The sequence below is a fragment of the Lineus longissimus genome, chromosome 11, assembly GCF_910592395.1.
Source record: "Lineus longissimus chromosome 11, tnLinLong1.2, whole genome shotgun sequence".
NCBI classification, from domain to species: Eukaryota; Metazoa; Nemertea; class Pilidiophora; order Heteronemertea; family Lineidae; genus Lineus; species Lineus longissimus.
In genome coordinates, this window is record NC_088318.1 from 14,390,777 (window position 1) to 14,451,495 (window position 60,719).

A 60,719-nucleotide genomic window follows, 5' to 3' on the forward strand; every position below is an offset into this window, starting at 1 on the left:
CATGTATATCATCCAATAATATTGTGTTTGATATAGACTCGTACCCAGTGTACTCGACTATGCATTTCTTATTTTTTAGCATTGCTCAGAAACTCTTGGCTGTGAGGTAAAATTCAACAAAATATCCAACGGACAATCTGTATATCAATACATTTCAAATTCAAGTTGGATGAAGAGATGTATGTATATTTTTTATCAGAATGTTCATCACATTGAAAGCCAATTTGACTTGAACTAGTCTCTTCTATCAATACAAAGTTAGTGTAAACAATGATTGACTGAATGAGGTGATATCAACTGGACACATGCAAGTCGTCGTGGACTAGGCAATTTGTGTTAGTCATCTGACGTTAGCTTTTAAATCGATCCTGGAATCAAAAGCACAACAAGGCACTCTGTGAGTATTGATCTTATCATACTTTGATTATAGACACTTGTCTTGTGATGATGTCAACTGATGAGTCAACGAGAACATAATGTGTACGAGGGGAGGGGCGGTTCTTGCTTTGTCTCTTAAGTCATAGCATGTTCCCTAATTCGTAGATCTCGCGAGAGTATAACGAAGATCACATGCTTTTTCATCAGTTTATCAACGCATGCGACAAAGGTTACATGTAGATTTGATGGTGATATGTAGCACGGTCAATGTTCTTACTAAATGTTTGCACCAATCGTTCCAATATCATAACCCGCCCATGTACATGTACATGTACATAAATGTGTAAGTGTAGCCTACATACATGTGCTGTCGAACGTACTGTTACCTCTGTATTAGACTTGATTCGCTGTACTTGACCTGCCTGAAAATATTGTACCAAAATTGACAGAACAGAAATCCCATGTGGATACGATGTTAAGCCATATGCAATTATACCTACCCCACAACCATCCCGGCCTCTAACAGTAGTTTTAAAGCTGAACATAATATCATACTAAACCTAATACAAGGGTACTGTTTTTGCTCGCAGATATGCTATTGCGTGTACAGAACATATTGTCGAACAAACTACACTCAAGTCGTAGATAGAATCATGTATTAGTTACAAATTGTAACGCCTGATCATCAGTTGTAAAACAACAAGTGACAAGGCAGCGGCACGCAAAACCGAGAGGTGATGTTCTTACAGGCTAACATATCAACTTACTACTTGCGTATAAAAATGTACTTTTCTACATGTGCACTGCATGTCCAATTGTTTGCATCATTGTTTCTATACCTAGCTTCATACCATTGAATGTTCTTGTGACGGGACCTAGTCCCCTAATAGACATAAGCCAACAGATGGAATGCACTTTACACCATTCCCCAGGAGACATAGATGATTGCAGCAAATTTGGACTACATGTACTGTCTCCACAAATGGAAGTTTCGTAATGCAATGCGTACATTCAAGCATTATTGCCTGGTATCTGGCGACGAGACTGACAGAAGGCTACGTGACGTAACGGCCAATACCTGTTTTGAACAATCCGGGTACGTGCGTTTAAAAAATAACTGTCAATTTCTCCGGTTTTGGCTACTGGCTGTTTAAAAAAAACACTTCAAAGGGTGGTGAATGTTGGGGCTTGTTCCGATTCGACATCAGACAACGTTTTATCTTGATGAAGCCATACATAGCAAAGGAAGATAGATGGATCTGTCTAGCCCGTCAACGCTACATGTTTTGGTGGCATCCCAGGTGTGTAAGTCCAGAATGATGTACGGAATGAAATAGTTTCACCTGTCTTGAAGGAACTCATTCATCTTAATCATGGTTTTCTTTTTTCCATATCACATCGTTAAGGTATAAGTGGCATCACTGCGGTGCCACTGTGATCGGACGGCCTCATTCCTTTTTCTTGTCTTTATATCGTATCTACACCCCCACCATCACTTGTTCACAAATACATGTCTGGAGTTGACCAGACAGGGCCTCAATACCATATTGTACTTCAAAACATCACTGTTTTCACCTATACATTCACCCATACATTCACCCATACATTCACCCATACATTCACCCATACATTCACCCATACATTCACCCATACATTCACCCATACATTCAATATCGAATTGCACAATTTCGTCCAATGGAAACCTAGGCCTTTCGAGTTGATTTCCCAATCTCGAAATTTTGCGCACGTCAACGCAATTGGTATTTTAGAATCGTAATGTAGAGAATGGAAGAATATATACTCGGTGACCCGTGTGGCTTTCGCCTTGGTATATATGAAGTCACCTGTCCCTTTTCTTATCACCCAAATGTCAGTATGCCGGGACGCATCTGACAACTTGACACTATCACCAAGAGTTTCTATGTTTGCGGACTCAATTCTGACAGGTCCGATTAGATTTGCAGGACTTGGGCCAACAGCCTCCAGAATAGGACATGCTTCAGTGATATTATCAACCCCTTGGACCGCACTGATAGGGGACAGAACCCGCTAGAATTTTATCAGCTTCCGGGGTCGAGTTTGGCAGTTTCGAGTGCTTCTATCGAGGTGTATGGCAGCTTAGTTGATTAGTGTCGAACCTTGTCCAATTATGATGGACTAATCATAGTCGAGTCTGAACACAATGTTAACGATGGTTTAAGTGCTTCGGTATCTGCATGTACACACCCCGATATACCTATTGACCTAGGGAGGTTCATTGAGGACGTCTGGGGTTGAGAGAGACTGAAAAAGAACTACTAGACTGTAGAAAATGAACTCGCCATCTTATTCGCAAAAATCTAGATTCGTTGGAACACTTCGGATGTTGATCGAACATAAAAAGGAAAATTACTGTCAGAATCTAAATAATGTGCTGATTTTGTGTACATGAACGCTAAAAAGAAGCTCATTTGTATCCATGGACATGATATTGCCAAATTATCAACGCTTGTTTTAGAAGTATTATGATGTACGCCTCACGTAACAAATACGCAACAAACATGTGATAAACCGGTGGTGAAACATGGACTGTTGTTTCAGAGTTGCAAGCGAATGTCATGCCTACAAGATGCACCTGAAGTAGAGAGCTGATTATAAAAGCATCAACAGACAGGTGTATGCTTAGCCCAACAGACTTGAGTACATCGTTCAGTGCATTAGGTACAGGCAACGTGTGTAACCTTCTCCAAGTTGTGCTGAAGTCGATATTGAAGTTGTTTCAATTAGGTTGGGCTGAAATGTATGTTCAGTGATGTAGATACCATGTGCATTGCTTCGTCACGTTAGAATGACGTGAGGTAAATATATTGCCTTCTAAACACACCTTGGAAAGACAGGTAGATCAAGAGTAGTTAACACGAACATTAGCTCGACCATTCTCAAGACTATCCAGTTACACCTTCTTGTGTTTTTCACCTTACCATTTTGACGCGGAATGTTCCCCACGTGCGGGGCGCGCGCGCCTCTAATAGCCGGTGAAATGGACATGAGAAGTCATGGGAACCAGATGCGGACGTCATTGAAAATACTCTCGAACGAATGGTGATAATTACGCGCTGACCGCTGCAGTCAGGGGGTATTATCTCCCCGATTGATTGCCTAAACCCCTGATTGGTTTTGACAACAATTCTTGCGCAGGGGAGGCAGAGGCGGTCGGACCCACCCAAGAGAATCGCAATAGGACTCTATGAAATTAGCGCAAACGTCATTTCCGTACCATCTCGGCAAGGGCCATATCATCAGCACGTTTTCTACCACACTTGTGTGCTCTTTATCCTCAAAGTTAAGCTGAAAATTCGTACCAAGTTCATGTCATATTGCCTAAACTGAAACAGCAATGCCTCATCTGAAGAAATTGTACATCAAATTAGATTAAGCTATGCTGACATTGTCCAACTAAATTGAAACTTCTCCATCTATCTCATGACCAGTGGTGATTAAGGGAATCAATTAGTGTCAGATTTGGCCAGATTAGCTTCTCACCTTCTTCTTCTGAGGAATGAAAAAGGTTTGAGTTAGAGTGAAAATAGAGATGCACCACCCAGGTGAATTAGCCCAATTAACTTCAAGTGTTGAAATTCAAATTGTTTTCTGACACGTTTTGTAATTCTAGCTTGTCCTTTTACAAGCGTGTTGATTGACTTACAATTCATTTTGTGTGGCCGTCACAGTTTAGAAAGAATTGTGCTTCATCCTCAATGTCCTAAGGAGATTTTTAATCTGGGAAATATGTGTTATTATCTGTTTCAAGTCGCAGAGTTGCAATATAGTTGCTGCTGAAAGTTATTCCAGTTAAGATTTGCTATTGTTTGAACAGAGAACGATAACTGTTAATCCGACACAAATGACAATTTAATTGAGCTCAAACTCCCTCATCGTGTTCGAAATTTTCACCAGATTAGGAATTACGCCAGAACTTTGCCAATATTCGCAGTCCCCATTTTATTTGCATTACCAGCGTGAATGGCTGCAGCGTTTTGTTACATCTTGGGCACTCTCTGTACGTTTGTTACCGCTGGTGCTTGATATCAAATTAACAAGCTACATTCATGTTCTCCACGATAACCGGTGACCTCCGAACCTCACTCCCCAGAAGTCGCATTTACTTTTCATTTCTCGTGAGAATTTGCCATTTGTTACCACTTGTACTGTTGCAATATTTGTTACCGTTGGTTTGCAATAAAAGACCATGTTTTGGCTTGTTCTATCTCGTTTCGCTGATGTCTGGGCTAGGGTATTTATCAAGACTTGTGTAACTCTGCCTGGGCTAACCAGCTAATGTGTGCATAGCCTTAACAAACTCCGCCGGACTCGGTCTATTACAAATGGAAGTGTAGAACACGAGTGCAGAAGTAAAAAGTCACATGAACATTGCTCATGCGCGTTTGACGATGGTGTCGTCTGCTTGGGAGAAGTCGTTTCGCGGTGTTGCGACACTTTCTCGTCAATAGATCAAGTTTCTATCGAGTCTCTGTTCTATTTGTCATGTCTCAATCCCGTGCTCTGATATTTGCATTTTGAGAAAATTGGGCTCTAAAATGTCGGCGTAACATCACCTGCTTCTTGGGTCTGTTTGCCGACAAACAATGGCGGCGATTCGGTTTCGCTCTTGATCCGGGTATTTTAGAATCCGATATGGCGGACGGTGGCCGTTTGGAGAAAAGTGGTCACGCTGTCTTGGTAATAACTGGTGATCTACCAGATGATGGCATTCCGGGGAAATCTCTCTCAATGGTCATAAAGACACTTAAGACATGATGAGTGATTCGCAACATAATGAGGAAAATTCTACTTTTGTAACACGTGTAGTCAAATAATCGCGGTTCTAAAGGCGGATAATTGTTAGCGGACAAAAGTAAGAGTGCCTACAGCGAAGCGACGCATGTCAGTACCCTAAGACAAGGGACACGCCTCGGGATGGAGTAGGACAAAGCCGGGACAAATCTGAACCCGTACCCTCTGGGTAGGTCGGCCCGGGAGCAGCGCCCCCAAGACTTTAGATGTGGGAATCTCTCCCTTGTACAATATGGTGGCGGCTTGATAACATTTGTCCATTGTCGAGCAACCGACAAGCAAAGAAATCGGATTAGAATGTTAACAAAAGATATTTCACCCAAAAGTGATGGACACTTTCAGTGACAAACGCTCAGTAATCCCGCACGGAGTGAGATGTAAAATGGACGCCCAGAGCAGCAATGACAAAGGTTTTACGATTAAATTAGTTAAGTGGATCTCTTTTTGAATCGCCCGCTTTGCGACCATCTTTGGATGCCAATTTGCGGATAGTCAAGTGGGTTGGCTAGAATGAAAGCGATCGGGTCCCGTCACGAGATAATCTCCCTTTTCATGCGTCCATTCTCGGGAAGTTGGAGTCCAGATGACAGTTGCCCGTTCACAGGGCGCTCTGTCACCACTTCATGACTGGGCCTCTTCACAGAAATTAGGCGAAGAGAACTTGAGGCTCTCATGAATTTCTGTCACGCTGAGCACCCCTGGTTTAAAATGAGCAACGGTATCCAAGTCTGGAGTTCGGGCGAATATTTTTTCCAAATAAAGTTTAAAAATAAGATTGGTACGCATAATATGGTGCACTTACCTATCCAAGATAAGAAACAGTTAGAAAATATTGCTTTGTCAGATACGGTAAAAATGTAGGAAATTGGGGCAGTGGAGGAAACCTACGTTGTCAAAGATAGTCGCACCCTACCACAGGTTTGCTATTCTGCACGAACAGCACGCGAGCCATAGACATGTATACATGCAATCGTCTTCCATGTTTCTTTAAGGTTGTCTCTCCCAAATACTGCTACGATTTGTACCTATGTACCAAATAATCATCGGCTAATTAAGATTCGCGTCCTCACTCCAATCCGGACATCCATTAGCGTCTCAGGAACCGTCTCAACGCCTTGGAGCCAATTATACGACCTATGGCTACGGACGTCCTCCGGATATAGAGAACTCAAGTAAACGCTGGCTTAGCTGCGTAGACAACTAGGGATGTGTTTCAAGCAAGATGATGAATGAGGCAAAAACGAGTTCAATGTGTCGTGAAACCACTGGCATGATACTGGAAAGCATTTTCCCTAAAAAGGTGTATTACTGTAACTTGACGCAATACGCACTACTCCCACTCGTCCAGTATATACCCACTTCTGATAAAACGGACGTGACTGAGGTGGTCAGATGCGCGTTTGCTAACTCCCTCATCTCTCTGTACTCTCAATAAGCCGTCATCCCGGTCAAGAGATCGTATCAGAGTTCATAGAACAATACGATTAGCGAGTTACCAATATGGTTCCTTGTTGCTGCCTGACGGGGCTTGCTGACAACGCATGGTGATGGCCAGTTATACTTAGAATTCCTCCTCAATGAATGAATATAAGAGACATTCTGGCCTAATCTTGGGAGCTGGCTATGGGCTTTCTTCCAAATCCTATTCTAATTGATAATGTCCCCGTATCTTCTATGACACCATGACCATGAGCCCATCAGGCAGAACATTAGGATTTCGTCGTAACTCCGCCATAAAACTCCGGTTATCACACAATTAAATCATTAATTTAGGATTAGAAATGTCCAGTGTAATGAGTTAGATACGGCCGGGGCTAATTGGTGTCCAGTATGAGATACTGAAAATAGGCAACATATATCATTATTACTCGGACAGTATACACGATAAGTCTTGTCCACTTGGAATCGGATTAGGGACCTTGTCCACCCTATAGCTCTCGATCGGGCCGTGGGGGAATGCCCCAGGTCACAGCTGCGCTGCTACGGGGATCCACAGCCCACCGCGGTATGGCTCGATACCCGCGGGTCACCCCGGAGTCTCCATGCAGCACGCGATGCCTATGGGTCGCCACTGCCCCAGGAGAATCTAATCCCCGCCTAGGGACTATCAACGAAATGAAACTCATTGCCTTGATATTGAGATTCGCCCTGGGGCAACTAATGGAAGAATTTCAGTTTTTCAAAAGATACATTAAAGGAAAATGTTTTACACTGCTCCTGACCCAACTTTTGTTGGCGTAGCTTTGTTGAGGTTTTCTTAGGACACCAGTTTTGTTGTAACTTTATGTTTACATTTCTCATGCGAACTATGGTTTGATCCTTGGAAGCCGCAAGGTTTGAAAATCTGTCATCTTGGTTGCGTATTCGTGCAAGTGCTATACCTTAGTAAGATTATTACAGTCTCTTTACAGCACCTTATTTGGGAGTGCTTTACATTCATAGGGTGCTCCCACAGCGGCGAAAGGTGCTACATAGATCCCACCACGAGGGTGCTTTCAAGCACCTTAATTTAGGGGTGCTTCTCAGCACCCTTGGCATATCTCAGTGTGATATGCGAAGGGTGCTAGGAAGCACCTTCTCAGCCAGGGTGCAGACCATCGTTGAGCGTGGAAGAAAGGTGTCTTCCCTTGAGGGACTTTTTATTACTTTACAATCCCGACAAAAAGTTTAATAAATTCCAGCCCGAAGCTCTGTCTATCCTCGTAAGTACCAGGAAACGTTTTTTAAACATGGAATTATAACAGGTGCTTTAAAAAACTCTTGTTTCCTTCTTTTAACGATGTATATAGCTTGAAAATATTGCCGCGCACCTTGTATATGTCATACATTATCCTATAATACCGCAGGAATGATAACTTGTTTATAGTTCTACAGCGGGCGGCTGCTCAGAGCTCTAACTTCGGAAAGGTCGATATGACGATGGTTTAAGTTAGTTCATCGACCATTAAGATTGATGCAGTTTGAATTTGACAAATCACCAGTCAAGTACCAGTACCGAAGATCGAGGCGTTTTTGTACCCGGTTGGATTTGATTATGGATGTTCTTATCCAGCTTGGCTGTTACTTGCAACTTCGACATTTCGGAATTCTACTTTTTTGGCTTGGGGGCAAAAGTTCTCAGTAATCCATGTGAGTAGGCTTATGATGAAGATGCCAAAAGAAAGTTTGTGCCTGCTCTTCGATACCGACATTGTTTTTCTATGAAATGGAGGTGTGTACGTTTGGGGGATATAATGCTGTTCCTTTCGGTTTCCTTTCCTTTCCATCCTTTGTATCGCATACTTTCTGTCCACCTATTATATTGCCGCATAGCAATTAAAATATTTACTTTTGATGAATGACTTAAATTGTCCCTGTTCAGCATCAAGTTGTTAAGGTAAGGGGTGGACGTGACCGGTCGCACTACTGCCAACAAAAACCCCCGAACTAATCACTTTTGACGAACAGTTTACACGTGGTCCCCTGACGTGATACTCAATCAAACATGGTCACATCTTGTTTTGTATTCATGGCACAGGTGGCCAGCTTTTTTATCACAAATTTCATAAACAATTTTAATGAAAAGGACTGGAATGCAGCTGTGCAGCGGGCGCATCCCCCGACAAACCATTTATAACCTCGATGTCATATTTTTATTTTCTGTGTCGAAATAAGATTGATGTCACCAACCTAATGTTTTGAACGGTTGCAAATTCTTTTATTAAACACAACTCCAGAAACGTGGGTTAGAATCATTTTTTCTTTTTGTGTGCATATATCTGTAATGTACGTCGGCGACACAAAGCAAGAACTCGCTTAACAAAATCAATTATTGTCATTGCGTCAGAAATATAAATCGATGTAATTTGCATATACATGTATCTGTTTTCCCTACTCTGACTCGTCCACTCGTTGTTTCATCTCTTCGAAAAAGACATACTGCTGAAATCAAGAAATCATGATTTTAATTTTCATAGTTTGAATCTACAACAACCACACCAACGCTGTGTCCGTACTTCGTCGAATGATACCCAGAATGCTCTTCTGAGCATGCTCAAAATAGAAGACTCGGCACATAGCTTCCGGTAAAATTGACAATCATGGCGTAAGCTCTTGACTTCTGAATTGACAAAGTGAAATAGACGGTCACAAAGGCGCCATTTTTGTTTTTCTACTGCAAAGAGTATATGTCATGCGCAATAATGTCCTTTGGCTATCATCTTTTATGCAAACGTGCTCTGGTATCTAGACTTTGGAGAGTTGCCTGCAATGCTCATGGGCCTTGAGCAAAAGTATCGCACATGCAAAGAAAACTTCGATACGCCGGGGATGTTTGCATTTTTAAGCTTTTTTCACCGAGACGATAACTGTAATTTCTATAGTGTAACACAAGATAGAGAAAGACATAGGGTTTTTTTCTTCTTCAAAACTAAAGTATGTCAGGAAGTCTAGAATATAGAAAAAGCTGAGAATACAATTTCAGGCCAAATGATTTCATACCAAACTCTTATAACAGACACGATTATCATGATGTATAACCAATGTGAAAACGATCTGAAGAACCGATAATATGGGCCTCAACATGTATGGGGAAGATAGGGAGACGATGATTGATATCGCTATTTTTAAGTAGATTCTGAAGACATATCCTTCTTTGCAGCTTGTTAGTATTTTCTCTGAGCTAAAGTTGGTAAAAAGAAAACATATTGCTTTCTAAACTGCCTACACCTGTACTTGGTAGATCCGCAACATCAAAGGGCAATTATTGTTGTATTGCTCGATTGCACGGATAGATATTTCATTGGTCTTATGGGGACAAAGTCACAACCAGAATGCGGGTTCGGTTCACTTTCAGCACTTATCGTCTTGGCTTTTATTTGATGAACCAGTTCTTACACATTGGTTGCAATATATAACCACGGCCATTCGTCTGTCGGGACAAGACAAAAAATCTTGTCATCTTTCTAGTAATGAGATGTCTACATGTGGGAAAGACTTATTAGGAAACCATTAGGATTATTAGTTCGTGAAAAAACCCATAGACGTTCGCTTCTGCCTAATGAGAGTTGTCCAAGACAGAAACTGCTTCAAAGTAGTCGCCATTAACACCTTTCAAAAGTTGTTCTTATCATTTTGCGAACGCCTCGCCGTCCGGCTATTGCGTACGTGTAAGGCCTTTTCCTCCAAGAAACTGCCACAACGTAGTCTCCATTATCATCTTTCCAGTGTTATTCTTTTCATGCTAGATAAAGGTTTTTCAGGGGAACGAAGAATCCCTCAACTTTTCATTCCCATAAAATTCTTTATTAAGGATGCGTGACTTCGTTCGGGGCCTGACGAACCATTCGCAGGCTCCACGCACCGCTGGCGGTCGGATCCCAAGGTGAGGCAATTAGGTCCGGCGAAGAACACCAGAGTTGCCAGAGAAGGTTTCTGGCGCCACTGATGGCTATTTTAGAGCTGACGGCAGTGTTATCTGTGAGGGATCCCCGACGTCACGCCATCGTGTCAGTGGTAACGACCGCGGTGGCCTGGCCAGAGAGCGTATGGTGCGGACGGCTTGGCGCAAAATGACCAATCATAGCAAAAGGCAAGCAGGCAACAGCGTGAGATAGGTGCTTTGGGACTGCCACATAACAGATCATTATTTGTACGACTTTAGAGCAAAGTTGACAGATAGGTCCAACCTTTACCATCCGCCGAAGGGCCGAAATTACATTTAGGCCCTTTGGCCAAAAATACTTTCCGGGCTGTGAAGATTGCTTTGGGGTGACCACAAAATTCAATCTTCGAATACCAATATATCGCTTCCTTCAATCAAATTTCGAAAAATAAGTGAAAGAAAACAGGACGGGAATAAAAGTTCCATGGTGCACTAAGTCAGATGATCAGACCAAAAATTCCTAATAATCGCATCTGCTAATAAGATTTTGTTGGCGTCAGTACCTCTGAACCATGAAAGTCATGTGGTTGGATTTGTTTCTCGTGTGTTGGAGTATTAGACCTTATAAACCAATCCCGTGAGTTATTTCACAATAAGTCAGACAAACATTGGATTATCAGTGACGCGCCATAATGCTTATACGTGTATTTCAAATTTCTGCTCAGCTGGTATAATCACGTTCCGGCACCCCTAACGCCGCCATCTCGACTATATCGTCCGATTCGTTCTTGGTTCCACCTTAGATTTGCCGGGATCTTTTAATCAGTACAACCGTGCACATGGATACTGTACATACTTTGTACAGCACGCGAAGAAAAAGAACTGGTTCAGGACCCAATAATTTGACTGCAACTGTTGGTGTCATCCAGTGGCTGGTTCAGCAGCGCAAGCATCCGTGAATGATGTACAGAAATCATACTCAAATCAGACATGGATTAAGAGCAGGCCGCCACTGTACACCACTTCGTCGGCTTCACCTTGAGAGTACTATCACTGTATGCACATTATAGGAGCTTGTTTCCATTGATAACGCAATTCATGTTGTCCTGGAACCACTCCGTGCAACGACGATCTTTACCACCCTGTCTGTCCGGCTTTCGGCGGCCGCCACGGCGAAAGTAAAACAATGGTGACGGACCATTGCCCCGTGGAAATACTAAAGAGAAAGCAAGGCGAAACAGTGTTCAAAGAATTGCACGGTAAATGATCACAATACCGCAAAGTTATCAAAGTCTGGATCTTCAAAAACGTCGTCTCCGCAAAAGATCGTATCCAAATCAAATTCGTTGAATTGCGGCGAGGAATCTCTATGTGGGTTCGATATGAACATGCGGTTTCTTTATACTTACCGTAATTCCGACCTTTATTTTGACCATCCACTGTTGGCGAAGATTGAGACATTGGGTCTTTATCAGTCAATAGAGAATCCAACATCACTGATTTTCATCCCCTGTAGGCCAACACGAGCAGAGATGGGCAAGCAAAAATCCACCGAATACGAACTAATAAAAGAGGGACGCTAATCATCTTCGCAGAAAGGAGAGAGAGGGAGAGGAGTCGGAAGGATTAGTGCTTCGGTGAGACAGTTGTGCAAGGCGGTCGTGCCCTTAACAGGGCGTGTAAAACCACAGAGTAGTTTGGGAAAAGTATAACTTATTTGGACAAAGCTAAGGTTTTCATTCATGGCAAGTATTGCCATTATATAGATGTAGCCCAAGGGAAGCTGTGTTTGTTTCGATACCCGCACTACTGATATGCCCCAGGCGGCGGCGGCGGCCCGGGGGCTGGGAATGTCGAAAGTGACAAGGGTCGGACGGACAGTGTCCGGAAAGCCCTCTGGCACTAATCGATGTAATGATAAGGTTTAATTCTTGTCCTGTGTCATCAATTAAGGCATGAATTCTAATTAGAATCATCGTGAAATGGTCGATTGCGAAGGGGTTAATTCTTTGTAAGAGCGGCGCCGCGGGCGTGGGAGTTTTAGAAACGTCTTCTCTGCAATACCAAAACTAAAGGCACGGGCCCTTTATCCGGTGAGAAATAGGGATAGCAAAGATCTTACTGATACATGAAGCAGAATGATTCTTCTTACGACAGATTGCGGTAATTTGGGCAAGATAAAAAAATGATCCAGACATGTATAATTTGGGTGAGATGCCCATCAATGTGAATCAGTGCCGGACATAAGGTTACACAAAATCAAATTTTAAATCTCCCCCTTTGTCAAGAGCGGAAACTGAGATTTACTTAGACAAAGAGGCCATCCATCTAAATGACTGAGAGGAGACATAGTCGGAGTCTAAATTGGTTTGGTTGAAAGGCTGAATTACTAAAATGATGACAAGCACAGATAAAAACATTATCTTGTCCCCTATGACGTCACGAGAGCATGATGGGTAATGTTGAGTGGTAAAACGAATCGGGACATGTCACATTTAAAAATGGCGTCATACGATAGAAACTTCTGAAATGACGGTGTTTCTATTCAAAATGGTCATGTCTGGGTATAAGATTTTGTCGATATGGATCCGCGAAGGGTCCCTTGAAGCCGGGAAATATTTCAAGCGTCCATTTGAGGATAATGGTCCACTGGACTGAAATATAAGACAGTTGCAACGAAAAGGGGAGAAAACAAAAGCAGAGAATCCCGTAGCAATGTTAAGTGCTTCCTTTCCTTGAGTCTCACCCATGATAATATAGTAAACTCGCCCTCTGTCTATCATGTCAACAAAATCGGATCTATTCAGTCAAATATAAACTCCAATGGGCATGTTGACCGAAGGTCTTTACGTTAGGATTCTAACAAGCTAGCACAATGCCTTGGCAAGATGTGCCAAGCCCTCTCTTGAAAACCATTGCAATAAAATCAAAGCTGGGCTCTCAATCCACATTCCTCTGCGTTGTATTCTGCCATTTTGCAACAGAAAATAAAATGGTTCAAATGTTTACTTAAATGTCTTCGGAACTCGCGCAATTTTAAAACGTCCATGTTTGCTCTTGTGGCTATTCTGGTCAAGGTGTCAGAAAACAAGTTGTTGTGTTCTACTTGTGGCCTTAACCCATTAACATCCATTCGCCACACTTCCGAATTATTTTCATGTTTAAGTACAAGTGAATAGGCGTCCCGCTAAGGGATTAAGCCAATGATAATGTTTTAATAAAGATGGTAAATATTCGCAAAGTGGTTTTTACCAATGGTACATGTTATTCATTCCGCTCATTAGAAGCTGCTCTCTGATTTGGTGACGAATATACCATGACGACAAACATGGCGGAGAGATATCGGTCGACTCTGTCGAGATAACGTCAAGCATGATTCACAAGCGATGTATGTGTTCATGTAGCTCTCCCGGGTTTGCTCTCATCAGTCATGTCCTTTCTCATAATCATGATATTGGTAGTTTTTGTCGGCAAAGGGTTAACAACAGGCCATTTCATTAGAAATAAAACTGTACATTACACCAACTGAATTCCAGCGTTTAATAATTTTTTTACAAGTCAGCAATCATTTAAAGATAAACATGTTTCGTACACGCTCTTGAGACAATGCTTAATTTATTTCAAACTTTTATTTTTGTAGTTAATGTTGTTTTGGGAGGCGGCGTTTCGTGGCCACCTGGGTTTGAACAGTCGCGATTATTTTGGCACGAGCCCCGTGGGGTTTCACTTACATTTAATATATGGCTCACTAGCAGTGTTTTCCGAGCTATATACTTACATCAAAGCGTGCCAATTCCGCCTTTAAAGAAACCCTACATTTATTTCCCAACTCTCTTAATTATTTGACATTTCTATGTCTGTGGTGTTGCACAATTGCAACATCATGAATTTGTTTTCCTATCTATTTCACAATGTTCAATACAGACATGTTCACATGCCATAACGCTACTGCTAATGCTCTATGTAAAATACCACATTGGTGTAGAAGTACCACGAAACCTTGTAAAGATCAACGCACACTTGTTTATCCAAAGATATTCTTCGTTTTGACAGGTCAAATGACCCGTGCTTCTGTGAACCCCTTCTTTTAACACGTTCAATTTACTCTGAGCATTTGTTGTCTCTAAATTCAACAGAGAAAACTCTCCTGTGCCTACGTTATATCCATTATCCAAGGCTTACAATAATTACCTTTATATCAAAGAAAACCCTTTAATACGGTGAGGTTAAATATTGCCATGATCGTCGAGCCCCCGTTGTTTAATGCGTGTCTTTGTCGATCACAACGCAAGGCGTGGCTACGCGCGTCACGATACGATCTCCATTGCTTATGGCGCCAAGGGGCAGAGCGGCTCAACTAATCAAATGCTTCGTTACACCTGACAGACGCGGTGACGTACAGGCGCACTGATTGGCAGTGGGAAGTTCACCATAATGTCGGCGACTATACTAAAGTCTAAGCCGTATTTGGGTGTCGTTCAAGTAGCAATCCAATGGAAGTTATTTCTGCTATGGATTAAGAGTTATCAATGACTCTTGGTGTCACTGGGACTTAGAAAAAACTATCTCTAGAATATCTCATGGATTTGGACCTTAATTTCTTTAAGCTAGGCTACCTGTCACAGTCGGATTCGCTCAGCTAGGTTTATGACTCAGGCGGTCGCCGGGATACATCCACCTCCACGGAGCAATAAAGTACACTGTATCGCTGAAATTCGCGTCAAACGACTTAAGTTACCCATAGAAAAAGGAACTGTACCTGAGTCTCATACCTTAAGAAACATCATCGGACTTTTCTTTGGAATCTAATGGAAATTATGCAGGATTTTCTGAGCAAATAACGCCACACTGACTCGGTAATCGATTGATCCCATTGTAATTAATTTGACTTTAATCACCGGCGTTGACAAGGCTAGGTCAACATGTCGCTACCTCACCTCGGCTCATCCTACATCACGACGACTTCAAGTCTCTCCACGTCGCTCTCGCAGACTCAGGTAAGAATATTTTATCACAATTATTTAGTAGAATTCACAACAATTTAGTATCGGTTACAAAAAAAGTTTGTGATACTTTTTAAAATTTCTTTCTCACGACTGATGACATCGGAAAAAGAGCTGTTGAGTCTTCTGAAGATGAAAAGAATACTACCAACTACATTGCTTATCACAATAATTTAGTGCATGTATTGATTACATTGCTGTTAGATAGTTATCAGCTAGTTTGATATTGTAACTCGCAATTACACATCATTGGTTGGATAAATCATTTATGTTGGTTATCATATCCTGGTAAAATATTAAAACTACTTCGAGCTGGTACTCTCAATCTTTGAGAAGATGTGCTGTGGGCCTTCTGAGCAATATCAAGGATGTTATTGATATAAAAAAATGACTCTGAGAATTACAAACATCTTTGTGTTATTTCAGTGACCGAACTGTCATCAGTATATATCAAAGAAATTCCTGTTTCTGTGAAATATGTTACAGGTATTAAATTGGAAAACAATGTTTATATCAAGTGAGCGATAATTATAAATCGAAAAAGAAACCTTTTATCACACACATTCGTTTCTCAACATCGCCATGTATATTTTGGCGTTTATCATACGAATGCAGTGTGGCGGATTATAGAAAAATATTTCATCACCATTTGACACTCACACGTGTTTCCCAGTCAGATCTCTCGCCAGGACATTTGACTTCTCTCTCACCATTCAAATTCCCGCCATGCCGCCAAAGTACCCATTGATTATCACTCTAGCAATCAAATTCAACTGATCTCTCTATTATTGAATCACTCAATGGCATATCATGTGGATTTCGCCATCCGGATTAATGCGCATCACCATTGGGGCTTACGGGATTCAAACTAATGGCCTTAACTGTAGCACTGTCGTGGCTTCAGAAATCAATAGTTATGTTATTGAGTTGACCTGCGGTTAAGAAATCACAAGATTTGTTCCGACCCCGTATACTGCTCAGGGAATGTGGTATATAATCAGATTATTATCATATTCAATTATAGTAATGATGTATACATGTGTTTGTGGGGGTGATCCGTCTAATGGCTGATTAGAGGCATTATGAGAGAACGACTTTCATCAACATGCAGGTGATTATCGTACAGTACAGTGATACCTTATAATCAGAACATTTTTTCGATATAATCCTAATAAAAGCAGCAGTTTATTAACCTGCTGCTTCTATCAAGACTTAATATTTTAAAGACGGTATTCTTGCTTCCATCTTAAATTGGTTTTATATGGTTTTACAAAACTAACTGATCGCGTCTTATCGTACCGTCGTCGTATTTAAAGGAAAACACTTATTTATTTTTCTTTTAACCGTTAAAAGACATGAAAGTTATCGTCAAATTTATAGGGAAAAAGAAAATATTTTAGTTCTTAAATACTATGGATGACATAGAGGCAACTGATTCCTTACAAAAAGTTGGTGATGTTCAGGCAATTTTACAGCTTTAAAAAAGAAGGAAGTTAACTTTTAAAAATTCAGGAATATTTTTGAAGTGTTGTGTTGCATAAGTTTGATATGGTAACTAATAGGCTGTAAAATTCTTCATATTCAAAAGATTTCATCTTCTACGTAAATCTTCTACGTCTCATCTTCTACGTAAATCCACATTTGAATTCATCGCATGCTAACTAAAGCGTACAAAACCCCAACTAAGATAGTGTAATTGTATCTGGTGTAAGAATATACAAAAGTTTTGCAGACCAAACTTTTAATCAAAATGACATGAGGAGTATTGAAATCTCAGCATTCACGAAAACGTATTTTTCGAAATTAATCCGAGCTGAATTAAATCTTAATTTTCCTTTCTGGAGATTAATTAGTCAAAGCTGGTTCTAAGAGTTTTTATGCAGATGTTCAGCTGTCTCTGTCGGCTCTGCAATAGCGATTAACTTCGGGTGGCTTAGGTGATAAAATGGATATTATGTTCACGTTGAATTGCTTGACACTTTATAGTATGATATCTGATAGTTTATCACTGTCATACTTGTCCCTTCATTTCCCCCAATAATTATAGATCAAAATATTTGTTTAAGCAAATATGCATTTTTGCAAAGTTGCACAAAATATGACAATAGGTAACGTTAATTGTTTTTTAATTATCTTCTGATCTGTTAATGATTTGGTAATTATTTTATTAATCAATGCGATGTCGACTGATGTTAAATTAAGTGAGATGGATATAATTTGAGATTGTCGGCCAATGCTCTTATTTTCAAATCGCAAGTCGATGGCGGCTATCAGCGATCATGAAATGATTTAGCTGCCGATAATCAGCGCATCACCTCACACTCTTCAAAATATCATCGACACGATTGACGTAATCGCTGCAATCAGCCTAGAGTATCGAATTACACTGAGTTACTGTCCCATAAACCCTGTACATGTAATGTACAGGACCCAGTCCAATGCTAACACACGCGTGTTTAATTTCATCGCAGGCCATTTTAATGGTAAATAGGGAAATTAATCAAGCACGAGAGAAAATTAGCGAAGCGAACGAAACGTTGAAATAACATCATTCTTAATCCATTTAAACTGAATGCAAGGGACAACACCATTATGATTTGGCGTAGCAGTGTTTCAGGACGGTTCCCAAGCCTTTTGTGTCTCTCGATGGTAGGCACTCGGGCACATTTCATCAAGAAGGTTGGTGAAGGATGCAATAGGTTTAATATCAACGTAATACGCTAAAGAAACGTTGCTGTTGGGTTAATGTCATGCGCCCGCATTGGATTTGAACCTTCTCGACACTTCTATTAAATTCTTAAAAATATTATCTGGACTCATTAGCAAATAGGACTCTCAGTCATAACCCTTGAGCCCAATTATGTTTTTGAGTAATTATTAACTGAAATCATAGCTGAACAAAATCTCCAACTAAACATGTATCAACCTTGACATAGACTGGCGCAAAAATTGCGGGTCTTGTTGGTAAAGACAATTGATGCTAAACCTTGAAACGATTTCATCTGGCCGAGTCGGGTCGCAGGGCGAGACTGCAGGCTGTGCTCGGCCACTTGCCATGCTTGCCGGGGATATTTCAAATGCGTGGATCAGGTTATCGCCGGCCGGACACAGTGAATATTGAAGGGGCTGCTGTATCAATAGCCTAGCGGGAGTACGACTGATCCGTGATCAGTTTATTTTAGAGTCTGTGACGTGACCTATTCAATATTGATGCAAATCAGTTCAGCAGTGGAGTTTGTAGTTGACTGGGGGAGCATATCAGAAATGTGCTGAAGAAGAAGTGGAAGTTTCAATCGCTCTAGAAACGAAATCGCCCCGAAGTATCATTGGTAAGGTTTTTATATGATCCTGCGGATAGCAGCATATGGTCAAGATAGGTTTATCTACGCCAGCGACGCCTGGGCCATGAGACATGGGACATGAGGCCATGAGACTTGGAGGCTGCCCGTGGGGGGCAACAATCACCCTGGACCCCATGCTGGGTACGACCGTGGACTATGATAAAAAGCGTTACAATTGTTGCTGAAGGAATTGTATTTGTGATAATTGCTGTCCTTTCGAGTACTGAAAAGTCACTCACTCTGGAACTCCTAACAATCGAACCAGAACTTGATGATAAGGTCAAAAATCTCAAATTGGTGCTTGACCTAAAGCATGATTGTAATATTGTTTCAAGAAGAATGAGCAAATTACTTGATTGACACATTGAAAAATGATTGACAGGTATTATTGAGATTCGTCTGAGTGGTTTTGGGACAATTTAATCCCCTCCAAAAGTTTCGCCTTGATGCGTTGATCCTCGAGACGGACTCTTGGTCTACAACCCACCGAGGTGGCTGCAGACCGTGAAATTGTCATGGCCAATCAGTATAAAGAAAACAAATGGAATTTTTGGCCGTAGACTCCATTTCACAGGAATAAGTTGAGGATACTTCTTAGCGAACTTGGAATTGTTACTTTTCTCATGGCTTATCACTGGCGAAATTATGACAGAGTTTCACAGGTATGGCTTCAAGTAAGTTGGATAAAAACAAATGTCAACTTTTTCTGTAAAGGGAATTTTAATTTCGGTGTAATGCATTTTTAAAACTCAGTATTAACGGCGATAGTCCAAGAGTTTACAGGGATACAATTCAAGGAACTATTCAGTATTCTGTAATAAAAATATAAAACCTGTTCCTGATTGCTCCAACCACAGCTTTATCAAATTAAAGAGCCGATCGGCGTCCCGTTTGACGCGTTGCCTCCTGGCTTTATAGATATAAACCTCGCCGTCTGCTAATATTCACGTGATCGGCGATAGCCTCGAATCAAAATTACTTCTGCCGATGAAGATATCATCAAGACATTATGGGGTGAATTATGAGAGAGATGGCCAATTTAGGGGCACCCAGAACCCAGCAATTACCCTTATCACAGGCGACAGTACAGAGGGAAAATTGGGCATTTCCTTCCCCCAATCGACACTCGTCTGTCACTCATCGGCACTATTTCAATCTCCCGGCGATTGCTATTTAATTCGCGTGCTCTATCCTTTAATGCATCCATCCATTCAGACTCTGCATGCTCCGGGGGATGCACACACTGACACGTCTTTATGGCGCAGAGTACCAGACTCTGGGTCCATTTACATTTGAATGTGGGGATTAATTCAACTTGTTAATGAAATCTCGGCGTTATTGCGCCAGACTGCTGTATTGGGTTCGTCTGATATTCTTATATTCAACTGCTCTTTTGAACGAGACGGTTGATATAATGTTTTCACTTTTGTTGGTACGATATCGTGCTAAAAACTTGCAGAGCATGCTTGGGATTCACAACACCGTTTTATTGACACGAGTTTTGCAAAAAATAAAATTTGCTCAAATTTTTCAGATTTTTGGAATAAAGCTGAAAGATCATACATGTACGTCGAAATAAAAACCGTTATTTTTTCCCTACGATTTTCCTATCACAAAAAATAACGAGTGGCGAGAATTTAGCGGCTGGCTACCAGTATTACATTGTAGTACGACGAATTCTTTAAGAACAGCTACATCTAATACCATCGGAAAGTTGTCTGTTATGAACTTACAAGAACATAGACTAAGCTAATTGTACGATAAGAAAAAATATAATTGGTAAGAAAAGCATCAGTTTCTTTCAAAAATAAGTTGTGTTGGCCGACTGTATTTTTCAAGCGGCAAGCTTAGTGCAGTAGAACACGACGAAGTATTTGTTACACATTACTTTTTCGTATAATCCTCTCGTTTTTCAGTGGTCAAATTTGTAACAGCGCACCCGGCCTGAGAATTTTTTCAAGATACTGTGTAAAAATAATATAATAACACGAGGAATTGGAAGAAAGTGTCCTACTATTTTTTTTGTATATAGTTGTTTTTGATATGGTAAAACCTGCTCATATCCGTAAAGGAGCGTCTTATCTTTTTCAAAATACGGTCTTAGAGGAAGGTAACTTTTTAACTGTACAACCGCCTTTGGAAGATACAGCGTTGTAGTGTTGTTGCTGATACCGATACAACTGGAGACATGTGAGGGATATTCATTCTTTCTTATGCAGACATTTTTTCCTGTACGTATAGTATTTCTGTCAACGTTCGTACATGTATTATTGAAAAGTTGTGATTACGTCGAGTGCGGTGACCTTGATGTATCAGATTATGAGACACCTGAGAGGTAGGGATACATATGTAATGTTTAAGGGGAGATGTAATAAACGGGTGTGTTATGTATCAAAAGATGGCAAATGGTAGTTTTAAAAATCATAAGCCGTCATGAATTGTACGAAAGCCATGTTTGAGATACCTGAAAGAACTTTTTAACTCGGATATGCGTTTTTTATCAATTTTTATTTTTCAAAAGGATCTCGACGAAGGCCAGAAGCCAAAGATACACAAAAGTGTATATAATCATCAGCGAGTTCGATAACACGACATGTTCTTCGCTGAAATTCTCATATATTGCCCATTTAAAAGATCTAATCATGTTTAGTCGCATTCACATACATGAATCGCCTATGAGCAAGAAAAATAGCCATTTTTTCCAAGTGAAGTATGATACTGACGTTGTTGTTGTTAGCATCCCTTATGTCATGTCTGAGATTTTTCTTTGTAATGCGCTCCTCAATTCCCGATACTATACGCTTGTTGACCTATTGGTCCAAAGTGATACATAGAAATGAATTGAGGTCGAAAGCCGAGTGCCAACTCTTCAATAAAACTCAACAACATTTGTAAATTAAAGAGGGGAAAAATCGAAAGTTGCGGTATTATCATACAATTTGTTGAGATAACTTAAGCATTAACTTGGTCTCAACCAATGGGGTTCCTGACCTAACAGGAATTTGCACCATAGCACCCGTCCAATAACTCGTTACGACAACTGCTGTAGAGACCCATCATTTTTTATCCGAGAGCTATCAAAATCTCCCAGTGCCACACCTGGATTTTTGGCCGAGACATTGATCATGACCCATACGTGTTGATGGCTCCTCACTGAGTTCCTATAACATCAAATTTTATTACCGATAGACCGGTGCATGGCTCAGCTGCACAGCGCAGAGTCAGAGCGGAAATCGTATACCTTCCTGCTCCGCCGTCGAACATCTATTGGTCCTCCAATGCTAATTCATTTTCCTTGTTTTAACAGAGTGCGATGTCCACGCCGCGCACGACATGTTGCGAGGGCGGCCGACCCGTCATGACAGACCCTCACACTGGCCACACGGTCTGCTCATGTCAGTACAGTTCAAGTCTGTTGAGTTATCCCCGTGTGGCAGGCCTCACGGACGGCATGTACGGTACAGCGGCATACGCCACTCAGGGCTACGGGGCACTCAGCGTCGACCCTTCTGCTTTTTATTCACCCTTGGTAAGTCCCGTTACAACTCAAACTCTTTTTAGTAGTTTTGATGTTTTTTTCTCCCATGGGACGATTATAAGTTTTGTAGAGATAAATGGAGAACTCTTGAGATATGGGAAGTCGGGAAGGGGTCATATTTGGAGTTTTTTGGTAGGTCATCCAACCGCTGTCATCGAACCCATTCGGCTCAGTAATCGATGACAATTATCCCCAGAGTCTTCAACATCGCCTGATTCAACAATCATACATTTGTAATAATGGATATCCACTAATAGATCAGTTGCAATTATGCGATTAATATTTTACTCGGCCACGAGTTAAGACGCTGATTTTATTAGCATTAGCCTTGTTACCCGCGCTGAGAACATGGCAGCCATTTGTCACGAGAAAGCATGATGTGCCAAACCGGGATGCAGACTTTGTATTTCATGTACGTTGTAAGTTATGTTTCTGTGATTAGAAGTCATGAGTTCGAAGCTTGGCCATTGCCATTATGCATGTACTGCCAGTCTGAAATGGCGAAGTGAGTACTGTAGGTGTGCGCCCCTTGGCTTCTACAGAAAGGTATCAGGCTGGGGAACCACGTCTAAGCGCTTTGATTCTAATAACATTGATAAAGCGCTCTACATATACATTGATTTTGTCTAAGTTTTATGACTACTGACGATTCCCAGGGGTCAAGAAAACGATGAAAAAACAACAGTGTAAAAAAGGCTTATAGACAACACTCATGTATAGCTTTACGGAGATTTCTCGCCCACTCATGAGTACGTTCTTTTCCTTTTTCCTTACGTACTTGCGCCCCTTCAGATTTTTATGGTGTTTTAAACCTTGAAGCGTCACTGCACATGTCAGTCATTCTAACACCTTTAATGTATAATCTAAAATACCTAATCTATCCCTGATAGGGTCTACAGTTCCCGAGATTTTCTGGTTTATAAATGGGCATGTTTGTTTTCCGGATGTATCAATGAGTAACGTATCTCACTAATAACGGAACAGGGCCAGACGACACTGTTCCAGTAAGTTTTCAGGCCATTTTCTGGTTCTGATCGGCGCTTAGTCGAACGTTTGAATCGAAAGGTCTGTAACCGCCCATTCAAATATTCTACACAAAAGCATCTTCGTATGCTGTAAAATTGTACCAAAGGAATATTATTTTTTCTCTTCTACAATTTTTAGGCCGAGAGCAATGACCATCTTTGTCTTTGCAGTGTTGCAAGGAATGGGATTGCTCGGTGTTTACAGTTGTTCCAAACGGGTCTTTCAGGACAAAGTAACCAGAACGGAACAGTTTGCGTTGATTATATGCGTTGCGACAGTACTTTATTCCACAATGCTATACTAACGACTAAGGGATAATCTGACCTCTGCCACTATCTGTCCATGATATATTTACAAATATGAACAAACTTCACCTTTATATTTCATCACAAAGTTCGTACAATCGGGTAAAGATGCCCAACATCCAATTACTGCAATACTACCACGTACGGCGTCAATTACCTCGCGACACATTGGGGATGAAGATCACTTTCTTCTTAACTGCAGGCATTCGGTTCATTAGAGCCAATTATAAACCTCTAAAGACTATTATCATTCAATTGTACGCCAGATAGCCTTAAATTAGTCACAACTGAGTGATTAGAGCTCGATGTAATATGGCATATTTCTGACCCGAGTGTCCCGCTACACTGCAATTACGTCGGTTGTCTTCGGAGACCGGGACACTACGCACGCTGATGTGCAATCAGGGATGCTGCCCCAGGACGACCGCAGGATGCAGCAGTCATTACCATTATCTCCCCCTACCCCCCCCCCCCCCTCACTCCCGACCTGCGTGCAATCGATACTATTTAGTCTTCTTTCATGGTTGCGTAAGCACTGAAAAGTAATCTGAGCACAGTGGTGATTCTCATCGATGTCGGCCGTCTGATGAGAGTATATGCCCCCACCCCCACCACCATCCCCTACAAAAGTCGTCAATTTTAGGAGTTTCTGAAATAGTTGACATTTATGTGTCCGTTTCAGTGGCATGACTCGTACATGTTCGTTTGTTGTCTTGAAGGTCAGCTTGTTGTAAAATAGGGTGCAACATTCGATCTATATGTACAATGAGGAAAAACCAAAGACAAAGACTTGAAAGATGGAATCTGAATAAGAAGTTCCTGTTTTCCCCCAACAGATCACACACCATAACGTTTTCGTGATCAGTACAACCCAAATACCTTTTCCCATCGTTTTCAATATGATGGATGGGCTCTACACCTGAAACTTTCCACCATCAACTCGCCTTTTTTCCTCCGCTCGAACATGTGTCTACCTTGCGGTGGGGAGGTTTGTTTGGTTCCAATTATTGCACCTGTAACTTTCAAAACTGTATCATTTTAGCTACGTGAGCACAGTCTCAGGTGCTTTCAGTTTAGAAACTGTATCTCTATTAGGCGGCTAATAAATACGTCAAGATTATACAAAATTCCATCCTAAAAATCACTGTACTTTAAGTGAAATTAGTAACACTGAATGTACAGGGATGCGCTGTCGTTTAACATTGGCATGAACTTTAAGCTCTGATATTTCTACACATGGTAAATCAATTAGATCGAACAAGCACGTGAATGAATCACGCGTGGCCCCACGAGATTTCGGCCTCCCGCGAGAATAGCTGGCTTAATCAGAACTGCGGCATAATTTTGGACTCCATCACTTGAGATGATGCCCATTCAATATCAATAGACCAACGAATTTTGTTTGATTTGATATTAACGCTCAGCGTACGAAATTAGTGGAGGACTTGTCTGCTATGGAGTGGTATCACGAAAGTTAGCATGAGTTACGTACATGTACATGTACAAAGCACATATCCATTGTGCATCAAAATGACGTCAGTGATTTCTCAGGGCGGGTTTGAATCGTAATAAGCAAGTTTTTAGTCAGAACCTAACCTGGTGAGGTAAGAAAATTGAATAGTTGGCTAGGCCATATTATAAAACGATAGTTAGGATGATTTCCCTTTGCATCGGCTTAGAATTTTTTTCTTGGTTGAGAAAAACGACACACTTTAATTGTTCTATCGAAACAATGATCCAACACTATTTTTCTTAGTATCACATTCTATCCGCCTGTTGCTTAACACATTTTAGTTTTTATATCAGAGATGACTCCAAAACAATAATGGCCGGGTTCCCGACAGCTTCGTGAACGATCGGGCAATTAATGCAACAAAGTGAAGATGTGGCATGTCATTCTCTTATTTCAAACAATTGACAATTATGTCCGTTGTTGAGGAAAAATGTTGCATTGACGATGTGTTCAGAACAGCTCGTTAGTTATATTTAAAAAAAACATTTACGCCATACGGAAAATTAACAAAAATTGTCCAACGCCTCATAAGGTTACATCGATGGCATACGCCCCAAAACACTGGTAAACAGGATGCGCTGTGATGTCCCATATTCTACCAATGACATCCACCCATGACATATTAATTAAAAAGCATTCGGGATGACGGTTTAACTTTCAGGGGCAGAATTGTCATATTGTACCCGATCACGTTGCGTTAGGGCCCATTAGTTTGGCTTTGTTTGCATTCGTGCTGCGCCGAATATGATAGTCGAATCTCACTTTGTATCCAGTCTTTTCTCCACCCAAGTCTAGTATGTGTGTGGCGCATCCCATTGTTAAAGCCCCCATTGTCTATTTGTAGGAGGGTTTAGAGTTTCTTGTACAAAACCCCAACCACATGTTAAACCTAGAGACAAAATATAATGTTTCTAGTGCAGGGTTCGATCATAATACACACGATTTTGACAGGCATCTTCTCATGACAGACGGGTAATTCCATAGGAATTAAACCTTTATTCTTTCAATGTCTTAGGACAATGCGAGAGCACTTCAGATCCCCGATGGGTCGCTTGAACGTGTATCTGCCACTTTGGCGATCACGTCTTCGCGTTGGAGTGCTTCTAAAGGGGTATTGACAGGATTCAGGTGTTTGGGTTTATAGGCCTGACTACCCAGCACGACGGATCATCTCCCGGCATGAGCTGTGAACCGCCCCATTCAAATCTTCATACTCGCCTACGCCGGTGACCGCCTGAGAAGCGATTCCTTCCTGTGCACCTGCAGCCAGAGCGCTCAGAACGTGCCTCCGTGGCATTTTGGGAGCGAAGGTTGTCCGTCTCTTACTGTCATAATACTGTGAGGTTCAGTAAATTAGTAAGATTACTTTTGAAACATCATAAAATATGATGGGTTGACGGCATCTTCCTGTTAATAATGAGGTTGAGCAAACAAGGCAGACTACAGCATCACTACCGGTATTTGCCAACTCAATGGTCGTTGAAACTAGCGCAGTTGTTCACAACAAATAACGTCACTTTCTTGGCGTTAACTTGGGATAAGACCAATGGCTTTAACGGAAAGAGATTCTGTTCGCCAAGCTGAGCTAACGCCAAGTTAGTGATTTAACTTGGACCTGGTCTCTAAGCATCAGTCATATCTCTGAAGTTTTTTCTTGCCTGTTTTTTCTCTTGTTGCCACCAGTGGTTATCATGACTTTTTAGGATGGTTGTCTATTTCTACTATGGACCACTTCTCAGTTAAGATCTTCTTCAGTTTCGTGTACATGTGCATGTACATTCGTTACACTTACATGTTATCCTGGCGAACTTACACTTTTCGTTCTGTTTAAGATGCGGCGTTGACAAATTACCTACGACAACCTTAATCCCTAATGCATTTCGAGAAAAAAAATCGATACCAAGACGCTTGAACTGTCATTACGAAATCCATTTCAAAAATACTTACACATGTTCCAAACCACTTGTCCAAATCGGTGTCACCATAGACACATTTTTGGACGGGTAGAAGATTACACAAATTTCTCTGTCGTGCATGTCCTCCGACAACTTACCCTTAAAGTGATTGTATAGTATACACTGTACACGTCTAGATACCTCCCATTATTGACACTTTAACAATTCTTGACTATTTCATTAAGTTAAGTGAATCCACCGGCGAAGAATATGCACAACGATAGCGGCAGTGACGTTGATTCGAAATCAGTGTAGATATACAAGAGGTGCCTGCGTACACGACAGAGGGTGTACATTTATGAGGGACCACCTCAGAATGTCTTGAAACCACAAAAAAATGTACAACGTCTTCATCGTCTGCGGCTTCTATGGATATGGTATACGATGGTCCCTAAGGAGGCTATAGGCTATCAATCAATCTATTAACCGACTTGAAATAGCTACGGCCCTGTTAAAGTATCCACTGGCTTTGTCATAAGCTACCTACGGCATTTCAAGCAACTGAGGCAGGAATTTTGCATAAAAGATCGGCTGCACTCGATCTCTCGTGGCACCGAGTGTGTCAATGATAGTTAGCCCAACGTCTGAGTGCCCTAACCGTCAGACCATTCACACCAACATCTGCTGATTAAACCTCGGTGTGCTTAATTGTGACAATCCCTCGTCAAACCAGGGATTTCCTAATAAACCTGATAATGTATTGGATTTGGTGAGTGATGATGAGTGAACAGTGCTTCGGGCGGTCGGATAAGAGACTGCTGGTGAGAGTACATGCAAGTCTCCGTCGGTAACAAGTACAGTAGTTTTACAAGTACAGTTTATGTGTGTTGTCTCCAACAAAAATGGTTTCATAGCAGAATACTTCATAAACGTCAATGCAATTCAAAGTCAATATTTTTTAAGAAATGAAAGCCATGTAAACACATGTATGTTCTTTGTGCGTACATGTATGGTGCCAATATAATTTCAATCTTTGAATTCAAAACATCAAAGTTGTTCACAAAGGCCTCGTCTTTAGCCGATAGCGATCTGCTTCACCCGGTAGAACAAAGTCAGCCGCTTGGCGGTGATTTGACCATGGGACCTCCTAGTCCGATAGTCATGACACTACACCACCTTAATACAATGAATCACCCATTAGTCATTTTCCAATGAAAAGTAACCGGAAAGAGCCGGCGTGTGACATCAAAGTTATGTCCAAAGGCCTTGTAATTTGCCGACATTGGTCTGCCTGTCGACATGTATGCCCATGAGCGTCAGAATCGACTCAAATAGGACAACAAACAGGTTCGGGCACTTTATTTATCAGGACTTAAGGGCACTTTTATCTGGATTTACCGACATATGATAATCATTGTCATACAGGTTCAAGCATCCTTCGAGTTTAGAGTTGTGTGGTCAAGCTCTATTCGCTTTATTCCGGACGTTTGTGCAGAATCTCAGATACGTTTTGACGGACCCTCATAGATACCTGTTGTGCCGCTCGGTAAACTGTACTTTTAGAAGTGGAATCATGTACCAAGTAAGTTAAACCGCCGATTCATGGAACAGAATACTCAAAAAGTGTTATACACTGACTGCATGGTGCTAGAAAATATGCACATGTACATGTACATGTACATGTACAGTGTATTTTGGTGAACCTTTATCTATGTAATCAGAGGTATCTCTCTCAGAGCACATTAATCAGTTAAGAATGTTCTGTAATTGCAGTTTACTTTTTCTTTTGGTGATATGGCGGATACATTTCAAGACTAAGAGGCAAAAAGAGGCTTTAGCGGTAGAAAGATGTAGGCATATTTATTCAAAGACAGATGCACAAGCGCCTGCCGCATATTATTGTATCCACAGCATTTTTGCCTTACATGTTTCAGTTTGTGATGAAACAAGAAAGATATGGCTGGGGGTTGGTAAAACATTGGTAAAATGGGTGGACAAATGTCTTGAAGGAATAGACAATCGTGTTTATTCATTTGTAATGATACGGCAGTGCGATCAGGCAAGATGGTGGTCAGATTTGTTAACATTTGTTAGTAACTTTATAACCGTCTTATCAGGGACTCGGGGCAAGGAATGCAGGGAAATGCCTCACCTGTCAGTCATTGTGCACTCCTATATCAAACTAGAATCATTGCCGAAACAGAACTTGTGAAATGCCAGCCATTTGAAAAGTCCTAAGCTTGATGTCCAGCAGAAGGCGAGTAATCCTTCAAGTTTGCCGAAAAAGAAACATCTATCGCTGACAGCACCAATTATTAAAGCCACACTCGCAGATGATGAACAAGTTTTCGATGAATATTCTGGCCAACGATACTGAAACCCTCTTTCCGTGAAAAAATCAGGAAAATCTTGGAATTAGTTCGTAAAAAACGTAACGAATATTACAGACAGTAAACTTGTGTCTTCTTCCTTTCTTCTCGAGATTCCCTCTATCCTAATAAACTTATGTTAATAATAATAATAATAATAATTTATTTGATTTAAAGTGCTAAAATAATGGTGCATACATTTTCTAAGCACTGTACATAATATTAAATGAGTACATTAAAAGTGGTGATGTTACAGATGAAGATGTTAAATAATGCAATGTAAATAATTCACTGAATTTCTTCGCCACTTTATGTTATTTTTGGGGGTGTCTTTGTGTCGAGATTCGTTCTCGTCTTCGGCGCAGCATCGCCGCATATGTCCATCGCGTGTCTTGCCTTGCTATCTTGTCGGGCCAGGTAAAAGATTATTAGCTCGCACGCAACAAACCACATTGCGGACAGCTCCAGGCGTTTACCAAATATTTTCCAGTTGGCAGAAGTGCTTTTGGGAAGCGTATGAATAGTTTCGGGTTTACGATCATGCAGCAGCCGCGCGATAAAGTATAGCCAGTGGTGCATTAAAAAAATGTGTCACGAAATGATTTTGACGATCTTGGGACTTTGAAGACCCCGCTCGGCAGTTTACGCCATGAAAAGCATCTTGTGTTATACCACAACATATAGGCAATCTGCCATCAGGTTTATTTTGCATTTGATTTGATTTTATCAGCAACAAACTGAATAATAGTTAGTGCGTTATGATAATAGTGACGGCATGTATGTTCGTAGCCATTCTTACATGTAAAGAGGAAGCTGAACTTATCATTGTAGTATAAGTAGCATGCATAACGTCTTGATCTCAATCAAAGTATACCATCTGTGTACCAAATTATTCATTATTAAGATTTTTTTTCATAATGTAGTTTCTATTTCGTGGGCGTACCAAATATCCTAAATGAGCCATGTCCAGAATTCCGGGCCTTCTTCAAACCTCATCCATCAAATCTACGAACAAAGTCAAAACAGAACATCAAAAAGTATTTCAGGCATCAGCGATCTTTAAGAATTCAATTATCTTGTCGTGAAGGTATCGTGGTGATTCCCTTGCGCATCCTCTACGGGAGGTCACCGGGGTGACAAAGGGGACGCAGTCGCCGGACAGTCGTTCGCAGATGGTCGCTGGTCACAGACAAGACGCTCGCACGCTCGTCCCTTTCTTCAGTCAACGCGATGCAAACAGATTTTAAATATTTGAATAAGTATCTTGAATAATTAACGAAAATCGCCACACGCAAGAAGATCTATAACAGCGGCTGTAAAATCTTTAACTAAACCCATACGCACTTGCGCTGAATTAGAAGAACATGTGTTTAATTGCTAATTACGGAGAAAACCAAATTGAAACGTTCCGTGAAACCTGCACATGATTGCGATGAATTCGCTGTGGCGCCTTCAGAAAAATCGCAGCTCTACCCGAGGCAATGTCACGAAGTGTGGTTTTTAGCTGTACCCGCGGCAGTGTCACGAAGTGCACCCTAGCATGCAGCCGTGTGCCCCTCACTGGAATAAACTCATCGATCCCGCGTCTTTTACAGCTAATTTTCATTAAAGGATTTCCGTCAGGCGTATAATGTGTCGATGATGCGCTAAGCACTCGAGAGGCGCTGGGGGAAACAGGCTGAGTGACTACGCCACTTTTGCTGTCAGGCCGAAGAAAATATTTCTCGAATTCTGGAATGACAATCAAATACATCCGATATTTTTGGATAGCCTATGGGGCTATGAAACGATTTTCCCTCATTGCACAAGTTTCGCCGACACCATTTCTTCGTCTGAAGAAAAACAGGCTAAAATTTTTTTTAATGCCTTGCTACCGGCGCCAAACCTTACGCGTTGCACTGATCACACATGAGTACATCGGGAACTTTGAAATGAGATTCCAGTTCTGACTGCAACTAAAAGCCGATACATTTCGAATGGTATCGTCGAGCAGATTTTTCACGATTTTCTTTTCATGTTTCTCCTAAAATGCAAAAACAGTACGTTACAAGCATCCTGATTGGATATCCCAATCTTCAAATCATCTTGTCTCCCGTTGTCTGCCCGATAAAAACTCAAAAGGAAATTATCAAATCGTTTTTTGATCCTTTCCGTGGCTGGAAAGGATACCAAACAAAGAATTACTATAGACGGGCACAGAACAACAGCAGTCTTGCCTTCAGCGCATTATGCTAAGAAGAAATACTATCTTCGGCATTGTGGAGGGCTGGGGCATTAGCTGAAAGACAATCGGGTGAAAACATCTCTACAAATACGGTAATCCTCGGCGTACTTTGCTCCGAGACAGGAAGAGGGGCAGTTGGGTTTAACCCTCGAAACCTTAAGGTCGATGTAGAGATCGATACATCTGTAGAACAAATCAAGTATGAACTAATCGTGATACTAGGGATTCAGTAATGATTATCACTGCTAAATATTGGGACTCAAAATCAGATGGGAGCTGCTTTTACCAGTTGTCGATGTTTCGTCCAAGGGGAAATCGTCAAGACAGTTGTCAATACCGGAATAATGTACTATTATTACCAAGTCGTCAAAAAATCAAAATTACAATTTTTAACTGTGTGTTTGGTTACATGTATAACTCTATCAGTACACCTGTCATCTTGACAAAAACACTTGAAATAGCAATTAGAGTTGATGACAATTTTATTTAAGTGTTCGATTAGGTTACTTCCGGTTGGGTCCGTGGTCTAATTGGCGTCACTGCCGTAAGGGAGGCCATTGCACGTGGTCGGTGCGGTACCTATATGGGTAAATGGCCGTCCTGCGGCATTGAGGCTAATACTGTGGTAATGTGATGACACTTGGCGATGCTGGGGTGGACAATAAGGGATCAATTAAGCCAGATTGCCTAGAGACGTGGAAGGGATGGCCAAGTGTCGGATTCAATACGGATAACCTGAATGTCTGTTTTGCTGTCACTCTTAAGATAATGGTATTTATTTCCATTAAGTGTCGGCCATTTTGGATGAATTTTTATACTCTTGCCTGCGGATGGGGCAGGTGTAGAATGTAATAATTGTTAAGATTAGAAAAGTTAATGAATGCCAAGCAGTTGATTGTAACACAAAATGGTCAAATCAGGTGTCAGGATAAAACGTTGTATATTCTGTTTGAAATGTTCATTACGTAAGCCTCCGATAATCCTTGTGAAATATTGGCACTGCATTGACCGACATCCTCTCATGTACATGTTATAATGAGTAAAGTACTATTTTGATCCTCACACACCCTACAATTCCAAGGTTTCCGAACAAAGTTTTTGAGCCTTGTTTTTTCCCTCAATGTTCATTTATACAAAAAAAATGTTGGCTGGAAAGGCTTCGCCGGATGTCCTCGAGATGGGAAGATGGCAATACTACTACGCCACGAGGAGCTACATGTATTCTACTTCCTCTCAAGAAAAGGCTTAGTTCACCTGTCAGAAAAAAGCAAGAAATTAGATTTATTAACTGCAGTGAAACGAAGTACGTTCTTCGCAACTTCAAGTATAAAGTGATAAAATCTAACTTGATGTCTTATAGAAATCATTTGATTGATGCCCTATAGACAAGATATGTATTGGACATCACCAGATTCTGCCTGGTTCTGTGAAGAATTGGACAGTGTCTACAGGCAAAATGCCATAGTTGTTACAAAGAAAACATGAAAACAGCTATCAAACGTGTAATCATTTCGATCAGAGTGTAATTTACATATTGTAAATCATAGGCCTGAACTTGGCGCCATGGCTTGATCAAGATAGTCTTTCATGCCTTTTTTGCAAGGCTTCATATTGTACACGCCGCCTATTCAAAAGGTTATTTTGAAATTTGAATATCTTTCGTGTTTTCGCATGTTCACATGCATGCATTGTAATCTTGTGAATATGACAAATCGATGCCTATCAATGTAAGGTTTATGATTTTGTAAGAAAGACCTACATACAGAAGACTGGACTTAAACATCTTACTACGAGTAGATCACCAATAAATTCTAGTATCGAAGTTCCGATTCTTATTAAATGAAAGAGCGGTGTTTGGTAAGTTAATTTGGGGCAGGGGTCTGAAAATGTCATGCTTTCAAAAGAATAATTCAATAAAGTTCTATATTATAACAGAATGACTTGCCTAATTCCAATTAACTAATATTCATTGTTACATGTAATGTATAACACTAACAGCATAACTTGCCTAATTCCAATTCACTGATGTTCATGTAACAGTATAACTTGCCTAATTCCAATTCACTGATGTTCATGTAACAGTATAACTTGCCTAATTCCAATTCACTGATGTTCATGTAACAGTATAACTTGCCTAATTCCAGTTCACTGTTTCTTTGTTGCATGTAATGTAGCATTATAATTTGCCTAATTCCAATTCACGGATGTTCATGTAACAGTATAACTTGCCTAATTCCAATTCACTGATGTTCATGTAACAGTATAACTTGCCTAATTCCAATTCACTGATTCTTTGTTACATGTAAAAGTACATGTATAACGTATGTCATCGTCCAATGCACTTATATTCTGTGTCGAAACGGTGTTATGTTTGATCGTTCGATGCCTTTTTAAACGAGTATAGCCCAAAATAAAATCGGATGATATTTTAGTCACAGAATGAATTCAAACACAGCCTTAGCTTGGTGTCGTGCAAACGGAGACAACAAGATTAGCTCATTGGATAACTAGCTTAATCTCCTTTAAAATCACTTTCACCTGCCGGCGATAATCTTCCCTACCGCTCGTTAGGACTTAGTCAAGTTAAGCACAATTCTTGAAAAATCATTCCCTTCCATTACCATGGAAACCAACATTCGATACAACAGGTTTTGTTTTCTTCCATTTCTAATGCAAAGATTAGTCTTCGTTATTTCAGCCGATTGTGAGTTATAAAAAATAAATCTTGGTAAATTTTCAAAGTAGGGGCTTGTGTCAAACCGTGTATGTTACATCGGAGGAGTTAAAAATAGATAAAATGTCGATGATCGACGGACCATGAACATAATTGATTATGTCTCCTGATGAAAAACAGTTGTTTGAACATGACGATTACCAGGACCTGAAGAGTGTTCCAGATCAAGTAGAATCAAATACACACGTGTACTATGGTCAAAACTCTATACAAATCTTTAATGTACAGGGCAGGACACACACAAACACGTTGAAACAAACAGCACGTAAAATTGCGTGTCCGGCCCAAGTTGTGGCTCAATTCTGGTCTGCAGATTACCTCTTTCGACGGCCATGTTTATCAAGCGTGATCTCGCGACATCTTTCACTTAATTATTAGCGTGTAATACGGATTTTTGTATTCGTGGTATAGTCCTGATGAGAAATACCTCAAATTTATTACTTTGGTACACTCTAAATATTTATACATAGTTTGGTCTGTTCAATGTGAAACTGTCAAATTTATAATTTTACTTCAGCGTTCTGTTGATTCAGGCAGACGTTTTGCTTTCCTCAGTCGTGTTTGGAGTTTGTATCAAGTCAAACATTTGAAATGTTTCCCAATAAATATATTTTGGCCGATCGTAAGACATCCATCGTGCTTGTTAGGCGCTGAGTGAAAGCCAATGCCACGGTTTGAACAAAGGGCTTCTGCCGACTGAAAGCAGACCGGAAGTTCCTAAAAGCTGATTGAGGATGACGAATGGTGATGTCATGATTGCATAATTATGATCTCCGCAAAATACCTCCTAATGTTTTAGGTACACAGGCAGAGTCAATTCTTAAAAAGAGGAGGATAGAACTCGGGAATGCAGTTACCATGAGGGAAGAAAATTGTCCGTTCACATGACCCGAATTGCTGCTCAAGAAATTTTACTTTCCTTCAAAACATTGAACTATGATTTTACAAAGACTCAAACAATACGTTGACAGTGAAAGAAAAAGGCATGACAAATCAGTGTTCTGGTGCAGGCCCATTACCATGGAATATGGAATCAACTGCCGATAACGCAATGACGTTCTAATTGTAACCTCATCTATTCTAGGTTCCCTTCACAACGTCCCAACACACAAAGGCCAGTCGCTAAAATATGCATATCTGTCGAAGCTATCGGACTTATAATGGCAAGAAATATGCAATGATATTACTCCCTTCCTTTCCATACAAGATTGATGCTCTTTGAAGCCAGGTCTCCACATAAAGTCGCCTTTAATTACGCTGATTCGATTGTTCTGGCATCCTACGGGTTTGAGGTTCTCTAATGGAGTCCATATTGTACGGGAAAACCGGAAGATACTGTATTCAACTGGGGCCATATTTCTGCCGCCCTAATGGTGAGATTTAAATAATAAAAACTATACGGAATTTGTCGAACATTGATTCAATTCAGCGCATGACCCGAGAACATTGCTAAGTTGCCGCGAGGTTTGTGATGGTGTCATTCTACGATCCCGTGGTCGAAGATGTTAACCCATTCTGGATCTGATAACGCGAAACCATTCGTTTATTTATATTCTTAAAACACTGTTCCCCGTTGTGTAGGATCCGATCTTTGTTTGTAGATAATTATTTCACTCGAAGTGACAAGCACAAAACCTGATAATTACATAAGACAGCGCGCCCTTAGCATCGCCCGTCTCCCTTCATAGTACAATAACCTTGCCAATATCTGAAAACTTTTTTCTCTGGGTAGATTTTTCTTATTTCCCCGATATTTCCTTTCCACCTGCTCGGTATGGTGAAGCTGGGCACACTTGTATCTGCTGCCTCGGGCGCGGATAAAAATTGGCAAGATCCAAGTGCGCGACGCGCGGTAGTGGGTTTCTTCATGGGCGGTGAATGGGATCTTTTTCCATAAGATTTTTTCTACGCAGAATATTTCGATTTCAGGTTTTTCAGTAGCTGCTATGGTTTTGAGTCCCTTGTTCTTAAAGGTCTTACTTGGTTTTAGTGGGAATTGCTTCATTCTAAGCCGATCGGCTTCATCGATTCATGCTTGGTTTTTGGTTCTGTCTAGAACGCAGAAATTTAGGAATTTTTTTGATAAATATTTTCTAGATATAAGATTATTTTAAACGTACTATTACTTCCACTGATATGATTTGGATTTTATATGAAGTTGAATAAAGTACCGGTATAATTGATACTCAATTTCTTACTTGGGGAGGGGGAGTGGGGCACGGAGCAGCCAGATGAATGGGGGCCACCATCAGCTAGTTGTTAATCCCGTGATTAGATTTAATTTTCTCCGACGAAATGCAGATCATCAATCTATTGTTGTCGTATTTGTCAACATATCTGGCAAATTAACAGCAGATATCCCGACATATGGCCACCCCTGATAGTGTTGACAAAAAGCCATTTCATAGCTAATTTGCTTACTGAGATTCAATATTTTTCTACTGGTGATTAAACGTGTTCTTTGTGTGTCGCTGCCACATTATCGTTGATCACCAAGTTAAAATAACTCGTTGATTTTAGTTGCTTTTATTGAGAATTTAATCGGGGCGGGCTCGGGACATGGAGGCGCATTTAAATGTGCTTGTTGGGTGGATGTTTGGGGAGAGATAAGGCAAACAGATCATGTTATCCGTGCGTTTGGTTTAACCAGTAAGGTACCCGCCATGATTTAATTTGGTTATATCATGTTTCAAATATGGACGTCGATTTCCGAGAGCGACGTTTTATCAAAATAAAAAGTTGTCAGCTTTGTTAAATGGAAAACTTGGTCAACACGGTCATGAATTTATATTCCGATTTTGGCAAACGAGTAAAATATTTCCCTCAGCCACTGTTTAAGGAAGAAACTGGATGTAACCAGTTGATGTCTGGGGATGGGCTTCTTTTACAGCAAATTCTCAGTTTGAATTCTTGATTGAAAGATACATTAGAACCTCATGTTTCATCCATTCTCCGCCTTTCTTTCTTTACAGAGCTCAGCCTACGGTTATAAAGAGGGTTCAGATGCGTGGCGAGGGCTGACCCAACCCACAGCTTACTACCCGTACGATCCAACCATGGCGGGGTATCCCTACGGTAACAGGTAAGTTCACACCAATACTTAGTTTTTGACATCGAGCAAGTCACATTATTCAGAATGCTCCCGGCATTTGTTTGATAAAACGGGGTGAAGGAACCGATGGAAGCCAAATGCCATTGATGACTAACTTCCACTTTGCGTTTAGATTCGATCCTTAACAAATCTAGAGTTAGACATTGAACATGATATTCAGGGAATAAGGGTGAATAAGAAGCCTATATCTCACGAGATTTGCCTCATCGTAGGAGAAGCTGCGAGACGAAATCAATGGGTATAAAAAGTAAAGGAAAGGGATCGAGTTTGACCTATAAATGTGTTATGCATGGCGACCCGGTAATCCAACTGTCAACATTAGCATTGTTTGCTAAGATAAAGTCGGTCCTTTGATCTTTCACGCAGAAAATTTCCTTTTTTGCACAGAAGTGAAAAATGATTCAAGTCATCTTAATGAAGAAGCATTGATGGATAGCGCTTTTTTCCAATCAGCACAACGGGCAGTAGCCAGTAATGCATTGCTGGTAACCAAAATGACACCACGGCGTAATCATTCCACCTTCTTTTCACCGCAATCGACACCGCTGCTGCCGAAGGCGGCCACCACCTTACTCAAGTAGATTCAAAGTAGGCGGCCATAAATATGGAGAATCTTTGTCACATATGCCTTTCTAATCAGGGACCATGTTCTCCTTGGCCGAACTGACAAAGGTTTGCCCGAGCAATTTCTCACTAGAAAGAAATGGGGAGAAATGGACGCGATGCGGGTTGATTAAGGTTGGAGGTCCATCTGGTGTTGATGATGAGGTGTTATGATATTAACTTTGTCTGTTGTGAGCGAGTCCCTCGGGTGCTTGCAGCGAGATGAGATGTATGCTTCTGTCACCCAAGACGAATGGATACTGTCATTTAGAGGGAGAAAAACCCAAGGGTCGAATTGGCAATTTCTTTGTAGTTTTTCGGCGGGATTTGTCGGAATCACCTGACGGAAATAGGGATGGAAGCAGTGCTATAATGAATTTTACCGGCCGTATTAGATTTTCAGCAACAAAGATGGCTACGCACATTTGAACTAGAGGTATAATACATATACCCAGTAAGTTGGGCGATATTTAAATAATTAACAGAGTAGTGTTCCATCTGATGGGTGACATGCAGTAGTTTTTTTCTGTCTGTGTAACTGGTCTGGTTGCTTTTCAATCCTCTTTTTTTCAAACTTTATCAAAACTTGAATTGACTCTAGGCTAAATATACTTCCCTGTTCTTATCTTTACACGATATGTCAGATAGCACAAGGATTATAGCCAACCAGAAACTCTCATTCCATGAGACTTTCCCGGATCTAGTTGTTTATGATTTCGCTTGTATCACCGAGGGACATTGTTGGCTGATCAAATTTGCACGTTTTTTAAAACGTTTAAAATGTTGTTGTCAGGAATCTGAAAAAAAGTTTTTATGCCTCGGGCAAATCAAGTATGATTCCGTTAACACAGAGAAACAATGGTAAAGAAACCGTTCTGTAGTCTAGGAGTACATATACTTATCGTTATCTTCTTATCTTATGTTTAACCCAACCCTCTTTCCCTGTTTTTACAGTTACGGTGGTATGGACCTGAATGGTGCAAGACGGAAAAATGCCACTCGGGAAAGCACAAGTACACTAAAAGCATGGCTTAATGAACACAAAAAGAACCCCTACCCCACCAAGGGGGAAAAGATTATGCTCGCCATCATTACAAAAATGACCTTGACCCAAGTGTCTACGTGGTTCGCGAACGCTCGCAGACGATTGAAGAAGGAAAACAAGATGACCTGGTCCCCAAGAAATAGATGTGACGAGGATGGCGAGAAAATAGACAGCGATGCTGATGATGATGGTGATGGGGACAAGGATGACATCAAGTCGCCGATAGATGATGCTAGTAGTGATACGGGTAAGTGCAGTCTTGTGGCGAATTAATTTCAGCTTTCTGATTGGTCAGGAAAAAACCGTCTCTTTTTTGAAAGGATCTGAGTCCGAAGCGAGAGAAGAAAACCCCACTGCTTACCCAAATGATTGCAAATCGAAACGAAATTTGTCCATTACAAGAATGTTTTAAATGTGATCGGTCGTCTGTGGAGTCCCTCTAAGTTCATATTAATGGAACTTATTCAAGGTGGAGATTCGCTGATTTACAACACGCAAAGATTATTATTAGGTTGCGTCCATGAGTTGTAAAACATTTCGACTCGTGTTAACTTATTAGACTACATTCATTGACATTTGTGGACATCTCGTAGGGTCCTAAAGAAACATCCATTGAGGGCACTTTTATTCATGTAAACTACATCATGACAATTGTCTCTTAAAGTAGCAGGAAATTAGAAACTCCGGGAGCCACGCGTAAGAAAGTGTTCCTCATCCTCAATCTGAGAATAACACTGCACTACGCTGATCGAACTCAAAAGAATGTTCCTTTTCCAATACTGGCAGGTTTATTACGAAGCTGTGCCGGATATTTCTCCTAATTGCACTAATAGCATGGTGTATTGAGCCCATACACTAAAAACAAAACTCGCATCGATGCTGGAGTCGGCATTTGTGATTTCACGCGGGCCGTGGACGGGAGTTACGACGAGTACGGGGACCCCGCTGGGAGAAACGCGTTATGACGTCCATCCATTGATACACCACGCTCCAGCACTCTTCACCGTGTGTTTTCTTTTCATTTCATTAGAGAGGCAACTCGTTGAAGCTTGTCGCCAGCTACTGAAGCCAATTCGCGCTAATTGTCCTCTGTTATTTCACATTTGTTACGCAGGCAGCCCTTTTATAGCTGAAAACAACGCCATGTTTTCTAAGTGTCAAAATCCCCTCATATTTTCAAACAAAACTCGGCGGGAGACTTCATGTCCTTCATGACTGTCAACATGAGACCAGGAAGGCGTAAATCTGTCATAGGACCCTCGGACAAATTGCGCAGTTGTGAAAGCACTGTAACAAACTTCATGTGCTTATTCCCAGATCTCAATGTTTTCTGAGAAAATATGCAACCCGAACATCGTACACTATCCTGGCACCTTTCGAGGCTGAAAATTTTGATAAAACGTCTGTCATTGTTCATTGTTATTTCGCCCGAGGCTGGATGATTTCTGGCGCGGTCTGTGTAAGGCGAGTGTCTCTCTTCGCTTAGGCAGACTTGGGGTCATACACTGTAAATGGGTTTCTTTCTTACAAATAAAGGACGTGGTCCATCATTGTTATAATTGGCTTGAGAGAATCCTTATTGTTGTGCCAATACGTTGAGAGTGCGTTTGTCTGTTGTGACAGTTTCCAAATCAGAACAACCAACACGTGGCCTTATTTAGAATGTTTAAAAGCGATTTTTTTTGTTACAGGGGAGGGGAAGGCCAGGGAAGGTACATGTGTAGCTACCCCCATTGAAAATATCTCAATAATGAATTTGAAATCGTCCTATGTTTCAATTTCATTTCAAGCACGATGTTTCATAACTGTCTTTTTGTTGATACTTGACATGCTGTAAACAATGCGGTGTTTGGAAGTGAGGCAAGGAAGTTACCTCCATGGGTTCGGCGTCAAATACTTCAACCAAAACCTCCCATTAGTCTCGACAAATGAAATGATTCCATTGGTGACGTTGAATTGCGTCTTAGATTTTCATATAATCCCACCAAATTACTGGAGATAATGATTTAATGATCACTGAATGTCCTAACTGATATTGATGCCTGTAAAATAATCATACCAATTATTCCTAATGCATCTTCAGCCTGAGTGGAAATTAAACATTCACTCTGCTGAACTTCCCCGCGATAAAACTAACCCCTCCATCGTGTATCCTGTCGGCGAAATTGGTCTGTAATTAACCATCACTCAGGATAAAATTGGTCTGTAATTAACCGTTTACTTAACGGACTCGGAGTTCAAATTAAACAAGGCGGTGTTTATTGAGAAATCAGACATGATAGGCTATTGTTTAGTGCGCTGTTGTCTCAAATAACTGGCTCATAACAATTTATCAGACAAAATTGGGAAAATAACCAATTTTATAGACAATTTGCTTGCAATCACCGAGTTGATTTGCCTTGATTCTTTATCCGGTGAAAAATCAACCAATTGGAAACGAACAGCCAGTTGAGACGTTGGTGTCGATTGGTTGCAAAGGGTTTGTTTGCACAGAAGACGGCGTTGATTGGCTCTAAATTGCCGAGTCATGGATCGAGGATCGTATGATATCAACTTGACCCAAACAATGTCTACAACCCCTCTCGCTTACACTTATGTTTTCGGTCTTCTTAACCTGAATTCGGTATCATTGTCTTACTTGTTATCTCGCAAGAGTTGATGAAGTCAAGAATAGAGCGTGTAAGCGGAGACAATAAGCGCCGAGATCGGCCGTGATTGCTAAATCATTCAATCTGATTCCGGTCAAACGATCGATTGCACCTCGGGTTGATTAATAAAATCATGAACTTTGATTAGTTCAATGGAGGAGGCCGGAGGAACACGTAGCACCAATTCAATGATAATTAACTGCTTCGTGAGAAGGTTTAACCCCCTGGTACCAAATAGGAATAATTTGGTGTTGGTATTTCGCAAAGTTAACATGAAAAATATGTGAAGCTCTGTTAGTGATATTGCATACTTATTTCTCGTTGCAGGTAAATCATTGAGTGACCACGACCCCCTCTGCTCAAGTGTCTCACCGAGTTCGTGTTCACTGGACCTAGACCGCAAGGTGTCGCGCCTTGACGCATCAGACGCCCTCAAAGATACGCAAAGTCCCGGAGACCTATCATCCCCACACGACGCTTTCAACATAAACGGAGATAAACCTCGGATCTGGTCTCTCGCTCACACTGCTACCTCGACGAGCCCTCCACTCGGGCGGCGGTCGCCTGATTTGATCAAAGTCGGGCCGACGGACAACCTTACTAATACCATAGATAGCTACGGAGCGTCTTTAGCCAGTGTGCGGCAGTCGATGCCGCAAGGGTACGCTCTAGGAAACCAGGGTGGTTTCAACGGGGGATACTCCCTATCTCAACGAACACTAGGTGGCGGAATTGGACAATCTACTGCCACTTCGATGTCGTCTGGCCTTAATAACTTGAATAGCTTGAATAGGATGGGATCTATGTCGTCGTATGTGCCAAATGTCGCCAGCGGGCTGGGAAAGCCGAACTTTCTGTCTTCGAACTCTTTAAGTCAGGGCTATAGCTATCAGTCTCCGTCCCACCCCGCTATTTTAAACAACCTACACAACGGACTCTCCGAGCACAAAGGTGAGATGATAGGGCCTTTGCATCGTTAAGCGGGAATCCACCAATGCAATATGTTCTTGCGACCGCGGTGCGATAAAGATGCGATGGGGTTGCGACCATTTTTTTCGTAGCAGCTGGGATATTGTGTTAACAACTCCCAACGCACCGCAAGTGCATTCCTTGGTTATTTTGGAGTGGCCAGAAAAAGGCCTGATCACGCTTTATCGCAACCCCGTCGCCGCCAAAAAGTGCAATGGTGGGTTCCCGTATTCATGAATTGTTGAATGTTCGGTCATCGGTTGGTTAGGACGCTCGACAGGCCTGTTTGACAGGTGCAACCTCTGTAATAACTGCTATAAACCATTCGTAGTATTCACTCTCCGATTTGCTATATGTCTAAATAAATGGTTCGATCTATTTGGTACAACTGCATCATTACGTATTCAGAACATGGTTACCAGGGAGGGGGACACGAGAACCCATGGCATATTTATAGACAGATCTAAATGGCGTTAGCAACTGAAGATAATGTTGGTCATGTATTTGTCAAGAGATGACACATCCTAAGGAGTTGATGAGTCAAAGAGGACCCTTGAGGACAATTCCTTCACACCGTCAAACCATCATTACTTGAAAGGACCCCAGCCATTTACACCCTTTCACCGCAATGATATTTCCCATTCAAAATCTTTTGTTAAGTGGAACTCGAATCCTTGAGACCCTATCACTGCACATAATATCTCCCTATTCATCGGTGACCACACCAAGCGTCCTGTGTCCGGAAAGCATCCGTTGACACAATCTCCGTGGACGCTTTAGATGATAAAGACCCACTTGTGAAATGTCCTTCCCAGCGGATCAGCTTCCAATTGCTGAATAGAGCACTTATCGTGAATAGTTACTTGGAAGGAGGAGTTGTGTGGTATTGATGCTATCGGCAACCCAAGGAGAGAGAATTTAGAGTCTGGGTGCACACGTCCATGACTCCTCTTCGGCCAATCTTGGGCCAAGTGCAAGCCGAACTTCAAACTCCGAAGCTCTCGATTCATCCTCTGATGCCAGGAATACCACGATGTACCATTATCAAATGAGTTGGTGGCCTCATAAAGGCGAGTTGCCAACGGGGCTTGAACCTTCGACCTCCCGGACACGAAGCAAATGAGGTATTAGCCCGTTGTTGTTGATGTCAGTGCCAACGAGAGTACCAGTAAGCTCACATGACCATCATGGTGCTGTTACAGTGAGAAGCACAAAGTATTGCCTCCATACCATTGGTAATCCGTGGCGAAATGTATCATAGGTTATATTAGAGATAGTATACACCTTCAGGTTTATATTGGAACGGTCAATACAGCCAGGCAACAAGTTGCCATCAACTTGTTTTAAGTCGCTGCCAACCTTCTCGTTTTCAGAAAATGTTGGCAGACGATGACGGTTTTGTTCAAACCTTAGTCTCCGTGGAATTTACTGTAATAAATTCCCGCACGCTTTCGTGTAAACACGGTAGGGCCTCCTCGACTCAATCACGGGCTAAGATTTCAAACACATGCCGAATGTTTGCCGACAAAATACCTAATCGACTTCCGGTAGCGTTTTAGAGAAGCAGCCAACCAGATATGATGATGCCTTGACAAGATTAGCTCTATCTTCAACAATAATTATCGAGCCCGGTCATAAATAATGTCCCCAAATCTGTCATGTAGTCAATGTCATCTTGAAACAGTGCAGACTACGGCAGAGATTGGTATTTAAGATTTGTCACGCTTTGTTTTTCATGCTGTGGGCACTGGTGCCGCGTCGGTCATGTCTCGACGCCTGGATCTATACGAAATAGCCCGCCGACAATGCCTAGACCCTATCTCTGACTGGCGTCTCTGTGGTTCCTTAACATTTGTCACTTCGGTGGCTCCGGCCATGGGCCTTACTAGCGCAAGCCGACGAGTCCGTCTTGGTATACAGACCGGTTACAATTGCGGCGACGTGGAGACGAGATCTCTATCGGATAGAGTCCCAACACACAACGCTTGGGTTCTAACTTCCTAAACTGTAGGAGACGCATTTGATCCTATCAGAGGCAGCCCCGCGTGACCTTGTTTTTGACACAATACCACAGGCATGTCCTTCATACATTGTAAATTAATAACTTTTAATGGTTATGTTGGAGAACATACCATAAAGAAAGAATAGAACACATGAAAGAAATTTCTGTCGTTTTTCTCCATTCATGTCATATATAAAAAACATTTTGGCGAATGAACAGTCACCGGAGTGCAACTGCGAAATGTTCCCGAGTGGTGTTACTTGACACTCAGCGCTCTGGGCAGCCTAGCGAACCTTCTGTTCCATCTAACCTCATGCGGGGAACCCGAACAACGCCAACTTCAACCGCCAAACTTTGTTCGTTTAGACCTCAGGTAATGATTGGGATAATACCATGAGGGACAATGCCCGGTTATCAACAGACCGCCCACATGGCCCTCCCACTCGACCACAACAATATCATAACAGTCATTTTGTATCAATTTCTGATATTTGATCTATTCCTTGTACTACCTTAAAAAGTGTTTCTTCTTTCTTAATCAGTTCTCCTCTCCATACGTCGTCCCTTCTCGTTCAATTTCATATTTAATTTGTAACACAATTTATAGGTTCTATGACTGCCCATGGTAGATTCTATGATGGGAATTCCATCAGATTCTACCGGTGTAACGTTGGGTCCATCATATTGCACGTAACATCTAAATATGAACCCATGCCCACCACCAATACATGTCTAAGCATCCTAAGCTCATATCTGTCCATCTTTCTCTTTCCAGTCAATGACCATCAACAAAAGGACCTCCTACGCATCAAAACCGACCTAGATCAGTCGATGATGAACAATGATCATTGCACAGCATTTAAACCGGTCATGAAAATGTGACAATTCGAGAACTTTGAGGAGGATTCGCAAATCGGGACATTTTAATAAGAAGACTATAGAAGAATGGCAAATATATCATTGACTGAGGGTCCGTTCAAAAATTCCTATGTGTATCACCATCCTTACAGTGTTAGGGGTTGACTCTGTTCCCTTACCCCCACCCCCGCTGACCCGGACAGCCAATCTAATGAAAATATTGTACTTGATTTACAGCCCTCATGAATTGTCGATTTCACTAGCCCTTCACACTGGTCTCCTGTGATTTGAGTTTGATAGTTTACAAGGATCGTCTTTGACCCTTCGATTTTATGGACAAGAGAGGAGCTCATGCTGGCATGGCTGGGTAGATGAATTTTTCAATATTTCGTCCGAAGTAAATTTTTTTAAAAGCCTTTTCCCTACATGCCCTAACATTATTGGGATTGTGATGCACATTGACATTTCTGGCGGTCCCAAAAATCCTTCTTCGTGCGTAAATGAACAATATGAAATGTTATTGGAGATATCAAATCAAGGCTCTCTTCATGATGTTTCTTAGAGACTCTGCCAAAGTTTGGTCATTCAAAGAATGATAACTCAACGAGGAACACAAAATATCATGCAATTTGTGGAATACGAATAGGAGACGATTCTGCTTTAAATTTCAATTCGGATAAATCAATCGACATTGGACGATAATTTTGGGTAAGACACATTTGTTATGTGGCCAAAAAGCTTGTGCAATGACACTTTTCAGGACAGACAAATAGTCAGTTTTCATATTACTGACCGTTCCCAGACGTCAGAGGCGTAATTGGATGCGTGAATAGAGACGTCTCTTGCACCACTCTTGAACACTATATGGTAGAGGTACAAGTAGGATTCGGCAGGATTCTGATTATGAAATCATATTTTTGTTGGTAATATCAGATATAATGTCTTAACGCCCTCTTGGAAGTTCACGTTGTCTTGTCGTAAGCGTCACATCCATGAACAGGGGCCTGCCTACCTTTTACAATATTCTTACGCCATTACTGAATAATGTAAGTATAGTAAATACTTTACCCATATTTCATCTTTTACAAGGGTGATGGGTATATATAGGAGAGCTATCAATGACACTTGAAAATATATACCATTTCCTTCAGGCACGCGATTTAACCCTTGCTTTGCAAATTCTTAGCGAAAAATATATATTCTATAGCACAGAACTTCTTCTGCAAAAGCAACGCCTAATACAGAATGACTTTCTTTTCTCTTTGCACAATTGAGAGTGGAACATTCTAATCCGGTCGGTTTGACAGAATGTATCATGGGAAACTATTATTCAGTAATGCAATAATGTATTGCAGCTAATTCAAATATCACTAAGCAACAAACTATAAACAACATGGCTGCTGACACGGGTTTTTTTCCTAACTTTACTACTGCCTTCAAAAACATACTTTGAGAAAATAGATTGAAAGAAAAGATGGCAAGGAATGAGGATGCTTTTCCGAGATCATCAGGTCGTTTTTGGCTTGAATTGGCGAAAACTCGCCGATTACACACTCTTTAGTATCCGGCTCTAATGTCTGGTGAATAAATCCTGTACATGTACTGATGTGTTCAAATGGGACGTACGATGCGCCCGGGTAGATTTTGTAAAAAAAGTAGCACGTACTTTTTCATCATGTCAGTTTTGTTACGCGTTTCAGTGTTACTCGTGGTAATTGATTATTCAGAGACAATTTCTACATTTTGAAAATTTCCGTCGTCTTTGCAATAGATCAGCTCACAATAAGAAAACGGATGGCTTATAACTGAAAAAAAATAATTTATTCAGTGTTTATTTCAATGTGACAGGTTGCCTGCTCTCTATTTCACTAAGCAGTGCGTCATGCTACAGTGCATTGCACAGTGCATTGGACAATGCATTGTACAGTGCATTTCACAGTGCATTGCACAGTGTATTGCACAGTGCATTGCGCTGGATTCGAGAGTATGCACATACATTTAGGCCTATTTCAATCTGTTTTCTTATTGGGAGTTTGTCATTTATTATTGGACTTGATATAAAATATGGACGGCGTGATTATGATTTGAGTGGAACATATTTGTTTACATTTGTTCAAATAAAGGGTGCCTGTCCGTTATATATGAATATTATTCTTATCATTTGTTTCCTTCTGCCCCGCAAGATTAACCACTGTCAGTGTCTATCCTTCCAAAAATTATTACTACCTTCCACTCCCCTATTTATAGGACGTGTTTACATCTATATATTTACCCGCAAATGCCCTTTCCAAAGAAAATGATAACCCTCGTAATCTAGAGAGCCGATAACTTATGTACCATCGATGCTTTTACAGTATTCGCGAGGGACAACTTCTTAAGCATGGATTTTATTGAAGAAACAATTTTTCTGTTTTTCTTTGAGAACATTGAAGAAAACCCATAGATTTCCACCTGGGCACAGCCGCTGCACATTGGTTGATTGTATCGTAGATATAACTTGATTACACTATAGCTTTCAGCCATAAATATTGACAAAGGAGTATAATTGTGCTAAAACATGAATAATCGTTTAAAACCTTCTTCAGAGGACCAAAAAAGGACATCTGTCATTGAGTGGAAAACCACCATCTTGGGCCAAACGATTAAAAGAAAAAAGGCCCCAGGTCAAAAGTGAACTTTATAAAATGTATTTTACTGCTACGATTTTGGTCAGCTGATTTCAAATTGAGTTTATAAAAAGCCATTGTTTTTCTAGCCGGAAGCCATGTATGTGTTTGTCCTTTAGTTCGTGGTGGTCCTTGTCATGAATTACGTGTTTTTGCGCTGAAGCCTTCGGGTGTAAAGTGTTAAATGACCACAACCCCGAAGGCGTTAGACCTTGAGTAAACGGACAATAGTACGGCCAATAAAGCTGTGATCAACAGTGCTTTCCTAACAAAAATTGACAAGGTTTTGTTAGGCAAAAAAGGTCATCAGGAGAATGACAGCTTTTCAAAGCGACAATGACCAGAATGTTGACGATGGACTGATGAACTGGCGATGGATCCAAGACGCCACAGACGTTTATCGGACCTCAGTCCTTGGTGAAAACTGATTTAATACTCCAACGAAGGATTGCCATAGGGAATTTCAGTTAGATTTCGCGAGCTCCGCATCACATGCTTCAGATCACTTCAAGTCGCTAGTGTGACGGTTCTTCATTCCCTACACACTACGACTAATTAGAACTTTATGAAATAATTTCATGCCTGGATAGGGACTCAATGAACGCATAAACAGCTCTATAATGCGTTGTATGCCGCGATTGGTGCTGAAAAATGCGTGTTTAACGCATGTTGGAATCTGGTTACTACAACGCCCACGGCGGTGTAACAGTAGTCAGTGTCCCCTTAGAAGAAAGGTCCCGCATCAAAGTTCGCCGAATTAGCAACAGGTGTATTGTCTATAGAGTCCGCTGACGTAAGAACAGAAAGCGTATACATGTACCATAAAACCTTTGTTAGTGAGCCGTTAATCGCAAGGGAAGTCGTTCAAAACAACTGGGAACTCAAGCTGTTAGGAAGATTGTTTTCTGGAAATGTCGGTTTCCTTCAGAATTGGACGATTCGAGATTTTTTTACAGTTTGATATATCAAATTTTGATGTGCAATGTCTTCGCTCATCTATTATACATGTAGTTAAGAGAGCCCGAAATGGCGCTGCGATATTCTTATTCGAAATATCACTGAGAATTTCACTGGCTTACATCTAGCAGTGAATAAATCCTAGTACAGCCTGAATAAAATGAGAGTCAGTGCGTTTTCAGCATATGATTCAACGCTTTTCTTTAAAGATAATACCATCAGTATCAATCCATGTTGTCGTGTGTGTCAATCTATTCGTAATTCTGGCTCCTTGCTGTGGAATAGGTTTAAGATTTTAAACGGCTTATTGGGAAATCTAAGCAGGTGTTCGGGCGAAGCATCGGGGAAGAGATCCAGTCTACGATCGATCATCGCGAGGCTTTTATGTCACCAAGGAAAGGATGAAAATCCCAAGTCGATGGCTCGGTGCATCTGTTCGGGTTTATCATGTTGATAGAGGGATGAACAAACACAGTTTGCCGCTTCAATTAGACGAATAAATTCTTGATCAAGTGCCGCGCACTCATCGCAGTGTCTTTAGGCGATCGTCGCATGTGCGGGGACGAGCCGCGGTGGGAGACAAAGCCAGCGTACGGCTGTTGGCGACGGGGAGTCGAGAAGGGCGAATCAGCTGGCGATAAACCCGCCCTCACTCCGCAGGTCCGATCCCTGATGCCCTCTCGGGTCTAAGATTACCAAAAGTGTTGAATGGCTTGACCTTGACTCTCCTTTTTGCCCTTCTGACGGTTTTGTACCCATTGTTTACAAATGGAGAAAATATCATAAAATAAACTTGCCACGTTTTGTAATCATCTTTCAAGGCTGTCGCCCTTATTAACTTTTCATCTCAGCCATGATTAACCTGGGTCAACATGGCCAGAAGGTGCGACCCTTTTATCGCTATGACGTTTAAATTACCAAGGATGTTGTATTACCCTCTCTCTCGGCGTTGAATTCTGATGATTGGATATCATGGCGACTGGCAAAAAGGGCGTGATATCCGGTTAATTATCGAAATCTAAAGAACGTCTAGATTTCATTTCACGTTTTGACTCGATAGCAGCCTTACAGCGTTTACCTGTTCCAGTAAAGATAACTCAAAGGTCTTTTACTTGGCCGTTATCATAATATGTTTTGAAGTACTTAAAAGAGAGTTCCTTTAACCGCACAACTAACAAAGATTTATACCCACTCCTCGCCTAATATAGACTAGAAGCCCTTAGTTGGTACAGCCTACATGTTTGGTACAGCGTAAGACTTTTTGTATATTCCAGTAAATGTCTTTCTTTATATAACAATGCATCAGTTTTCATATGCACTTTTTGAATTATTATTTTTCTTGTCATTCACATCCGAATGCAGAGGAGAGATGGGATGAAGCTTGTAGAAAAAAACTGCATCCTATTTACCTTTTTCTTTTGTTAGGAAGCCTGAACCGGTACACCGGCCGTCAAGCCCATTTTTACAAAGTATAAGAACAACAGAAGTATAAGACGAAATTGCTCTGAATTTTTGTTCAGGGCCACTTGTATTTTCCATTTCATCCAACAACTTGTAAACATCTTGTTTAGCATGGGAGCACTTTGTAGAAATCGTCTTTTACATCTCACAAGTGTTTCGATTTTTCCGGGGTTGCTAGAGGCACAAAGAAGATTGGCGGGGATAAGCATAAGCTGAGCTTTTTTCCAATAAGCGGCTGTTTTTCTGTGGGCAATCTCTAGGGGCATCTTTTCTAACAGTTCACTCGAAGTCGACTACCAAGGAAGATCAACTATAAACAAGTATTGTGTGCAATGGGACACAATATCCAATAATGCCAGGGAAGGGGACTGCGGGTTCCAATTGACATTTCTTAATTCTGATGAAATGTTCCCACATATCTTTTCCCGATATCTAACATGCAATAATTCTCTGAATCTGCAAAGCCGTAGGTCTCAGCCCCCAAGGACATCATTACCACATCAACCAGTAGAATAAAATAAAACTTCCGCGCTGCAATTCTGATTCAAACGCCGTTTCAGTCTTGCCACATTTCGTCTAGGGAGGATGTTTAGTATCCAAGAGCCAGAATACCCGTATGTGTCATGACCCGTATGTGTCATGGCGTCACTTGACAAAAACAAGCAGCACTTGAGAGGCACTTAATTCGATAAATATTATGATTATTTGCAGAAATATTTCACACTTCCACTCGCGCGTGTTCCAGGAGGCATCACCTTGTCTCCAAGTGAGGAAAGCCATACAACTCTGCCAGAGGATGTTAACATTTATTTTTACCACAGGCACCGATGTGTAACATTGTGTTTACGCTAATTCTACATCATTTCTTTGCAATCTTTGAAATTCACAGCCTCGTTAGTGAAAGAAATGATGCTCTCTCGTTTATGATTGTGAACAGCCCCCCCAGCGGCCACTTAAAACTCCTCATCATAAACAATATCGCGATTCGGGTGGCAGGTATGATGAACGAGCACCTGATGCCATCAGACGTGATATAAAAGTAACGAAAATCCTCCTTGCCTCATGAAATCGGTTAAAAAGGCTCCTATTTTATATCTTTTTTAATTCTGGGTTTCTGTTTGGATTTTCCTTCAATAAATTTCAAGCTAAAAGTTAGTATGGCTGAGCTAATATGACCCAGGATGTCATTGAATGGTTTAATTTCAGATGGAACGCCCAAAATAAATTTACCCATGCTCCTCACTGACGTCATTCTACATGTACTTGGTCGGGGTACCATGCTGCGGCTAGGGTGCTATAAATATATATACATGTAGTACGGCTGGCGACATACACCTAACAAAATCAAAGATATCTCGAAAGATACGGCTTATTTTAGAGAAAAGAATTGAGGAGGTTCGTTAAATACTCAATCAAAGTACATGTAGATCTAACTGCGGAATATCTTGTTCCATATAGGCATATACTTGAAACCTCTGTTGTAATGCCATAGAGGTTGGGCTGCTGGTGCTAATGGTTGGCGACCGACACGCGTGGGAAGAACCAAATCAGACTGCCAAGATTTTAAGATGAAAAGTGGTGAGAAATACACCTGAAAAGTGAAATAGATTTCACGCAAATAAGATGCTGTCAGTGCTACTTTTAAAGAGACATCCCTTTAACTCGGCTGCAAGTGCTCAGGACCGGCGACGGAAGCACGTGGGAAATTTGTACCTGGGAAAGTGGACAATTACGACGATGTTAAGGGGAAATGAATTGAGGACAGCAGAAGTGATATTCGCAAGGATACTTTTCATAGCTTTTTAGCGAAATCTCAGTTGCACCTGAACATGTGAGGGGCTGCTCCGAGTGGGGTGAATATTACCATAGAGTCACCTGCACCTCGGCTGCAAATGCTAAAGACTGGCGACAAACGCACGTGGGAAATTTGTACATGGAAAAGTTGACAATGATGCCCACGCCTCTGTCCCTTGAAATCTTTACGATTTACCTTCCACAATAAAAACACTCAAGGCCTAGCCAACTTGTCTTCAGCGACATTAGAGACAACTCTGGTGAAATTTCCTGAAGAGGTTGATTTACTTATGTACGCTGATAATTATAAGAACGCCAATTATATACATGTACATAAAAGAATGAACACTTGAGTCCCGCCTCGATGACTTTCGCCTCAAGAGTGCAGCCCATGATATCAAAATTGATATTCAGCCTCAGGTACAATCTTCCCACACTATTTTGTCGCCGTTCATTTAAATTTCAGTGAGGTCACGGACCCAAGACTTTGGTGAGGTCAATTGTCTGATCTTCTTGGGAATGATATTCAACTTTTTCCGATATGACAGAATTTCGACTTTTCTAAGCTTTCCGTTCAATCTATACTGTGATCTGAGCCCGCCTGGTTGTCTACTTCCGGTGCATGACCTTCGGAAGTTTTTTTAGAATGTTTTTTGTACTCGACCCACAGAGATCGAATGCCTGAGTTTCTAGGTATCTCTTTAACCGAGTCAGACTGTTCCAACATAATTCCGATACTTAGCTTTTAATTCACAGCGTTACAAGATACGGTATGAAACTAAAACCGCCATCGAAGTCATTGGAACTTTCACTCGCTTCCCAATAACGTCACTCGCAGCAACTTCATCCGTTCGAGTGTTTGCTTAGTCGAAGTCAGGGTGATACCAGTGGTGAAACACGGGCTATATTGTCCCTACAAGCATTGCAACATCTTAGAGCTTATTTTACAACCTTGTTACCATCCTCCAGGACAGGAAATTGCAACGCTCGGCGAGAGTAACGAAGGGGAGATATTTGTTTACGGCGCAGAAACATGGATTCATTTCTTTGCCCGATTTTCATCAGTCGTACGCGGAACATGTTTGTGCAGCTCCCATGAAATCTGCACCGTCTTGAAAGGCGGCTTACCGGCCTGGTGTTCGCTGCTATTCTTTGTACCGACTCCGTAGGGAGTTGAAGATCATACGCGAAAGGATTGAGTAACTTTTTCCTGTTTTATTACATGCTATTATAAAGAATCGTTATTGCATTTTACAGCTGCAGGCGTAATACTTTCGTTTGATCAGCATTTTGTCCAACGAGGCTTTTTTATTACTTATTTCTTCATATATTGTGTATTCTCTTTTAGTCCGTTCTGAACAAATATGATATTATTTTCAATATCATTTATCTAATGTTCATCGAAAAAGTACAACCAAATTAGCAGAAAACAAATTTATTCTCGTGGATATTCAAACTTCTTGTGACCGACGAGAACAATGAGCTAACTCATTTTATCTTTGATATAATCGTTAGGCATATTTCCAAAAGCAGATTTGACTGGAAATGTAGCCTGAAAACAGTGCCATGTGATTGGCTGACGCAGAATTTAGAACTTCTTATTGGACAATTCGATCGGAAATCTCACTGAAAATCACTCAACGGTAAAAGGTGCATTATTTTGAAGCAAGGGTACCAGACTTTATCAATAAGGTTCATATCGACAGCTTATTCTAACTTTAGTTAACATAATTACACTTTATATCCTTGATATCTTCCAAAACCTTAATCCATCTTCCAACATCGATGAGAAAACGTCACATTTTTTTCCCAGCCTCCTCCACGAAAGCTTCCAAACCGCGTATTATATTTTATCCCTCATTCCCTCGGGAGATGCCCGCTTTTTAACTTCTTACGATGACGGCGGTATCGCCAATCGTCTTCATAGATTGCTCGCATAACATCTCTTCAATAAAATCATATCAAATATTAACACGCCACATCAATGACTTTACAGTTCAACTAAGATAAAGTCGCCCTGTTTCCTTTTTCCGCGACCTCTCTCCATCTTGTCTAACCAAACACTCGGCTAATTACGCCGGCACCTCGGGCCGAACTGACGATCGCAATATTGGCCATGTTAAGCTCTGTTTTCTGGCTCCGGGCTGCGAGAGTCGACGCCGAACCATTCGTAGGGACGTCGCAAATATATGAGAGGGTTTGTTTATCAGAATAACACAGAGTGTTGACTGACGCAATGAAATGAGGAAGTACGGAGGCAAATTGATCGGGGAACGAGATTTTGAATCGTCTGCTTCAAACCGGAAGTTGTTGATGACCGTTTTGACAAGTACCAGTCTTGGATGTTGATTACCACACTTTACCTTAAATCATAAGTCGTCTCAGCAGTGTATATGACAGTTGGCGCTGAGAAGTCGGCATTACTCTCAGAAATTTTGAGACAACTGACAGAATCTGTTGTTTGGGTTTTTGTTGATGACCAAAGCGGCAACATCAAACAGTTCATTCACATCGTGAAGCGAGTGATTTCGAACTGAAAGAAAGAAATATTTCTAACAAAAAAGATGATCCACACCAGCGAATGCAATACATATACTTCGAATATTGTCAGCAAATGATTGCGGCCATTTTGAAAGGGCGCGTCACCGGAGTAGAAGAGTCAAGAAGATATGTAAATATTATCACAGGCGACAGTGTCAGGTAGATCAAACCGAGCAAAGTCCATATTTAGAATACGGAATTGAAGAAATACTTCTATGAGGAGCCGCCTACGGTATTTCCCGAGCGGGTAAGATGAAGTACGAATCGGGGCGAAGTTGAGAGGGTGAATCGGGTTCTGAAGCATTAACAAAGAGATGAGGTTATGGTACGTTTGTTTGACCTTGTCTCGCAGGATATTAAGTGTTTGTAGAGGCGGTAATTATCAGACATAACAGAGGGAAATCAAGGGAATATGCCCCTTGGTGGGGATCCGACCATGCTGCTTCTATGGTGGTTGAACTCACGGTATGCTATTAGATAGCGTTGAGTCCTTTATCCAAAAGTTGAAAAGCATTCTGTGAATATTTCTTGTTCTGGTGGCTGTGACTTATGAATGTAACATTCTCAGTTAATGCTGACGCTGAGTTAATATACAAGTATGAGCTCCTTTCAGCAAATAGGACTTCCCTCACAAGTACACGTAATACATATGTGAAAATCATAGATAACTTGTTTACGAGGATGATATTATCTTTTTTATGAGTTCGCCCATACATCTGAGCAATACTTAACAGGATAGAAACATGGGTCAGATCTAGACTTTGCAGAAATAAACATCACCACACCGCCAAGAACAGGATGCTTTACCTAAAATATTGCACAGAAGGAATGTTCACCTTTACTTATCCTGTACACATCACATTAACATGATCGATTGGGATTCACAAATGTAACGGGGACCTTTCAACAAAATCACTAATGACTCCATGGCAAGGACTCCATGGCGAACATTTTCTGCGGTCTAACATAACGGAACCGGGTATCCGCAAGGCGGAGGGAGGAGGGCTCGACAGCGCTTTTGATGAACTCCGAAAAGCAATTTCAAGGCAGATCATCAGAAGGAGCTCTCGTGGTCAGCAGTCTGAGTGTTATCAAAAATGTAACAAGTGCTCAAATATTTAAAGATTGAAATATTGCTAAAGTAACAAGAGTTTCTATCTAAATTAGATGTCGATCTTTGCTATCATTTTGGAGTTGTTTAAGATATTCGTAACATTCTTGCATGTTTTCAATTTGAATCAAACCATGTCACACTGTGGGGAATATTCGCCTCTCATCTCTGTCTGCTATAAACCAGACCAAAGCTGGATCCGGTCTTTCATCATTTATTGAACCATCCGTTTCTCAGTAGAGAACTTATCCAAACCAACTTCAAATTAGTATTTAATTGCGATATAAAATGGCACCAGACCCGACTTGGTGTGGTGCGGGATTTCATAGCCGACCTACCGCCAGTTCTTGGAGCCCACAAGAGAAATTCACATCATTAACTGAAATGCGGGATTTACGCCATTCAAGGTGCGCAATAAAATTCTACTTAACATCTGTTTTTCATAGATCGGAACATGTTGGCGTGGCGACAGGGTTCATCGATTGGGATGGAGGTGCGTTGGATTCATGGCAAATAGAGAACATTGAGCCGAGAAACTACGAGTTCAATGTAAAGTCGAAAACCATATGCATGTATACTGAAGTCCCAAGATCTATGCTACGTCCGAGAAGACTGTGGGTTCAGATTACAACCGGTGTAGAAGTAGAAAATGCCCCCCTTGAAAAAGTGTCCTCTGACGGATGGTATGGTAGATGCCTTGACCGTCGAGAGCGATTAAAAGCGCATAGTACATGCAATATAATCCTATGTTGCCCGGACATCCTATCCGTGGACCTGATCATCTTGAACGGAAGTAGACGCCCTATTTTTCAGATTTGGGACATTATGATACAGTGTGATGATCAAATGAAAGTCTATATGGGCACGTGTTTTTGTTACCGGCCTTTTTTTAATTCCGAATCACAAATAAAGGGAAGAATTTTGAATCTCAGATATATATTGGACGAATGGTATGTTACCGAATCTCTTTAAGGTGATGAATTCCGCAATTAATTGGTGACGCGTGGGAACGGCAGCCTCCCCAACATATTGCAGACGATTTGAAGCTCTTTATCATCCCCTTAATGAACCTGTAGGTATCTTTTCTACCGGAAACATCTGACATCTGGAAATATCTATAGAATCGTCTGTCTATTGCCTCGCACACGACTCAAATTGGTCCCATATTCCATCAGAGCGGAGAGCGGCTTTATGATATACGTGACTTATCCACGGCAGGCGGCGCAAGCTGACGGGCACAGATTCTGCATCTATATGAGATTTCTGAAGTCGCTTTCATTCTTGGTAGGTTGGCCTATGTATGTCTTCTTGTTTGTATCTGCAAAACGTATATATCTTGGGTATCTGGTACATCGCAAGTGGTGCGAAACGAAAGGCATTTTTATAATCAAGCAGGGTATAGGCTAAAAAAGCACCAAAAAGTATATGGTTTAACTAAAGAAGTCAGGTGGATTATCGAATTTGTTCGTTTTATCTTCTTTCTTTAAGGAACGTACGTGATCAACATTTTAAGGTATATTGCTGTTCAAATTCAGAAGTTGGTAGTAAACGCATATTTGGCACTTGAGTTACCCATACTTTCTGGGAAGGGCCCCAAAGACCCCTCTCGTTTCTAAGATCGCGCCCCCCTACATCACTTTCTTGGTCCACAACTGACTCATCATGGTCACTTTGCCCCCAAGGGACTTATCAACTGACTTCTACTTCAGCGACAACAGCTTCACTTCAACCCAAATATGTCCTCCTTTGTGTTGGTACATTAGTAACCAGCCCGGTACACATGTCAGTCTCCTCTTAGGCAAGGATCCTACCCATTAGGACACCATGTTCTCCGACTCCAAGCCGTAACTCGTACACATGCCCCAAACCTAACACATGTTCCCGCTCTCATCCTGGCGTATTATCCGCTAGTTTGAGTAGTATTGAGCCCGTATTGAGCCGTATTACTTATACCCGCCCAGATAATCGTTTTAATTGAAAGCATCTGAGCCGTGTGATCGAATATTAATCGTCCAATATTTCCGAGCGAGAAATCGATTCGTTGATTCGGGATGCCATCCCAATTTCAACACCAGATGGCGCTTTCTCAGGCAGTGACGTCATCGGTGAAAGGAATACCGCCACTTAGAAGCAAACATGGCCGAATGAGCGAATCAGAAGACGACGACGCTGGCTTTTTCTGCTCTGCATTTTTTTTATTAGCAAAGAAGATTGTGGTTAATCTACCTCATTTTCAGATGAAACATTGCTAACTTGGTCTGCCAGTAGTCACTATACTATACATGTACATAAAGGAACCCATGAAAGGAACATCTCATGAGGGACAGCGCATTAAAGGGACGCTTACGTTCGTTTGGTTGTGATGGTTGTGCCAAATGCGATACTCATTATACCACTCGTGAGATTTCGGCTGCCTCTTCCAATAGGCTGGCCTGAACTGGATACGGGGCAGGGACAGGATTTGAGAGTTCTTCAGATAGCATGGCTTTACATCGGCACCACCAGTAGAAGACAGACTGTAAATGAAAATTCGCGAGTTACTGCATGGCGAAGATTATCTCTCACCATTCACGATAGCGTGATGTCATCTCACCCTATTGAGTTGGCAGATTACTTGTTGGTCATTTAGAGGTTACTTTGGTATGCAAATTGCCTTGTAAACGACCAATACCTAAGTCGCATCAACAAATCTCTTTATTGCAAGAGCCATCACGTATAATCTCGAAAAAGACCAAACAGAAATCACACCCTGGCGACAACCACCTTGGCTAATCGGAGCCTCGTAAGTGGCGTGCCCCGTAATCTGTACCGGAGGGGCTTACACGCATACCCCCTCAGATGTGCCATAGCAGATACACGCTAATCGCCGGTTTTTCCGTCCCACCGCCGCAATTTCGCCAAACCAACCGGCTTATCACCAGGTCGAAAACGATCCAAAATCACAAAAGTCTATGTAACGTGTTACTAATGGCGGACGCTGTGACAAACGCGGGACATAATACAAGTCGGTAATGGAACTTGGGGATAAATCGGATTACTTATGCAGATGGACGCACGAGATGTGACCCCGGAGTCGGTTTATTCGTGTCGCTGCAGCTAACAATAATAAGCATCAAAATATATCACTCAACGCATGTCGCGATTATAGCATTTTTCATTTACTTTCGCTATCTTGCGCGGAACATTTGTAAACGGTTTAGCCATTATCAATGAACACCACCTTTGCCTGGTGTTAATCTCTGCAACCCGGGCTATTCTCCGCGGTTTCATCCTCGATTTACCGCCGCCGATTCGCATTCTTCCGCGCATACAAATATTACGGAGTGTCAACGGGAATTAGCGTATGATTGGCGCTGTTCAGCCGATACCAACAAATCAATGTCGGAGGATGATTCGGAAAAATATTCTCAGGAATAATTGGCCAATTTGGTAACTGCGTCCTTTGTGGGGATACTGAGATAAGAATAATTAATTTTCAAAATTAATAATGCGGTATTATTGAGTTAATTGGTGGCGATTACTGTGGGGTTTTATCAGGGTTTAAGGAAACACAGGTGTGACACGCGGCGGCCATTGTACGACACGGAGCTTCACATGAAACAGCCTGTTGTCGGGTCATCTGGGATTTGTCAAACCACACAAAGACATTTTTGACTTCGTTCAATCCTTTCGATAATTTTTTATTTACTGGGCACCGATTCCTACATGTTATCAGTCTAAACAGCTAAAGTAGACATCAAATTGATTATGATTTTGAATGCTATGGACGATATCATTACATGCACTTGGCTTTGTCGTTGTCGTCGTCGTCATCGTTATCATCATCGTCATCATCGCCATGGAACGGCGCGATTCCTTCCTTTGGCTATAGGAGTCATGCCATGTCAAAACAGCCACATCTGACCCCGGGTATCGGCCATGTCCAACCCGACTGTTTGGCCTCAACTTCTCCTCAAGCTCGGGACATCAGCAGAAAAAGCGACGAAAGTGTCCCGGCCTGCTGTTTTCAGCTTACATCCTGAGGTGAAAACTAATTACGACATGTTTTAAAGGCATGTTCCAAAGAGCATTTCGTGCAAATTATTACCGCCCAAACCTGCAATTTCCTACAAATGTCACGTCACCATCACTTTGGCCATTTGATAGTAAGTCAGTGTTTATGGCATAGTGCTCTAATGGTCGTATTCTTCACCCGCATTAGCGTTAATTCATTTGCAGTCACGGAGCTAACGGTCGCAGCGTCCGCGTTAATTACTAATTAACTGCTTGTCTGTGCTAATTAGCATGTTGAAAGCCTGACACGATTCTGGCGTGTCTCGGACTAATCAACACCACTTCCTGCAAATCTGACTTGCCAAAACATAGAAATAACATCATATCAACCTGGTAATGAATATAAATGCCATGGATTGGAAGCAGTTTCAATACATG

The 60,719-nt window shown here is 41.4% G+C and overlaps 1 protein-coding gene across 3 annotated transcripts; it reads left to right on the forward strand.

Annotated features, from left to right (window-relative positions):
* Nucleotides 1-269: 269 nt before the first annotated feature.
* Nucleotides 270-45,847, forward strand: LOC135496248 (homeobox protein caupolican-like). 3 transcript variants are annotated; one of them, XM_064785474.1, is made up of 6 exons: nt 270-397; nt 22,225-22,446; nt 37,494-37,603; nt 39,191-39,528; nt 42,257-42,880; nt 45,676-45,847. In XM_064785474.1, the coding sequence occupies exons 2-6, from the start codon at nt 22,231-22,233 to the stop codon at nt 45,780-45,782; spliced, it is 1,395 nt and encodes a 464-aa protein (XP_064641544.1). In that variant the 5' UTR covers nt 270-397; nt 22,225-22,230; the 3' UTR covers nt 45,783-45,847. The 3 variants fall into 3 exon arrangements, with proteins under 3 accessions (XP_064641544.1, XP_064641543.1, XP_064641545.1); XM_064785473.1 differs by lacking the exon at nt 270-397 and adding an exon at nt 15,021-15,570; XM_064785475.1 differs by lacking the exons at nt 270-397; nt 22,225-22,446 and adding an exon at nt 15,021-15,570.
* The last annotated feature ends 14,872 nt before the right edge of the window (nt 45,848-60,719 follow it).

Bases quoted from the DNA above. Each gene is read 5' to 3' on its own strand.
- LOC135496248 (XM_064785473.1), top strand. From the start codon at position 15,496: ATGTCGCTACCTCACCTCGGCTCATCCTACATCACGACGACTTCAAGT. The intron at 37,604-39,190 runs GTAAGTTCACAC...CTGTTTTTACAG, and splicing joins GGGTATCCCTACGGTAACAG to TTACGGTGGTATGGACCTGA. The intron at 42,881-45,675 runs GTGAGATGATAG...TTCTCTTTCCAG, and splicing joins CGGACTCTCCGAGCACAAAG to TCAATGACCATCAACAAAAG.